Source organism: Xiphophorus hellerii, chromosome 7, assembly GCF_003331165.1.
Source record: "Xiphophorus hellerii strain 12219 chromosome 7, Xiphophorus_hellerii-4.1, whole genome shotgun sequence".
NCBI classification, from domain to species: Eukaryota; Metazoa; Chordata; class Actinopteri; order Cyprinodontiformes; family Poeciliidae; genus Xiphophorus; species Xiphophorus hellerii.
In genome coordinates this window covers 25,094,122-25,159,618 of record NC_045678.1, presented here as the reverse complement: position 1 = coordinate 25,159,618, position 65,497 = coordinate 25,094,122, and the positions used below count along the sequence as shown (strand labels likewise).

The following is a 65,497-nucleotide window of genomic DNA, read 5'->3' as shown; positions in this document are numbered from 1 at the left end:
TGCTGTGACAAGTAAGTCTTTTGCTCCAGAGAGAAGTGATAACTGTTACTTACCATGCACAAACAGGAATAAAACCCCAAATCTGACCTTTTTAGATGTGGACCGTCCCAAGGACCTTACCTTCACAGACGTTGATTCCACTTCCTTGCGGATCACCTGGGATAGTCCAGAGGGATTTGTCACATCTTACCGTGTCTTGTACTCAAGTTCGGAGGAAGGCGAGAGGGAGTTGTATCCATCTCCAAGAGGAGATGCTGAGTCAGCCATTATCAGAGGACTACAGCCGGGAACCGAATATACAGTGAAGGTCATTGCCATGCATGATGGTACAACCAGTACTCCTCTGATCGGTACACAAGCTACAGGTAGGACATTTTTACAACTACTTTATTCGGCATTGCAGTTCTTGTTTTATCTTTTTCTTTTAAAACTTATGGCTAATGAAACAGAGATCATTATTTATTTCCAACTCTTTCTTTTTAATTCCTTCTAGCCATCTCTCCTCCCACCAACCTCCAGTTCTCTGATGTTGGTCCAACGTCTTTTACCATGCGCTGGACTGCGCCCGGTCAGGGAAATCTGATTACTGGTCTTCCGGGCCTCACTGGATACCGTGTTGTAGTAAACCCGAAGAAGAAGAGTGGACCCACCAAAGAGATCAACCTGGCTCCAGATACCACTCAGGCCCATATCCCTGGACTCATGGTGAGTGTGACTGAAATCCACTAGAAGTCACTTGAAATGTAATAAGGGTCTGCCATGGATACAATGCTTAACTATAGTGAGCTAGCTGATAAAAATGTTCAATCACTTTGTTTGTACAGCACCAATGCACAACAAATATCATCTCAAACTACTTTACAAAATAAATGTTTCTAATGTGAAGTGTTTCATCTTTTTCTGCTTGCATACAAAATAATTAACGAGATGGCGATCTGCACAGTTAGTTGTTATTGTGACAAAACAGGTTCATAAACAAAACTGTCTCAGTCTCTACTGTAATTTATTTTGTTCATTTATCTCTTATTAGATTGCAACAACCTATGAAGTCTATGTGTATGCTTTGAAGAACTCTCTCACCAGCAGGCCAGTTCAAGGAGAGGTCACCACTCTGGAAAGTTAGTCTCTAATTTTGACATTTTGAAAGACTGATGGTTTTTGGTGTAACATTATACAAAGTAATGCTTTATTCTTTTACTCGCTCTCGTGAAGATATCAGCCCGCCTCGACGTGTGCGTATATCCGAAGTTAAAGATTCCTCCATCACCCTCACTTGGAGGACAAAGGGCGACACCATCTCTGGATTCTTGATCGAAGCCACGCCCACCACCACTTCTCCAAGCAACATTCCCATTCAGAGGACAATCGGGCCTGAATCACGCACATACGTTCTCACAGGTAGACAAGTTTCTCAAATCACAAGAATGAAAAAAGCTTCTAGTTTTGGTTTTAGACTCACATTGATAACTTGTTTATTTCCACTTATAGGATTGGAGCCTGGCACCACCTACAAGGTCAATCTCTATACACTGAAGGGCAATGGACGAAGCATACCTTTTACACTTACTGCTACCACAGGTAATCAGTCACCTGTGATGTATTACACAAAGGAAATATTCAGAATTACATTTTTTTTATTATGACTCCACAGTGAAATTTTATTGTTGCTGTAAATAAATCTGTCATTATTAAATAAATTAAGGAGGAAATACCTCTCTCCAACTGTCAGTTTTGTTCATTTGTTTTGGTAGAGTTGTTGAGAAACTTGGAAATTTGAAGGGAGGGAGGGAAGCATGGTAGAAATCTCCAGTTTGTTTCTATGTTTACAAAAGAGGTTGTCAGGTTTTTGTCTAGCGTTAGCTGCCCTGAAAACATTATTTATTTATGTACAGCTTTAAAAATAACTCCACGTGACTTTACCTGGTAAATAAAGACAAAAACATACAGCTTAACGTTTGAAAATGGTGGTTTACAGGTCATTGTTTACAGGAACATTTAGGATTACGCCAAAAGCCTTTCAATTATTCTGCTTTTATTCTTACCACTCTGTCAGCAGTCTCTTTTCAACAGTGTACCATGAAAGCTAAGTTAAGATAGGTGTTGATGTTTGAATTATGCAGTTGAGAATGTCTGCAATGCAAACAGTTTGTCCTCCATAATGTTTCCAGGACTGAACTAACCAGCATTTCAGTCCTTTCATCTTCAGTCTTACTGATCTGTCTGTTGTCTATTTTGAATTATGATTCTTAGTGTGTGAATTCTGTATTTGTGAAACTTTGTAAAAATAAAACATCAGCTGTGTTATTACATCTTCAGTTAGCTTTTCTTTTTTTTTTAACTTTCTACTAATCCTGACTTTTCAATCTAAATTATTTTTGTTTGTGACCTTAAAAGATTGTGGGTTTATAGCATAGACAGTGTAGTTTATGTTGTTGCAGTTGCAGGAAGATGACATTGATAAGTAGCAAAACGTGATTAGATGTCAGCTGTTTATCAAGAAATGCTGTTCAAATTAATGAGAAAACAAGTTTTTCTGAGTAATATTTTGTTTGTTTGATTTATAGCTCAACCAACAGTCATTCCTCCCACCAACATTCGCTTTACCTCACTGAATCCTACCAGCATCTCCTTCATGTGGGAGCCATCACACAGTCCGAGGATCACCGGCTATTATGTCACTTATGAGGAGGCTGGGGGTTTGCCTCGCGAGCTGACTCCTAGACCTCACGCAGGCATGAGCTTTGCCACCATCGATGGTGAGTGGGCTAATGAAAAAGGCTAAATACAAATTCTATAAATATTTCACTAAATTTGGCAAATGTTGAAAAAAACTTTTAATTATGTGCTTTGATTTGTTCTTAGGTCTTAAACCAGGAACGGAGTATGTCATTAAGATTGTGGCACTGCAGAACTCTTTGAGAAGCACACCGCTTGTGGGCAAGGCCAGAACCCGTAAGTGCAACATAGCTCAATATTTATATATATATATTTTTGTTTTTATAGTTTTTTTAGATTTTGCAAGATGGTAGCTTTTCAATAGACATAACTTAATGGTGTCTTGTCTTATTTTTATAGTTTAACCTAGTGTGCTTTTTATCTAGTCGGTGTTGCCCTCTAGTGGTGTAGAATAACTGTTGATCTTTTTGGTGATTTCTGCCGTGTAATCACACAAACAAGTGGTGTTTAAACGGTTTAAATGGATTGCTCAGATTTTTTTTATGAAAGATTAACAGATTAACTATATTTTACATGTTTGCATATTTTAAATGCTTAGTTACGCTATTTTAACTGGAGCAGTTTAGGCCAGAATTAGTTTTTAATGTTGTTCAGATAAAGTTGGTTAAAGTATTTCCTTCTTACGTTTCTGTGTCTCTTTGTAAAATCAGAGCCAGCTGCAGACTATTCCACTGTTCATCAGATGTTGGTACCTGAACTGCCGCAACTTCCCCATCGGCCCAGCACCGACATCTTGGATGTTCCAGAGACCTTGAACGAAAAGATGTGAGGCATAAAAAAGAACCTTATGAAAATGATTTGATCATATAGCTGGGATTATTCTAAAACACCTTTCAGTACACTTTTTGTTCTCATTTGCATGTATTTCTCTTTTTTTTCAGTTTTGACTCTAACTATGTCCATCTGGCTGGCACAAGTGGTCAGAACCAACCGGGCCAGCAGGGGCAGCACATTTATACAGAGTATCAGAACTTGGGCCCAAATGTTGGACTTCCTAGCCCCTACGGTGGACCCAAGGAAGGCCAGATACCCACACTCAGAGAGCCCCTGATTTATATTCCTGTAGCCGGTCCTGATGGAAACAGAGTACCCCTGGTCAAGGTGTGTAATATTTGTATTACGCTCCTAATCTGATCCCATAATATATATTTAGTCAACCAAGACTAAGAATTTTAGTTTTAAAACACATTTTTAGATGAAACAATTAGACTTGCTGTTTTAGAAAATTCTAATGTTGTGTTACTATTTTAAATTACCAAGATTACATTTTAAATAACCTTAAGCATTTTCTAACAGCAATTGGTTATCTAATCAGAACTCCCTATACTTCAGTTCTAAGGTGCAAAATATTTAAGGTCAAATATGTTAAGCAAAAGATTTGCTCATAGTAATGACTATTATTGCCATGTACAATCATATGTATTTTCTTTTAATATTTAGAAATGAAATGTGACTGGAACTGTTTGTCTTCTGTTCATTAATGAGTTAACTTTGCCTTTGTGCCCTATTTTGGAACCTGTAGGTGAGCGACACCCCACTGCCTGGTCTCGCTTTCGGCTTCCCTGACAACGAAACAGAGCTACCCCAAGAAGCAAAGACAATCACAGCCATTTCCTGGCAACCTGTCCCTGAAACCACTGAGTATGAGGTGTCCTGCAGCCCAATTACAGACCTGGAGGAAGGAGGCATTCAGGTATCCATGGACATTTTTCTTTATATTAATATACATGAAATCTAAAGTAGTGATCACAGCTAAGCCTCCTTCTTGTTTGACACTCAGATGCGCCTGCCAGGCACCTCCAACAGCGCCACCCTGATCGGACTGACTTCTGGAGCATCCTATAATGTTGTCGTAGAGGCTGTGAAGGATGGAGACAAACAGACGGTTCTGGAGGAAGTTGTTACTGTTGGCAATGCAGGTAGGGATTTTTTTTTTTAAATTCCATGTTAACATTTCATCTAAATTTTTAGCAAGACTGTATGAATTCACTTTTTTTTTGTATTCCTCTTGAAGTTCCAGATGACAATCCTATTACCACCATTGGAGACGTGTGCTACGACACATTCACGCACACGTACCACCAGATGGGCTCTGAATGGGAGCGCATGTCCGAGACGGGCTTCAAGCTGTGGTGCCGGTGCCTGGGGCTCGGCAGTGGTCACTTTAGGTGTGATTCATCCAGTGAGTGGCTTACTAACCCATCTCTGCAGTGCTTTGCAAACACTTAATAACTCGTTGCAGCATTTTTACACAAAAGGAATTTATTAATGTAGTATTGCTCGGCCAACTGAGATTAAATGCTGGCAATAAACATGAAATACTATCCTCAGTATAAATTCCTTAGCTGTGAATTAAATGCCATAGAAGCTGACAGAGGAATGCTCTATGTGCTGCAGATATTCATGCGTGGTTTGTGTTTTGAACAGATTTTAGATGTTTGAGTGCATCTGAAGGCTTCCCATGCCAAACCCTCTGCTCTGTCTAAGCATCAGAACTCCGTTACTTGTATTGTCCATAACAGTTAACAGCTAACATGACAATACCAGGAACTGGGATCATCTGCCGATTTACGGGTCAGAATCATTGGATTATATTCGGTACTTTACTCTGGGGGAAAAAAAGCTTATTCTGCAATTAGACAACTTCACTGAGAGTTTTATATTTGTTTAATATAAATAAATGCAGTCTTTAAAGAGCGTCTTCTCACATGTATTGAACTTTTTTATCTGCCTCTTCACTCCAACTCTATCCTCTCCTTCTCTCTTTTCTAAATCTCTCTGCCTTTGTTTGCCACCACTCCCTTTCACAGAGTGGTGCCATGACAACGGCAATAATTACCGCATTGGAGAAAAGTGGGATCGTCGTGCTGAGAACGGTCATATGATGAGCTGCACCTGTCTGGGCAACGGCAAAGGAGAGTTCAAATGCGAACCACGTAAGTACTCAGAATTTTAACTCTGTAAATCTCGAATTATGATATAATCCCGCTTTATTATTATGTACACTGATTTTTGTTGATCTTTATTACTCTGCTTTATTTTCCAGATGGGTCCACTTGCTATGATGATGGGAAAATGTACCAAGTTGGGAACCAGTGGCAGAAGGAATATATGGGTGCCATCTGTACTTGTACCTGCTATGGAGGACAACAGGTGAGATGAGGCTGTAATGCCTTAGTCCTGGTGGTAATGCAAAGGTTTTGAGCCTTGTTATTATGTAACAGATTTATTCCAGCTCAATATTTATATTCCCCGATCAGTTTGACAAAAACATGCAAGTAATGTATGACTTTTTAGAGTTATACAAAAAAAATTTCAATCAGGTACTGATTGAAATATAATTTTATTTTATTTTTGTCTGAAAAAAAGAGTTTGGGTCAAAGATCTGCTCTCCAGAAAAGGGAGAATCATTAAAGCAACCAATGATTCAGCATTTTTAAGGTGTCTGGCTCTTTCATTTTTTCATCATGGCTGCTTTTTACTGTAACAGTGTCCACACCAAAAAAGAGTATTGTTATTAGCATCCTCTTAGCAATTACAGTGTACATTTTGATTGGAAAATTTAATTTTCAAATCTTTCACAGCACTCTTTAATCTTGCATTTTCATGTGCATAATTTAGCATTGTCTAAAAAACTCTCAAAGGAAACTGTATGAACTTTTCTTTGATTGTTTGTGTCTGCTGGACTTTGTTTGGTCTGGATGCACAAAAAGGCACCAGATGGTCACTAATCAGGCTGGACAACCTGAAATTTGATTTCAGTTTCCATCATAACATTTATACAGTTGATGGCCTGAAAGCTTTTATTTTTGTGTTGACTGTGTTGTTTAACTCCTTGTAAAGGGCTGGCGATGTGAGAACTGCAGAAGGCCTGGAGGACAAACCAATGTGGAGGCTGAGGTCTTGCAGCCTGGTGGCTTAGATGCCTTCCAACGCTACCGGGAAAATGCTCTACGTAAACTGGTCAGTGGAAGTTTTTGCTCTTAGAAGGGATATTGAGTTTATCTATAAAGGAACTCATTTTCTGATGATTGGTGAACTTTTTACATGTATGGTTTGGGCATTTCTTAGATGCTTAGTGCAAAATAAAAATATGTGTGCTAGCTAAAAAAGGTTTGCATTGTGTAGCTTTTAAAAATGTATTTGTGATTCTGTTCATCCCAGATAGCATTAAAACCCATTTTCTTGTTTTCTTTCAGAACATCCAGTGTCCAATTGAATGTTTAAATCCAGAGCTGCTAGCAGATGCACAAAGCCCCTTAGAGTAGAAAAGGAGTGGGAAGAAAGGAGGAATCGTGAAGTGAAACCCTTTGAAATGTCATCACTTCAAGAAGGAAGTTTCCTCCTGGTGCATCAAGAAACAACATTTCCATCACATTTGTGCTTTAAGGATTTTCACCGCACCTACATTTTGTGCCTTAAAGAACTCTGTGCCTTATCAAAGATCTGGAGTGATTTGATTCTCTATAATTTCCAGCAGAAGTGGAGAATGTTTAACACTTTTTTTTTTTACATTTTTTACACAAATCTCTCATAGCACAAATACTCCTGCAACGTCACCTTAAACTTGCATTCACAAAACATACTGCGCTGCACACAGAAACAAGGGGTTTTGGAGTAATTCTAAAAGTTTTGTTTGTCCTGCTAAAACAAAAATATATCTGAAGATAGGCAAAAATATACAAAAACATTTTTAAATTGTTTTAGCAATTTACATCTCGCCTATTTTTGTGCCACTGAAACAAATTAATTCAATATTCAAAAAAAACATTTTACAAAAACTTGCATTTTTCAAATGCCAAAATATTTCCAAATCAGAAATATTTTAATGAAAAGAATTGCAAAGCCATGCAGTATTTTAGTGTTTCTTAAAATTACTTTCAGGTGTTCTGTCTTTCTGTGGTCAGTGTGCTGCTTTCTGTTGGGCAGTTTAGGAATTCATTTGCCTACTCTGCTTTTTAAATGAAAAGAAAAAAAATGAACTAAACAAACTTCCTTTTAAAAAATAAGCACTGTTACTTTTGATGTGGTATTATATTTACCAGCCGTTTTTACTGTGTACTTTTTTTTTTTAATTCATCAGATGTGGACATTATCTGTAGCCGACAATAAGTATTTTCTTAAAATAAGGAAATAGATAACCTTTTTTTTAAAAAAAATTAAACTCAAAGCTCACTGACCAAAAGTGTTGATAAATTTGCAAACGAAATCTGTTTAAATTCCATGTTTGTATTTTTAAAGTCTTTACTTCTATTTATCCCTTTCTACTTAGGCATTTTGCTCAGTGCTATTTTTGGGGTGTAAACTTTATTTTTATTTACTGTTTTTGGTTTTTCTTTTGTTTTGTTAATTATGTTGTTGCCAGACTCTGAACTACTGTGGACCGAACCTTTTTAATAAATCCAAAAGAAAATAATGTGGTTGTCATTTTCTCTTTAGAAAATTAGTACATGCTGCAGACTACAGATAGATACTGTGTATGTGGTGTGATTATGCTATGTTAATGTAGTCTTAATCAGTTTTTTTTAACTATCGCATTTTTTACCAATTCGTTGTCTGAAGGATGCATTATTTACGTGTCTTGGAGTATTAAAGTTTATTATATATAAAGAAGCAAGATTTTGCATATATGTTAACATAAATTGTTCAACTAAAAATAATTAAGTGATTCTATTTAGTACAAGATCTAATTCCTAATTATCTAAAAAGAAATGGAAGCTGATTTCACTAATTCTACTCAGCAATAAGGGAAAAGTAGAAAGTCTACTGAATAACAAATTGAGCAATTAAAGTAGTTATGCTAGTAGCTAGTTTTTCACTCTTATAGGCTCACATGGACTCTGAGAGCTTTAAATCAAGGGGTTTAGTACATAATTAGGAGTTCTAATGTCTTTCGCTCCATTCTTGCCCTGAGCAAGATGGCGTCATATTTTTAGCATAGAGGTTTTCAGAATAAAACAAGCACCTTGAAATATGTTTCAAAAAAGCTTATTTTGGACTTGAGAAAGATGTTCCTTTCTACCATTTTTGATTTTTATAGTGTCATAAATAATCCTGAGTGTTAATACAAACAACCATTCCATTGTTAGTATTTATCGTATAAGACGACACAACCGTAGGTTTTGTAAATATAGGTCGTAAAATACTAAAAAAAAAAACAACACTTTAGTCACGCAGCATAATTTATTTTGTAGTTTATCTACTTACTGCTCACTGTGTCGAATATTCTTGTCACTTTTTCTGAAAGGATGACACGGAAGTTGTTTTTAGCCGTTTCCTAGGGGAGGACCGGAGTTTCAAGTTTTGAGAGAAGCATTTCTTGAACACCCAACAATGGCGGATGTTTCTGTTGACAGTTTAATCCTGAAGCTGCACGATGTGAACGCAGTAAAGTTCGGAGAGTACAAGCTAAAGAGCGGCTTGCTGACACCGATTTATATCGACCTGAGGGTTCTGGTTTCCCACCCTGCTCTGATGAACCAGGTAAGCACGTGTAGAGTCCTTCGCACGTGTAGAGTCTTTCCCCCTACCTAAACAGAGCATACTTGGGTTGAAACTATTAAAATATGGCATAAACTCCACAAAACTTCGCCTGGCTTTTGTTTCCAGGGTAAAAACTTACAGAATAATCAAAATTAATCTTTGTTGGTATTGGTTTGTCTACACGAGTGCGACAAAGTCCTCGTAATAGATTGGTTTTCAGTAAATCACTGGCTTTATCGAAATCTTCCAGACTTTAAGGATTTGTGAAACTGCTCATCAGTGGTGACTTGACCCTGTTTGTATTGATCTGGTTCAGAAACAGAGAGCAATGTAGTCTATGCAAATGCATGAAATATAATCAAGAGTTCAGCTAAAACTGTTACTGAAAATTAAAAAAAATCTATAATTTTTGAAAGCTGTTCTTCTTTGTAAACTACATTGCAGCAACTTTTTAATTGATCTGATAGGCTCAACATGGTACATTTTCTCTGTAAGGGCACTAAACATGGAGAAATGTTAAAAGGTAGGTGGAACTGTTGTTTAAAATATACATTTTGAATTAGTGACGCATTTGAACTGCATGAATAAAATATTGAATTACAGAAGAAACTGTAGTAACTGTATCAAATATCCTCTATGGAATGGTATTTGTTTGAAATAAAGCATATAAATAAAGAAAAAGCTGCAGTAATTGGTAGATGCTATACTTTCCTGCTCTGCATAGTATTTCCCAGTCAGACATAACATTATGACCATAACAGTGTCTTTGTTCCCCATTTGCTACCAGTGTACATGTGACCCATCAGGCACCGACTCTAATAGACTCCTGAAGGTGTGCTGTGGTTTCTGGCACAAAGATGTTGGCAGAACATCTGCTTTTACAGCATTTAAAGGATCTTCTGCTCCAGAAGATGCAATATGATGCAACCACCAGGATATATACAGTCTCAGACCTAAGTCCAGATCTTTTTGTGGAACTGTAGATTCCCAACATGGAGCAGCTAAAAAAATCTGCAGCATACCATATGATGCAAAATTTGCTTCTGATACCTTATTGGATCTATACCTAGAAAACTGAAAGCAAGTGGGGACCTAACCAGTACTGGTATTGTGTACCGATTAAGTTGTCTGAGTTTATGCATTATATTTAATCTAGTTGTGATTCCTTAATTTTGTCATGGCTGGAAGGAAGTGCAGTTAACTAAACACCCAGGTGACCCACAGTACCAAGGCTCATAGGCCATGACCACTACCGTTTAGTCTCAAAAAAGGTTGTAAACTCGCTATCCTTGTAAACAAAGTGCAGATCAAAGAGGGGACAAGGTTATAATTAGAAGAAAAACAGACTCTAAACATTTATATCTGCAGTTAAAACATTCAAGTTTCCCTGGTTTTTGCAGGGACTTGTGTAAACGACTTGAAGGCATGAGAGGGGATCGGTGTTACACCTATGACTGCACCTTTTCCACATAGCTTGTCTTGTGTTTGTGGAGGAAGGAAACTTGTAGCTAGATTTCAGCAATTGTTAAAATGATGTGGGACCTTTATATGCAGATCGTAGAACTGAGGATGCAGCTTTAGGGAAGGCCACCAAACACTTTTTGTTTTGCTTTTCTTCACAGGTTTCGAGCGTCATCTACCAACGAGCGCAGGAAGAGAACCTTCAGTTTAACTCGGTGTGTGGGGTTCCGTACACGGCCCTGCCTCTGGCCACAATTATCTGCTCAAAACACGAACTGCCCATGCTCATCAGGCGGAAAGAGGCCAAGGACTATGGTGAGCCTATCTCAATTTATCAAGCTCTTAAAACACAGAGTCAGGCTAGTTTCTAATCAGAAATACACTATTTTGGTTAGTTTTCTTATATAGCAAGGCCCAGCTGGCGGTCAGTTTGTCCCCTACATCTTTCTTATGTAATCTTCCTGTAGGAACTAAGAAGATGGTGGAGGGGTCATGGTGTGAGGGGGATACGTGTTTAATCATTGAGGACACAGTGACCAGCGGCAGCAGCATCCTGGAGACAGCAGAAGTTCTCCATAAAGAGGGGCTGAAGGTGAACAATCACTGGCGTTTAGAACACTGCAACATGAAGCTTTTTCAAATAAATTCTTCTAAACGGAGTGATGTTTATAGGATGTCTCTGTTCCACATGTTCAAGGTGACAGATGCCATTGTGCTGATGGACAGAGAGCAAGGCGGCATGGAGATGTTAGCATCTCTGGGAATTCGCCTCCTGCCCATCATCTCCATGTTTAAGCTGCTTGATGTGCTGCTTGCAGCTGAACGCATCGACGCCCCAACAGCCCAGAGTGTCCGCAAGTTCATCCTGGACAACAACACCTTCAGGTACTGAAAAAGGTTGTTTTTTTTTGTTTTCTGCTGGGTGGCTGTCAGAACTGAGAAAGTCATACCTTTGGGCCTTAAAAAAAACATAAATATACCTAGTTTTCCGGTTCTCAATTTATGCTTAATTAACTCTTGATTTTTTTCGTTTTGAGATATGTGCTGGCAACATCAAATCTCTTCTGTGATTTGTTGTTCTAACTCTATTGCTCTTATGCACTGTTTTTGGTAGTTCTATGGTTGCATTGTAGCACTGTTTTTGGTGGGAAGATAGTTCAAAGTGGATAAAAAAGCTGACAGAGGTTGGGAAAAAATATGCCTTTAGCTTTTGCCTTGAAGCTACAAAAAGCTGCCGAACTTGACCTATTTCATCTTTCATCAGTTAAACTCAAAATATCCTCTCTACATAATTTACTACCAGTTTTTTCGCTATAGGAAAGCATAGCAAAAAATATATATATATATTTATATATTCTTGTCTCAACAAGAATTTTTAATACATGACTTAAAACAATATATTTCTTTTGCAAAAACTTTTGAAAATATTGTAATTTTCTTTCTTCCACTATGCTCTACTTTGTTTTGGTCTTTCGCATAAAATCCCCGCAACATACAATGAAACTAGTGGTTGCCTTATTGCAAGATTTAAAAATTTAAATACTTCTGCAAGTCACACTGAGTTAGCTTCATGTTTATTGTATGTCTTTCAGGCATAAGAAGACAAATGGCAGTGATGCTCCAGCTCCCAAGAAGCCATGTGTGGAACCAAAGCAAATTTTGAGCTATGCAGACAGAGCAGAGCTGCCAAGTATGTAATATCTATCTATTAAATCAAATGGCTTGCTCATTTGGTATGTTAACATCAGTTGGTTTGCAGAAATTCACCCCCTGGCATCTAAATTGCTCAAGATTATGGAGGAGAAGGAGTCCAACCTTTGTGTTTCCGCTGACGTGACGAGCAACAAGGAGCTGCTCCAGCTGGCCGAGTCTCTCGGTCCAAAGATCTGCATGTTGAAGACTCACTGTGACATCCTGAAGGTAGAAGAGAAGCACTTTGTTGCTTAAAGAATGTGGTTGAATCACTTAAACTCATGTTTTTTGTGTACCATCAGGATTTCACAGAAGAATTCAGCCAGAAACTCCAAGCTGTTGCTGAACAACACAACTTTCTCATCTTTGAAGACCGCAAGTTTGCTGACATTGGAAATACAGTCAAGCATCAGTATGAGGGTGAGATCATGTTAGACAGTTCTTCCTTTTCCGAAAGAGCAACCAGATGTATAAAATATCTTCACAGTTGAGCTGAATTAATGTTTGTTCTCTCCAGGCGGTGTGTTCCGGATCTCTTCTTGGTCCCACATCGTCAACGCCCACGCTGTGCCGGGGCCCGGGGTCGTGAAGGGCTTGAGTGCTGTGGGGAAGCCTCTGGGCCGAGGCTGTTTGCTCATTGCACAGATGAGCTCCCAAGGCTCTCTGGCTACTGGTGAATACACACAAGCTGTGGTAAGCACCTTTCTGCTGAGGTCTTCTTCAGGGTGCTTCAGGGTTTACTGCAGCTTTGTTTCTTCTCTCTCCAGGTTAAGATGGCAGAGGAAAACTCAGATTTTGTAATTGGGTTCATTTGTGGCTCTAAGATGACTGAAAAACCAGAATTTCTCCACATGACTCCTGGTGTGCAGATAAAGGCTGGAGGTAAACTTCACTTCATGTCAGTTTTTGTTTCTTTGTTGTGGGAAACTGCCAGGATCTGAATTTCTTTGTTCAACAGGTACCATGATTTAGGTTTTCTGGTGTGTAGAGATGTTTGACGGATAGCGTTGTTTTTCACACTTCTTTTAATAGTTTATACAATTATATGATCATAAAACCTTAACTGCTGGTAATTTAAAATGTTTTTTTAGTCTTTTATTTGTAAATTGCAAAGATTTAATGATAGATTTAATGACACTTTCCCAACACAAGGTGGTGCTGTTGCTTTAGAAATTATTTGTTGACCCTGTCATTCATCTCTCTTTCTTATTCACAACTTTCCTGATCTCCCTGTGTTTTTTTGTCATCCAGGGGATTTGATGGGCCAACAGTACACAACCCCAGAGGACGTGATCTACAACAAAGGCTCAGACGTCATCATTGTGGGACGAGGCATTTTGGAGGCGTCTGATTGGCTCGAGGCTGCCGAGTCGTATAGAAAGTCGGGCTGGGATGCCTACAAGAGGAGAACGGGTCAGAGTGACCAGTAAGATCTCAGGAGTTTCATCATTGTGATGAACTACAACTGTCTGTGTAGGTGGGCAGCAAACATTCAAGGGACAATCAACCAACAGGTATTGCTAACACATGGGTACATCTCATTTTTTGTATGAAACATGCCTATCTAAAGAAAGCGTGTTTTTTTTAATCAGAGTGATTTTATGCAAGTGGTGTGAAATATGTATCACCCTTCAATTTTCAGTTTTGTGAAAGATCCTGAAGGCTTTGCTGCTAAAGCAGGAATGCAAAATTGTAGAGATCACAGATCAAGCTTTTCCTGGCCAATATCGATTTTCAGTATTAATGTGCTGTAACCTCTACAGCACATTGCTTGATAAATGTAGTCATTTTAAATCCATCTAAATTGAAAAAATGATGAGTTTATTGTGTGCATCAAGCTAAACATCTCTCAATAGAGTGCATTGCTGTGCATTCTGCCAGTTGTGTTTATATTCTGAAAGTGGTGGAAGTTTTTAGCTTTGATGCATTCAATCACTAGGAAAATTTTTTATTTTATTTTATTTTTTCGTATTTGATCAGCTGATCAAAATACCTCTTTTTCTCTCACCTGCCTTTGATATGATTTCTTGTTGCTCCAACAAGATTTACCCTGATTTACTACAAATATTCACTGGTGACTATGATTATACGTTGATTTGGTATCATGGCATCTTAAAACACAGAATCTTTGTCATCTTTGTATTTTTTGTAATTCAAAAACTATAAACTAATACTTTATGTGTTTCAAACTCATAAAGTATTAGATGAAATTGGAACTTGGCCACCTATGTGTTTGATCAAAAATCTTTTGTTTTCATGGTTACTATCAGAAATATCTAAGAACACTCCTAGAAATGTGAACAACTTTTATAGTGTGTGCTCTGCTTAATAATTGTATTTTCAATCTAACAGTGTTTTAGGACAGCTTTACGACATCGAATTGCTATTGATTGAAGAGCCGAAGTGAACAGAACCTGATGTATTGCTGTATTGAGGACCAATGTTTGCCATCCATTCTTCATAATATAACGTAAAATTAGGCAGCCCATGAGTTGCGACCTGATTTGATGGGTATTTGAACTACGACACATTAAATCATTGAAACTGCTTGTAAAATGAGACAGAAATTGAGTTTTGTATTGTAGCTGCTTCTGTACAGGGCCAGTGTTTTCCTACGGGCTTTGCTTGATAAATTGTAATTTTTACAGTACTGGTGTTAGATCTTTGTATTTCAAGATTTTGATACATACAGGAAATGTATGCAATTTGCTTTAAGTGCTTTCCAAAGCTACGAAACTATTAAAAACAAACTGTATTACAAAATAAATAAATGTTGATTTCCACAAATAACCAGAGTGGCTTTTGACATTCTGTTCTTTTTTATTATTATTTTGTAACCTAGAGAGACAAATTTCTTTAGATCGGCAAAATCTAGAGAAAATTGAGTTGGAATACAAATATATGAAAAGTTTAAAAACTTTCTAAACTGTAGATTTTAGTTCTACATACTTTTTAAATGAGTGATTTAATGCAGATTATAAGTAAATTCAGTTTTTCATAGCATCTTAACATCTTTTGCATTTCACATTTGTATATAATAAGCCTTGTGGAAACATTATGCATTTTAGAGTACCGTACTAAATCATGTTCAGATATTGATGTTTAATCTACTTTTTTTACCTCTGCAATCAAAAATGGATTAATTGCAATTAACTACTAACATTTTTTTTACTCTTTAGCTAATCTAATGTGAACATAAATGCATTTTGTAGAATAAGCAATAAGTAACCCACTTTGGCTGAAATTACCTAATTGAGATGCTTCTAGGCATCTAAAAGCTTCTGGCATTTTTATAAGGAAAGTTTGCTCCACTCCTCACTTTAAGGTGTGAGACGTTTGTATTTTTTTTTTTTGAAATGCAGCCTGTTACAAGTTACCACCCAGCATCTCTAAAGGAAATGCTGCTCTAAAGGATTGAGGAAATATATTTTTTTCTTTTAGAAGGGAGACGGGAAATTGGAAGATTATTTATGTTAGGAATTACTGAATTTAAAAGGGGTATGATTATATAAGTTAAATTTCATCATACTCCTTTTCAGACTCACAGTCACCACACAAATGATATATTTACATGTATATTTGGTTACAAGGTATTTTATTTACACTTAGAATTATAAAAGTCTTTGTATGTTTTGTTGGTGAAATGTCTGAAATAAAAAATTATCATAACAAGTATACATGCATATATGTGTTTATTCTCATGTTATCCTCACATAGTTTTCCCCCAATATCTGTTCCTGTAATTCAAACTGCAAATTACTCTTTAGTAGAAAATCTAATTTTAAAAATACCCTGAGGGTATGTTTACTCTCTAATTCAATGCATTTCTCTTACTATGTGCAACCCACTAACCCATACATTAGAGGAGTGACCTGCCAATTTGCAGCAGACATGCAGATCTCTTATTGACTAGCTGTCTGGTGAGTGTGCTGTGTGATCTTCTTTTGTGGAAGAATTATCTGTAGCCAGTTGTGCCTTTTGACAACGGCTCCCTGCTCTGGGTACCCGTCAGTCTTGGGGTGTATAAAAGAGAAGGTTTTGTAAGTTGCATCTTGACTGAGTGGACTGGTAAAAACCATCACCTTGTTCAGTGCTTTCCCTCACAGAGTCTGGACCCTTGTCTATTGAGAACGATTGCTTGCTGGAGACGTAGATTCTATTGAAGTTTTAAGGGCTTGGTTCTGATTTTACCCAAATGCTGTTGTTGGCCATGACGGATGTAACGCGGCAGTTTGATGAAACTGTGTGACTGTAAACATTCCCTTGTGGATAAGGCCCACAAGATCTTTGCATGCAATAAAACTTTAATTGATCAATATTTGGAATCAGGGACAACATGGATTGAATGGTTTAATTTACTTCCTCTGCTGCCATTGCCAAACTATAACCATAGACAAACTACAATTCTAAAACACTGCAAAAACTCATTGTCAATTGTTCAGAACTTATTTTTCTATTCAATGGTTGACACATTTGAAATTCAACTGGAGAAATCAAGCTCAATGGGAGACATCCCAGACACAGCACTGAAGGGAGATGAGAATTGAGAACAGCTGCTTAGGAAGACAATGGCCACGACTGAGTTTTTTTGTTGCTTATTTGCTTGTCCAGTCCACTAAGCCAATGGGGACTGAACACCTTTAGGATCATTAATATGGTTTTATTTTTGGTCTTTCTACTTTCTATGATCAGAAAGTTCAGACCTTGGAACTGTAAATCTTGCCAAGTCTCTTTCTTACTGGAGAATTCTGAACTCTTAACAGCGCAAAGTGTGACCTCAAGTGGTTAAGACATTCTGGCTTTATTTATGATCTCGTGGATAAGTTGTTGAACTCTTGGGGAAATTCTTGTAGGCCAGCCACTTTGGTGAATGTTCATATTTTCTTCATTTGTGGGTAATGGTGTGGGTTGCCAGCCAAAGATCCTAAAGCCTTAGAAATGTCTTTATAAAGGTTTCCAGTCTGATAGTTGATAATTAATTTGTGATGTTTAGCTTTACATCATAATATGTGTTAACTTTTAGCTTTCTTCATGTCAGACAGGTTCTGCTTAATTAATAACCTTCTTTTTCCCTGTCCAACAGTAATGAGGATAGCACAGGAAGTGAAACTGACAAAAGAAATGTTCTTAAACACAGTTTTTGTATGATTTAACAAGGTGAGCAATTTTATTTTTCATGTGATGCCAGGATTTTTCAGACTCCCTACATAAAATAAACAACCTTGTACCTCTGGTTGGATTTCTGACCCATGTGAACTAAAATCCATCCCCCTCTACACAACCATAAATGAACTTTCCTTCACAAGGTTGTGGAACAAAGTGAGCCGTCAGCTCCACGCAGGTATTTGCAAGGCAAAGTGTATGAAAATAATCCCACAACAGAAGCTGTATAGCACAGCTTGAGCTTGTCGTCAGGTAGCTACGTTACAATGAGGCTTTTTACAGTTCAGTGTAGGCGCAGAGGTCACACATGTCGTTGCCTGGCACACCGGAGCAGGAAGAGGAGGAGGGCGCGCACTTTGGAATAATTCATTTTGGTCGCGCGTGTTTTACGCACACACACGCGTGCCCCTCCCTCTTTATGTCAATATTGGATCAGAGCAACGCACCGCGCGACAGGTGTCTGCGCCCAGAGGATCCACTAACAGGGGAGGAGAAAGGAGGACGGAGGGGTGAGGGGGGAGCGTGGGGAAGTATAAAAGGTGCATACCTGTCACAAAACGCACACATTCAATGCGTGGGAAAGGTGGGGACCAAGCGTGCACATTTCCCTTCCTTTATTGCTTTACTTCGTCTAAAGGTAGGCCGTAAGTTCATGGAGAGCATCAATTCTTTCAGTAGTTTCCAGGTGCTATTTTATATTTTTCTAACTTATTTTACTTTTTAAAACCTTTCCCCCTTTCAGACACTGGAGAAGAGAAACGCCAGCTGCTATGTTCCAGAACAGCATCACGCTGCACCATTTGTGACTTTTCCTCACGTTTCTCTGTATTTGCTTCACGTTGAGCCTCACGTACAATACCTGAAGATGAAGTTTTGTTCGTTCGGCTCGCGTTACGCAGGTACGGGTGGGCATCTGGAAAAGGCACGAAGTTTGACGTTTGGACTTGGACTGCGCAAATGAGATGAATGCTGCTCAAAACTCTTCTTCCAGTCATTTTATCTGATATCATTGCACTAAAATTGATAAGAAGCACCAGTATGACTCATAAAGTTATATAAAAACCGAAAGAAAATGCATAAAGAGTAAAGTTAGAGCCAGTATTTCATCTGAGATCTCCATGATGTTAGTTCTTTTAGTAACTGCCACCAGGTGTGTTGCAGGCTTTATTCCACTGAGCAGGTATATTGTCTTATTTGCATACAGCTGGCAGCAGTTACTGCTCTAAAGAAAGCAGCTCAGACTAACTCATTGTTTCCACAGTTTTTAGACAAAAGAAAGCAGCTAAGACTAAAGTCGTTTCCAAATTTTGAAGAGTATAGTTTTTTCCAGTAAAATTTTTGTAGGTACCATCAGAGCAACTTTTAGCCAACATTTTCTTTGTAGTCTCATATGAAGAAGTAAAAGATGCAAATGTATGATTGTAAACCTATGTCTCGTATATGTACATTGAATTCTATTTGAACTGTAAACCAGTACAAAAAAACCCCCAAAACAAACAAACAAAAAAAAACAGACCACCGATCAGTCCCACCTGTGCTGAAGAGGCTGACATTTACCAGGACCTGGGGGTGATAATCTCTTGATCTCCCTCCTTCGGTGTGCTTTTGATAACCATTTTCCCATTGGCAAATTAATGGAGCATGATTTTTTTTTCCACTGTGGGGATCTGCTCATCACTAATCAATTTCTGCGTAACAAAGTGAGACCTCAGGCGGGCCAGAGAGGTGGCCTTAACAGGAGGTTATGTTAATCTTTAACTAAACATTAACTGCACACACACACACACAGATCTGGTACAAGCCATCTGTCATCAGGATGCTATGCTGAAGTATTCAACCATTGCTGCTTCTATGCCATTCATTAATACGTTTTTCTATATTTAGCATAATCCAAACAGTTTTATTTGTTTGATAATAAATTATTTTGTTTTTCTTAACATAATGTTTTGTACACAATAGCTACTTATAACTGGAGATGAGACTAAATATTTACTACACATGTCCATCTAAAAATACTTGAAAAAATGTATTGCTTGAAAGTGACTTTAGGGTTTGTCAAAAAAAAAACCTGACATCAAGCCACATCTACCAGTTTGCCTTCTTCTATGTTATTCATATTATAACCCTAATATTGTTTTCATGTCTCCTTTAAATCCCCATCATCATTTATTGTTCCAGAAAACGCCTATAGCCTCATCTTGTCATTAGAAAGCCTGACTTCACCTGCATGTCAGGGTTTACCTGAGAGCCTCCTTGCCTCTGCTTTATTCTCCAGTCAATATTTGCTTAAAGCCAGTGAAAGGTGGATGGCTTACACTCCTTAGTATCCTGGTTACTTTGCTTCCATTTTAAAACGGCTGTCCCAACTGGTCCTTGCTTTTGCTACACCCATCCTTCCAGCTCCCAGTTGTTGTGTTAACCTGCAGAAGTCATTTGTTTAAGACTAAAGGTGAAGACTGACCGACTGAAAATACAGCTGTTATCCAAAATAGACAATTTTTTTTGTATTAAAGTTGCATGATGTTTATTTAGTGCCATACAAACATAACTAAAGTGCCCTCCTTCAATAGTTTTCATATTTTTCACTTTGTAGCCACAAACTTAAGTGTGTTTTATTTAGATTTATATGACAGAATAGCACAATGTAAAGTATAATTGTGGCATAGAAAAGAAAAAATCCTGGTTTCAGAAGCCTTGAAAAATACAAACCTGAAAAGTGCGGCATGCATTTGTTTTCAGTTTTCATGGTGAGAAAGTACTTTCTCACCATGAAATTAGTTACAGCTGCTGCTCTTTTACACTTTCAGATGCTCACATCCAGCAATTAATATTTTTGTCCAATCTTCTTTGCAAAATAAGCCAAGATTGGAAGGATTTTGTAAAACCCCCTTAAATAATGACCTTCCTGTTGTTATTGTTCCATAAAGGTCAGATTTGTAGCACGCACAACAATTAGCTGTTCAACAATTAGTTGGGAGAACAACTCCCACCTGAGTTGTTCTCTCAGGTGGGAGATCCACAGCTCTCCCCCCTGAGCTGTGGATCTCTCCAGATCCTCCAAAGATACAATACAACTCTTTGCTACTTTTCTAATGAATGGTCCCCTTGTTTGGCATGTTAGCTTAGATGGCTATGTTTTGACCATCTATGCTACACATTTACAGATGTTGGCTTGAATAATGCTCAATGAGACGCTTAAAGCTTTGAATAGTGATTTATAAGCCCCACTGTAACACTTTCTGCAATTTTACATCTGAATTATCAGATGTGTTCCTTATGATGATTTTCATTCATCTTTTCTAACAAACCAGTGAGATCTTCAGAAATAGTGGTAGTTACATTAAAATAAATTACACACAAGTAGACTATTTACTATGTAGGTGACTTTGGAAGGCAATTCGTTGCACTGAATTTTACTTAGGGGTAACAGAATAAAGGAAGTGGAGTGTATATATACATCAGACTTTACAGATTCTTATTTATTTGTAGTCTATCACATAAAATAACGATAAAATACATTACCGTTTTTGGCTGTAACGTGGCAAAAAATGAAAAGTAATAGTTTGAATTTCATTGCAAGGCTTTCTAAGCTCTCTGTTAGAAAAATACAGCATGTATACCTTTACCCATTTTATGTTATTGTTTTATGTTATTGTATCTTTCTGTTTGTTATTTTCTACAACTACCAAAATCTTTATTTTGCATTAAGTTTCTGTTACTCTTCAGAAGGTCTCCCTTTCTTTTAACACTGGAATTACCCAATAAACTGGCAATTTACAAAATTCAACTGACACATGTCTGCCCCTGACTGTTGAATTGTTTCATTTCATTACGTCTACTACTGTCTTCAGTGACCCTTTAAACTCTGCTCTGCTGGGCCACACTGAGACATTAGCAGCACTTGTATCTCTGCAGCATCAACATGATTGCATTTGTGGTGCCTGTCCAACTCTGTTGTGCTATCTGTTTATGGCGGAGTAAGTGCTACCCAGAGGCTGTGCTAGTTCATTTGTGTGTGTGTGTGTGTGTGTGTGTGTGTGTGTGTGCTGCCTGTTGGCTGTTTCCTCTGACAGTTACTGATAATGAAGAGTCATGCAAATGCCAAAGGGCTGTTCTGTCTCCCAGGAGATGCCTCGTTTTGCTCTCCGATCCTGTAACACTGAATGAGCAATGATCAAAGAGAATCTGGCCTTGGAAAAGTTTTCTTTCAGACCTTAAGAGAGTGTGTTTTAGCACTGACATCTGGTCTTACACTATACGGCTAAATGTTCTCCATTACAAAATAAACTGAAAGTGCAGACAGCCTTGTGTGGGTGCCTGTCGTCACCCTTTAATACAGACAGCGTTTCTGTTTTCCCATTTCCAACACCAATGGTGACTCATGGAGGCTATCATAGGAAATGTTCAAACCTATCGAATATTCTCTCAGTGTTTTTCTGTCCAGCTGCTTAGGTGTCCAGCAAGTGGAGGTGGGATGAGCAGATGTCCTGCTCACATCATCCTTACCTGGATTAGTCCCCATGGTAACGTTCCAGCTGGAGGAGGGCATTTGCTCAGGGCAATCTACATGTCGGAGTGCTTGTGTGTGTGGATATACAAAGAGTTTGTATGTGGGGGTGTGCGTGCGTGCGTGTGTGTGGGGGGGTGGGTGTGTGTGTGCGCGTGTGCGTGTGGGTACAAAGAAACAAATGGAAGTAATTAAGTCTAAGATCCCAACATGAATGTTGAAATAACAATTCACATAATCAGGAATATTTTGTCATCTTTGTGTAAAACTTGTGCAGTACCTTCTGAGCGAACAAAAAGAAAATGAAAACCTGTCATACACAGAGGCAGCAATTGGCAACATGTAAAGGGTAAAAAAATTTATTTACCAAAGAAATTGAATTAATTTTAGGTTATTTGTATAGTACCAATTCCCAACAACTGACTTCTTGAGGCACTTAACAAAAAATAATTTCACTTCAATCACAAATACATTCTAGTTTATTAAACCCAGTTAATTATTTAAAGTAAAAAATGTAAAAGTTTCTAAGGAAATCCAGCAGATTGCATCAAGTTAATCAGCTTGCGGCAATCACTCCACTTGGCCACCATGTTGGGACAGTAGACAATTGCTTGCATTGTGTCGTTGACTTAACAGCAATCCCTTATGCTGAATATCCGTAGTGACAGTGACGAGGAAAACCTCACTATTAACAGGCAGAAAACTCCAACAAAACCAGAATCTGGCTCAGTGCAAGAGGCCATCTACCACCATTGACTGAGGGTTTGAGAAGACAGAACAGACACACAAAATAAAGAACTGATGTAGGATTATTTTGAACAATAAAACGGTAGTTTAAGGCAGCATTATCACAAATGTGTATAAAGAAAAGTGACTAGACCTGTCACTCCAAAGTTTAAAACAGGGTGGATGCAACCTACTAAAGGCCTTCTTTAAGCATGTTACATTCTCCCTCAAACAGGCCCAAACCTTTAACCTGGAGACAACCTATTTATGTTTGGAGTCTCTAAATAAAAGGCAGTTCCTCTAAATTTGAGACAAAGGCCATCAGCCAGAAAAAGGCAAATTCTATTGTATTGGCCCACTAGGTTTTACAAGCACACTGGTTTCCTCCTGTGGTTGACTGGTGGCCTGTTTAGGGTAGACTTTGCCTCTTGCCCCATGACCAGTGGAGACAGGCACCTGCCCCATTTATTTATAAATGATCAAAATGAAGATAACAACATTTAAGTTCTGGACAGAGACAAGTAAAAAGCACCACAGTTTTAAGCTGTTGCTTTACATTTTTCCATTGTAATTGAAGTAAAAACATATGAATACCGTATATATATGAATGAAGCACTAACTGGTAGATGAGATGAGTCATTTGACCAGTTTAAACACATGAATGGACTTGTTATGCAGCCAGATAAGGATTCAAAGTAGAACTACACAGTGCTAGTTCTGTACTGGACTCCACTGACCCCCCACACATGCAAATTCCCCCCTCCCAGCTGTATTTCACAGGGAAATGAGTTGTTGAGGTGTGTTACTTCTGGGTTACATTTTTCAGAATAGAACCAGAGGTTCAGACAAAGTATAATTTTCAAAGTCATGGGTAGAGTTAGGGGTACAGATAGGAGTCAGAAGTAAAAAAAAAATATTATCGTTATTTCTTGTGTAGGGCTGTGTGAGTAACGAAGTAGGGATGATTCATTTAATCAAACCTGATAGAGGAAAAAGGAAAGTCCCAACCCCCAAGACAAACACACAGAGTCCCGATTGTTCAGGCAATACACACTCTGTTTTAATTATTTTCAGTGGATGCAACATTAAAATTTAATAACTGTAATGTAACAGAAACTTGCCATCATGTTTCCTTGTTTTTTGTCTGTAAAGCAAGACAGGTTGAGGCAACCTGACAAGGTAAACAGAGTTGTACCTCACACCATGAGTAATGTAAGCACACACACACATGCACACGCAGGCACACAACATCTGTGTCTATATCAGCCTTTCACCTGCTCATCACCTGCTCTGGGTGCAAGCAGGCTGACACACACTAATGGACACACATGTAGAGAGAAGGACAATGAACGGGCTAACATCAGACAAAGAGAAAGCTGTTCATACAAGTAAACAGCCCACATACCCTACAGGTGAAAACCCTTGCTCCACAGATGACCAAAGTTACTAAGAACTCCATCAAATACAATATTCAGGGAGAGAAGAAGGATTTTAAAAACTGAATTTATGAATGCATGAAGTCCAGGAAACCAGCAGATGTCTAAAAGTTTAATCAGCAACAAATCAGCATATTAATTTTGCAGAATGTCACCATCAGCTTGAAAGAGAAGGTAGTCTCTTTGATGAAATTATTTCACTTTAAGGAGAAATCCATACAAATTTAAATAGATAACAAAAGGAAAAGCGAATGTTTCAATCATTTGCAATATAAAGGGATTTGTACTCTTTCCCCACCAGAATGCCATGCAGATAATTGCCACCAGATGTCACTGATGCTAAAGAAAACACATGTCCAGACTCAAAAATGCATCTCAACGCTTGGGATTTAATATCCATTATTTTCACAGTTTAAATAAATAAACTATTGCAGTTAAATCTTGCAATAAACATATGTTGATTTTTATATGGAAAAAACTGAATGAAATAGTAGCACAAAACAATGCTATAATGCTTTTAGAATGATCTAATCCAAAACATAAGCATCCCAGGGTGATTATTAAAGTAAAAAACTTACCATTACAGTCATGCATTTATTTAAAACTACACTAAATTTATATTTCTGTTGCACTTGACTTATCCATCTAATTACCTTTAAAAAAATGCCATTAGTAAGGCTTCAAATTTAACAACATTCAGAATGAAATCATAAGAAAAACAAGGAAAATACTGTGGTTACAGTTTATTTTTTATTAGAATACAAGACACAGTTGTTGCCACCCATTTGAAAGATAAGTAACCCTCTTAAGCTAAGAATATTATATGAGAGCACCATAAGAAATAATTTCCAACAATATCACCATTTATTTACTCTGCTATAATTTGTAGAAGCGTGTCTAGCCAATCTGACATCACAATCTTCTAATTTGCACAATATAATCTAGAATAATCTACATTCCTGTATCTTCTTGTTATATTCACATCTCATCAACTCACCCCACAGATTTCCAGTAGGATTTAGGCCTCAAACAAGACAGGTTTTGCATACTGAACCATTCCTGTGTTGATCAAGATACATGTTTTATTTCCATATTGTTTGTATGTCTGTTAAGTACTTTACTGTCCAATTTTAATGTACCAATAGATCTCTTAATATAATATTTTGGGACACGATCTTACTAAAAGACCATGTGACAACTCACTTTTCAGTTTTCTAGCAGAGGCTACCAAATTTCTTTTGATAAAAGTCAGAGTTGAGGTTAGGCTTAAGACACCACACCTTCATGTCTGTGAAAAATAAACAGACATGAAGGTCATCACATATTGGCCACCCTATTAGGCTGTTGGCACAAAGCTCATTTTTAAAATTGGGCTCCTTTGTTTCACACCAAATCCACCTTGAGAGTTTAATGCCAAAAAGATTAATCTTAATTTTATCCAATAAAGAGCACAGTTGTAAGGGAAACAGGGTTTGAAAAACTCCACGTTTGTATTTGTAATGGTCAGGTAAAAAAAGCATTTTTTTCTAGAGTGACTTCCATGCAACCAGTTAGATAACATATCCTAGTTATTATAGAGCCAAGTTGGTCCATAAGATAAAATGAGACATTAAGACCCTTCCTCCCACCATAAATCCTTCGCCAACCCCTATGCTTTGTAAGGTGGCATAATAATCAATGGTTCTCATCAAGCCCTGTGGCCACTGGCTATGTTGTTTCATATTTATACCTTGGTGATAGAGGAAGACACAAATTAAAAGTTGTTTAAAAAAAAGAGATCAATTTTAAAAATGTATGGTATAAATAAGGAAAATGCTTCATGTCCGTTTATTTTTAAGAGATTATTATGATTGTCAATCATTGTGCAACTGACAACAATGTTAAAAATATTTTTTGTAAAACATGTTTTTACATGATTGAATAAATATACTTGGAGTCATGCTCAATAAATTAGAATATGCATTTGAATTACACTTATTTGTCATATTAAATGTACATTTTGAATGCGCTTAACTTAGTGAAATAAGTTACTGAATTAAATTAACTTTATTAATTGAATATGATTGTAAATTACAGGTTTGTTTTCATCTAAAATGTTCTGTGGGAGATTATACTGCTATGCTACAATAAAAGACGCATCATGTTTGGTTGTTGGAATGAACCCAAATGCATTCAGGAAGAAGGTACAACCATGATTAAAATATTTTAATAAGAAAACCAGTTGAACAAACTTACGAATAACTATGTTCAAATTCCATTTAAATTAAAAAAGGTTTTTTTGATCACAAAGGGAAATTAAATCACACAAATTTTTAAAAATAAAGGACAGATATGTCATACATTGAGGATTCAACAGGGCAACCACAGGAAACATGATGGACAACAACAGGAGAATCCAGCAAGCAGTGTTTAAAAAACACAGAGCGTACAGGAGTACTGAGGAACAGGTGAGTGAAATTAACTGAATGCAATGCAACTGAGAAGTGTGGGGCAATGAGGACAACTGTTACAAATAAACAGCAATGTCAAATGCTGGAACCTAGTAAACCATAATAAAAACAGAACACAAAATAATACTAAATGTAATACTCAAAACAAGGGAAACACAGTGACATAACAGGCCAGCAAACAGAAGAAAATAACATTATAGTACAATAAAATACTAAAGCTAAACATCAAGGTGACTGAAAAAACGTTAAGTCCTAAAATTAAGTTGTAATATTTTTTTCCATGTTTTTACATGTTTACTTGCAGTGCTAGTTACAGTGACTGAACTTGTGCTAATAATACTTGAAGTATCTTCAAATTATACTTGGTTTAGTTCTAAATTTGCATCTCCATTCTCCATGTCTCACCAGGTCATTATGTCTTATTGTCATGGGTGTAGTAATTGTCTCAGCTCTGTGTAAGAAGGGAGGTAAAAGACACAAATAACCCAAATTCTCCTGGGCAGAGCCAGTGAAACCTTCACTGCATTAGTGCATCACTTCCTCCAGCTGACCAGCATACCCTGGTACAGAAGGAAACAGGCTCTGTAAACGAAATCAACACACACCCAAGTACTCACTGTGTGGGACGCCTAAACCCCTTTCCCCACCCAGAGTTTAGGATTCAGTTTACCTACAGCAGAGAGAGTGGGGATCAGCTCCCAGAATGTCTCTATTATCCCGCTACACCAATCAAACTGTCGTGTCAGTGCGTTGCCATTGTATAGTCCCAGGTCAGGTTGCCAACAACCATGGCTGCCGTATTGATGACTAAGTCAGTTTGGGGCTCTGAGGACAATGGTGCTCTGGAGCCTCCACAAAGCACGAGGCTAATGCTGCCCTTTCAGGCGGCCTGCTCAGCTGCTGAGTGTGCAAGGCTGCTGGGCAAATGGAGCGACGCAGGTCCAGGGGGCCCAGCCCTATAAAAACACAGGCGAGGGTCTCCTCCCCGACATTGATTATACTGGATCTGTCCCACCTCAGTACTGTCTGTAAGTATGCCCACATGTTGCCTCAAACTTAGCTACAAGAAAGCAGATACAGTGATGGGGAGACGGGTGTGAATGACTGGGGTGGAGCCCAACAGGAAGCAAGATGCTAACATATACTTTGCATCACATAGGCTGTTGATGGATGTACTTTATGATCTTTTGTTTTCAGAGATAAGCCTTGGTATTTATGGATATACAATTAATATTATTATCTATTTTTTTATGTATCTATCTAATATCTTAGAGAATATGTAATAAGAATGCTTTGAGGGTTTTTAGTGAGCTTATGTTCTGTTTGAAAACAAGTTTTTTTTAAGCTAGCAATATACAATTTTTTTACACCGGTGATTATTTATTGATAAAGCTGTTGTCTGTAGAAAAATAATGGACATGCAAAAAGATTTTTAAAAATATATATTATTATTACTATTTGCTTTTGCTTATCATTTTAGTTTTGGATTGTTATCCTTTTGAAACAAGAAGGGACACTTGAATTTTTTGAAAAATTTGTGTTGTTTTATTTGATTTTTCTATTAATTTAAGCTAGAGTCCCCTCCCCCTGCTTTAAGCTCGTCATGTTTATAATGTGGCTATATAGTATCTGCTTTAACACACAAAGAAAACTTGCTCTTTCTTGGATAAAACTCACAACTGATGGACACTTTTTGTTGTGAATGAAATGATTGTTTTTCACCCCATTCTGCAGAGAAGCACCCCTCAAAGGGAGAAGCAGCAGCCATGAACCCTCAACAGATGGAGCAGATGGGCCAGTTCAGGATCACAGTCTGGGAGGAGGAGAACTTCCAGGGCAAGCGCTGTGAGTTCATGCTGGAGTGCCAGAACATCATGGAGAGGGGCTTCAACAAGATCCGCTCCATTAAGGTTGAGAACGGACCGTAAGTTAGCTCTCCGATGGATTCCTGTTGCTCAGATACGCTTGTCTTTAACTCCTGGTGTTCACAATTCACTATTTTTGCTTTTTGTGTGAATTACCTGCCAGCTCAGCTAACAATAAAGGTTAGCTTTACCAATGCAGATTTGCACCACATTAATGCTAGACATCAGCCATGCCTATATTAACAATGCAGCTGTCAAAAAGTTTCATAATTCTTCTTAAATATTTAAAAAATATATGCATTGGGATTTTCTAAGCTAAAGCAAAATACATTTCTATTGATTTGCTTTAAAAAGTCTGATATGAGGAGATATTGTCCAAACAAAGATCTAATAACAAAAAAATGTACATATACATAGAAAATACAACCTGTGTTTTTATTACACTGATATTTGGTATGCATCACGTGTGTATACGCATCCAAGCGTGACCCTGTTTTTGATAAGAGCTGGCTGTGAGCAGCTGCTGGCTGCTAGCCAGAACGGCTGCCTGGCTGACTGACTGACTGCTGATCAGATAAGGTGCCCTGGGTGCAGCAGCACTGCACAGCTTAATGTTTGCTTTGTGTGAGACGATGACAAAAGAAGCTGCATTCTGTTTTTATGCGAGACCAAATTGTGGGTGTTGGGCTCTACCTATCACAGGCGGACAGTTTTAGAGTCATTTGTTATCTGAACCAAGTTTTCTGGAGTGTTTTTGTAGCATTTTGTTTTTCAGTTCCTCTGATCCTTACTTCTCTCTGCTGTTCAGGTGGGTGGGCTACGAGTACCCAGAGTTTCAGGGACAGCAGTTTATCCTGGAGAAGGGCGATTATCCTCGCTATGAGGCCTGGAGTGGAAACAGCAGCTACAGAACCGAGCACATGCTTTCCTTCAGACCCATTAAGTGTGCCGTGAGTCCTCCCTCACTCACTTCTCCTTTCCATCTGTATTTATAAAAATGCCCCTCCTCATTCCTTTGAATACTCTGCATATGTTGAAATAATTTCATTTTGGTTTTAGTCTTGTGCATCAAATCATAGCAAGGAGCCATGTAATCCAAACATAATGAAATCTGCAGACATGCTTAGTCTAATTTATTTAGTATTGCTTTAAAGAAAAAGGATTCAACGTTGGATGGTGTTTTTTCTTTCAGTATCAACAAAGGAATATTAGTAGCTATTTTGACGTCTCATTGCAAAAGCCTTAAATATGTATAAATGTGTTCTCTGCAGAACCACAGTGACAGCAAGGTGACCCTGTATGAGTGTGAGGACTTCCAGGGCCGTAAGTTTGAGATGTGCGATGACTACCCCTCCCTACAGGCCATGGGTTGGTGCAGCAAGGAGGTGCCCTCCATGAAAGTCAACTCAGGAGCGTAAGTCTCTCTTCATCCCATCTCCTAATTTTTTTTTTGTCTTTGTAATTTGCTTTTGTCCTTGTTGTAGGCCTAATTTTTTCAGTCAGTGTAATTTTTCTCTTATGTTTCTATTATTGTGTCATTTTCTATAGATTTAGATTTTTCCTGGTATAAGTTAGGGGGAATTTAGGATTCTAACTCCTTCCAAAACACCACCATTTATGACTGTATTAACCTGAAAATGTATACAATCAATAAAATCTTCTAAAGTTGCCACTTTGTTCCCTGAATTCTTCTGAATCCTCAAGCTTTCACTTCACTTTGCTTGTTCTGTTCCTTTATGCAGCTGGGTGGCCTATCAGTTCCCTGGTTACCGTGGCTACCAGTACATCCTGGAGAGAGACAGACACCAAGGCGAGTACAGAAACTACAACGAGTTCAGCACCCAGGCTCACACCAACCAGGTGCAGTCCATTCGTAGGATCCAGCACTAGATCTTCACACTGCCTGCCTGAACCAACTTAAAAAAAAAATAAAAAGAAAAAAAAAGAAACTTTCTTTCTAATTGCTTCCTCACCTCGAACCCTGGACAGACCTCTGTCACAGAACAGTAGACTAACTCTTTCTATCACTCTGTGGCTCTGGATGTATGGATATACACTTATACTACCATGCTGAAGCATGTTCTTGAAATAGGAAATAAAGGTTTTTCTTCCAAACTAGAGGCCGTTTGTTGGTATTCTTTATTTTTTTCATCTCCAATAAATTTTTTTTCATCTTAATTTGGTAATTCATTCCATGGCAACGTCAGAGCCCATTTAGCTTTGTGAGCAAGGCTGCTATCAAAGTTAGATATTGATTTGTATTTATCGAGGACATATCTAGCCTTTCATGGAGAGATTTGATTCTGTTAGGCTTTAGGATGTGTAGTGTTGTTCTTGTCATACTGTATTCTTATTTCCAATAAACGAGAACATGAGATTACTTTTGTTTCTATTATTTGTATAACAACTGTTACAATTTGCATACATTTTTTAAAAAATAAAGTTGATATGTAGTAGTTGGCAACTTTATAAACTGAGCCCATTCTTTATAGATGTATGTATCTGGCATAGATATGTGGGAGAAAACTTTTTGCTTTTGCATTAGCAACACAAACTAACTTAAAAGGTCCCAAATAAAGAAATATAACAGCCAATAGGGGAGAATTTAGTTTCTTCCTATGCATTATAGTGTTGCAACATACAGAGAAAGGGAACTTTGATTGTTTTATTCTAGATCATCCAGATTACAATTTAGTTTAACTCACCCCTAATGTTCTGTAGGACTTTGGTCTAGGCAGTGGAGTCTTTGCATTGTTGTTGGTTTGGGAAACCCCCTTTTCAGTGCCCCTGCAGCATCACACACCCATCCATTCACAAACTAAACCTCCTCTGTTAAAAATCTTAGCTGTTTAACATTTTATTATTTAGAAATGTTGAAAAGTAAAAGAGAAAACATTTTTGCTTTATAGAGGAGAGTGGAGGCATAGTGATTTGGGAATGTTTTTGTTTTGAATCACAAACTGCATTAAGAGGAATCAATGATCAATGTTGAACAACCAAGCAGGACATTACATACATGTGTTATGTGTTTTATTGTCTACTTGGTGATGGGAGGGGCTGGTTTGTGGAAATAAATTCCCTCTTTGGGCAATAAAGACAAAAGTCTACTCAAAGTCTGGCCAGCTACATATTGTGTTCTCACAAATTAGGTGCCAACATTGGCCAACTACTGTGCTCAGTAACACATCCACAGACTTCAGAATAAGCAAAAGAAAACCTGTTTGAAAACAAACACCTTGTCTAGTGGACTGAGATTTGCATAAAAGAAGGCCGAGTGTGTCTCCTGAACTATCTTCCATAGATTTGACCATATGCTTTTGATAAGTGTCTTTCTAAAACGACCAACACTGATTGATTTTCAGTTTGTGCCAGGTTTTGTATTTCAACAAGTGAATGCACTCTATGCACTGTAACAAGGTTCCCAGGACCTATTGGAAATGAGACAGGCCCACAGCATCACAGATCACAGTTACTTCTAGAAGTGAAATAATGAAAACATTTATTCAAATTAAAGTTGGAGTCTTCATACATGGGTGCCAAAAATGGGGAAGCTGTTTCATTTTGTACTTGCACATGTTCTCAGTTCTGAGAACATTGTATGCTAGAAGTGTGAAAAAGACAGTCTACATCCTTTAACAGTCGAGCAGCTTAGTTTTTGTTTGCCCCTCCTAATATGACACTGTCGTGTTTATCCTTGACGTCTGCCAGGATCCTGGTGTGTGTTTACTTCCATTTGTTGGTCCAGGACGTTGGATTCCGCATTACACCCCAACTGGCTTCATTGTCCCACGCCCAGAAACAACAGGATCTTTGATAAATGTGTAACTTTGCACACACACCTTTCTCAAATATACATTCCTCTACAACCCGATTAAAGGAGCTGCTGCGTGGCTCACACAGAAGGGACACTTGAGTTGTGCGGGGATCTGCAAGACGTTCTTAGCACAAAAAGGTAAGTCAAGACTCAGGCAAAAGGGGACCTGCTTTTATTCATCGTGATAGGTTTGCTAACTGCAAGTTTGACTGCTGTATTTTCTAGCTGGCTCAGGTAACAAGTAGCTAATGTCGACAATGTATAATGCAAACTTTCTAATCGTTTGAGCTTAAGGAATATGTCAGACATACTGTATGTTCTGCTCTTTCGTCCAGATCCGAGATTGACTTGTTTTCAAAGCAGAAACAAATATCTGTATTTTTTTAATTTTTTGATTCTTCAGTGAGTCTCTGGTGGATTTTTATGAATTTCTGTCTTCCCGGCTGAAAGATTGCCTGCATATTTTCCCACTATTGCAACCACGGATTCAGTCTAGCTTCCGAGGCTTGTTTTAAGTTGCCTGCGACTTGTACTTGGACACAGGCAGCTAAAGCAAGTCTGGGAAGCCTGAGACATGTCAGCGAGAACATCTGACGACAGAAGCCAGAACATAAAAACTACTCTGACAGATTTTGAGTTTTGCAGTAAAATCCATTAAATTATATCCTGCAGTGCAAAATCCCAGAATGCATCGTGACAGTTTATTGAAAAGGTGTTATATTTCACCATAAATCAATGATTTACTGTGTAGTTCTTAAGTAGTTAGCTATAAAAATGATTGCTGTTTTATGTAGCTTCATTGTATTTTCCATTTTTTATATGATTTCCTTTCTGTGTGCATGACAGAACTCATATCAAATGACTCATGGAGACAGTGATTATCGGCTAACTATTCACACAAAAATATAAGCTTATGATATAAGATGCTAATAGTTTTGTAGTTTGAGTTCACCTTAGATTCACTGTATGTCTTCTAATTGAAAAAAAAACATGTTTGTAAGCTTAAAATAGGAATTAATTGCCTAGACATTAAAGATGGTAGAAAGAATAACTATATTATATCACTTAACTTGTCTTCTGGTTTGTGTTTTAGAGACAGAAGAATTGCCAAACTACACATAAACCAGCAGCATATATCACTGTCGGTGTGTGTTTTCTCTTTCAGGATCATCATGAAATATGCATGTTGTGGGGTTTGCATTTATTTTCAGTGAAGCTAGATCAGATAATCAAAGATTGATTGGATGAGAAAACAAAAAGAACAGAACAACATCCAACACATGCCGGAGTCAAAGCTGGAACAGTGTACACAGTCACATCACGCCCACGTTTGAATGGTTTTAATTTGGTGCCCATATTTGCAATTTTTTAGTAGTGTTCTGCATGTTCTTTTTTTTTTTTTGCATAATCTTATATAGTTTATTGGAAAAGCTTTAACCAGTGACTTAATGATATTAATAAAATCTGAATAAAATATTTCAAATGTGTTGCCTATTTCTGTGTATTACAAATGTTTTATATTGTAATATAATATAACATTATATATTATATAAGGTGACAGTTAAACTGATACGGATTCATTTAGTCAATAAATTAGAGTTGAACCACCTGGGTGTGAAATATTTGCAAGAAACATCATCACTATTATTTGCAATAATTGGGCTTTATTAATGGCAAATAAATCATCAGAATTATTGATGAGAAATTTACAACTTACTTAAAATCTGTTGAAACTTAGACACAAAGTATTGACACCCTGTTATTTTTTTTGTCACATTACAAGCATAAAATGTGTGTATTTTTTAAAGATTGTATATAATGAGCAACATAAAATTGTGCAGTGGACAAAAAGAATATGCACGATTCTAAAAGGTATGCCATGAATAACTCACTTCCTTAATTCTTATACCCCTAATTTGCATCAAGTGAAAGTGACTGTATCAGACCTCATTTAAAGTCAGATTTCTGTGAACATTTCAGAGGTTTGATGAAGAATATCAAGGGAACACAGCAGACAGTTCAATGATAAAGCTGTGAAGAAGTTTAACGATACTAAGATGTAGAAAAAATATTGCAAACTTTGAACATCACAAAGAGCTCTGTCTGCAAAGCTGTCAATACAGGTCAGTGCCAGTGAAATACATCAGAGAAGCATCCAAATAGTCTATGGTAACTCTGGACGAGCTGCAGAGATCCACAGCTCAGTTGTGATAATCTATAAAAGTGACAACTTTTAGTCATGGACTCCACAAATCTAGCCTTTATAGAAGAGTGACCGTTTGTCACAAGCTGTGTATGAGGCACAGCAAGCATGTGGATGGAGGTACTTAACTCTAATGAAACCAAGATTCAGCTTTCTAGTCAACAATGGTTCTGCAAAACCAATGGGTGGAAAATAACACTGCACATATCTAAACACACCATTCTTTGAATTCAGTTCAGTTCAGTTCAACTCAATTCAACTCAATTCAATTCAATTTAGATTGAATTTAGATTGAATTTAGATTGGATTAGATTTGAATTTTCAGATTGACAACAAATTGCCGTATCAAAACACAGACTTACAGTACATAGTCAATTCATTCAAATTCAGTACATACTGTATATTGCAATTCCATGCAATGCTGCATTGATGCAATAATTTATCCAAAATAATGCCCAACCAAGTTTTGACTAGATGTGCTGTGTGTGGACATACTTTTCAGTAGATCAACATTAAAACTTATTTTAACTGTGACATTGTTACTCTGAACTGAAATTGACATAGTGGTCAGAATTGACTGGAACAAATACTGAATATATCTATATCAGCCATGTTCAGTTATGCTACATAATGTTTGAATTTAACATTAAATCACTAATTTAACATTTTTTGTTCAGATTTTAATTTAGTAACTTAAATTTTCTAGATCACAGCAGATAGTCAAGCCACAATATCTGGGTTAGATTTAACTCCAGACTTTGATTAGACCAGTCCAAAACCTTCTTTTTTTTTTTTTAGCTATTTAAAGGTGGATTTACTGGTGTGCTTTAAATTATTGTCTTCTGTATAGCCTGCATTCCCTTGAGATTGTGGTCATGATAAAGTTGGTCCACAAAATATTTTCCCCAAAGTCATGAGGGTCATCAACATATATATTTTTATTTTTTGTGTGGAATTGTCAACAATCATCTTAACTGAGAAAAGTGTTGTTGTTCTGGGTTTATTTGTGACCTGTGGATTAATTTGTGGATGAAAATGGAATGATTTTAGTAGACTAATATTGCCACTCCTTCTCAGTTTGCGAATAGTTCTCATTGTGGTTCACTGGAGAGCCAAAACCTGGAAAATGGTGTTGGGACGTTTCCAGACTCATAATCTCAAATTTGCAGTTTGATCGGAAAAGGAATGACATTCAGATCAGAAAAATGTGACTTTAACAAAGTCTGCTGCTCCTAGAACAGTGGTGCCCAAAGTCGGTCCTGCATGGTTTCCTTCTCTCTCTGGTGGTAGTAACAACATTTTCAGCATGTCAACGTTCTTCTTAGGCCTTCTGGTGAACCATCATTTGATCCAGGTGCGTTAAATCAGGGAGAAAACTAAAACATGCAGGATGCCGGCCCTCGAGGACCGACTTTGGACACCACTGTCCTAGAAGAAGCAGAAAGACATGAGCTTGCACCAATGAGCATCAGGGCCCATGGTTTTAACGTTATGACCTCATTAGCCCCAGATTGAGGCCATATAACGTTAAACCCACACAGAGGATGTTAGGAGGGATGAAATGTTCTTGTTTTCCTCTGCTCACTGAAGCGCGTTTTTCAAGGTAAATATTCTTTCTCCAACACGAGGCAGGTCTTTGTTGTTTACCAAGAGGTAAAGAGGCGGAAAAGTGAGGGGGATCTGAACTGGTTTCCATGTCAAACACTTCAATTCACCATAGAAACTCAGATCTTAACGCGGAAACTTTATTAAACTGTGATGGTGGATTGATAAGGGCCGAATTTCTATCGGCCTCTTTTTATTGTGGGCACCGGGCGGGCTGACAGAGGTAAATTGCTCTTTTAATTAAAGCAATGCACCAGGGGAAATTGCTGTCTGAATATTGTCTCAGAGATGGGGGCCAGTGACAGTTGCCTGGAAACTTCAATCTGTCCACCCGCATTTATTCCAGATCCCAGTTATGAGATAAAGTTTAATAAAAATCTTTTGCTGCGCCACCGCCGAAATGAAACCCAAGCCTTTCTGAGCATCTGAACACAATGAGACAGGACCGCGGAGGAAACCTCATGTTCAACATGTATCTCTCAGGTTTGTCCGGTTAGGAATTAGTCAAACAGGCTTTTATGATAGAATTGGTTGGATGTTTGCAGCGCTGTGGAGTCCAGCAGAAGAAGATGTTCGATTTCCAGGCCAGAGCTGTGCTGAGCCGCTTCCCTCTGAAAGCCCGTCTGCTCTTTTGTCGGAAATCGGAAATCCTTTTTCCTGGACGCGTTTCCTGGCTTCTTGCAGGGGGGACCGCAAGGATGACATGCTTCACACACTGGACTCTGACTGCACCAGAAAGCAATAGGATTTCATTCCGTTTGCGCATTTATGAGTCTATTTTTTGTGTCAATTGGTGCAAAAATAGTCCACTTTAAATGTTACTAAAAAATTTAACACCCGTTTAAAAAAATGGGGGGAATTTGTTGTGTTTTGCGGATTTAAATAAATTATTGAGTTTTTATGCTTTTCCAAATATTGTTGTATTTAATGCATTTTTTTGTCAGCTGTATATTCATTTCATTCGCTATTTCATATACAGACCCTTCTTACTCTTCTAAATATCCAAACCAGATTGATATCTGGAAATACATAGCTTAGGGGAATTCCATAAACTATTTTGTAATATTGTGAATAAATATATATTTCATGTTAATATTTCTGTTTTGACTTCAGATCCAACAGAAAATCTGTTGAAAGAAAGCAAAGGAACATCTTGGAGTCCAATAAATACCGGAGTGCAAAAAGGTAAGAATGAACCCAAAATAATCATAAAAAAAATATTCATTTGTCACTTTGTTATTCCATTGCTTGTGTGTTATGCTTAGAATAATGTTTTAGTGAAAATGTATATCAAATATTAGCCGACTAATAAAATATGGATTCTTTAAAAAAGAAAGGGTAGTAGATAGTAATTGATTTTGCTATCATAATGATTAATAAATTATTTATTTTAAATACATATTTGATAAATATCGTTGGAAAATAATTATCTACTTCCAAATAGTGAACTATGAATGTTTATTTGTCAAAAATACTACATACAATTTGATAAAAATTCTTTATTTAATACATTTTTATTCAAGAAAATATTGAAAATTTAAAAAGAGAGAACGTACAAAAGAGAGCGAGGAAAAGAAAGAATCAAAGAAAGAAAAAAGAAAAAACTTATTTACTTTAAGTTCAAATATCCGACATCAATATCACTGACATCAGATTTTCTCTGATTTGATGACACACCGTTCATCTCTAAAACTAAATAAAATATGTTTTTATGTAATAGAAGTGGAATCTGGAGAGAATAAAACCCAGAATGATTGTAAGATCTCAAAGGAGTTTGTTGCTATAAAAGAACTGAAATCTAGTTTCTTTTTCTCTGATCACTTGTGAGATTAAGGTCTTCTGTCATGAATATTTCTTTGAGAACATAACATTGACTGTTGCGTGTGTGTTTTTATTCTTCCTCTGTCCCCAGGCAGCGGACAGATCCAGCTGTGGCAGTTCCTCCTGGAGCTCCTCTCGGACAGCACCAACGTGTCCTGCATCGCCTGGGAGGGCACCAATGGGGAGTTCAAGCTCATCGACCCGGATGAGGTGGCCCGGCGCTGGGGGGAGCGGAAGAGCAAGCCCAACATGAACTACGACAAGCTGAGCCGGGCGCTGCGCTACTACTACGACAAGAACATCATGACTAAAGTCCACGGCAAGAGATACGCCTACAAGTTCGACTTCCACGGCCTGGCGCAGGTGTGCCAGCCGTCCACCACGGAGCAGGCCATCTACAAGTTTCAGGGGAACTTCTCCCCGATCCCCTTCTCCGGCATTTCCAAACTGAATCTCGTCACGCCCGGCGTGGGTCCCTCGGGTTTCTCCTACTGGCCCGGCTCCCCACCGGCGGCCCTTTATCACAGCCACAACCTGCAGCCTGCGGGGCCCTTCGGCACCGTGTCTCCGTCTCACATCAGCTGCGTCAACAACATCAACAGTCTGGCCAACATCAACAATCACTACAACTGACTCCTGTTGCACATTCCATGCCAGACTTGGAATACATGAATAAACACGAACTGTTTTTTGTTTGCGCCCCAAATGTTGAGTAATTCCACCATGATTTGGACAAGATTTCTGAAAAACGACATTTCTCTTACTTCACTCAGCAAACCTGCCTTATTCCACACCTAGCCTTGTAAATTTTGGACTGTATTTTATCCCGGTAATTTATGTCGGTAAATTCTTAATTAGAATAAAAAATGAACATTACGTCCTATTTTATTATATTCCCGAATTTGATTATAGATGGTCTTTGTAGATATGAAGTAAATAATTTCCAATAACTTGAATCAATCTGACCCTTTGTTCAGACTACTGCGTAGAAATAACCAAGATGTGTGTTAAAAAAACAAAAAAAACAAATAGCTTGACTATGCTTCAAATCGTTTTTCACTCAGATGTAATGAATATTTAATAAATGAATAAATAAATACATCCATTAGAAAAAACGCGTAGTTTTACACAAACTACTTTTCTGCGCAAAATGTCATTTTTTTAAAATATGAAATTTCTGATCTTCACTCAACAAATTTAGAATTTCAGAAATCAACAAACTTTTATTTGTGACGAGGTGTTTTTTGATAGAGAATATAGCCATTAGATGTTCCAATAAAATGCTAGAAGAGTTGTTTTCTCCTTTCTTCCTTTAAATTGTCTCTGTCCCCTTTATACACTTTGGTCGATCGGAACGCTAACGACTCTTTCAGATACAAAATGGAGCCACCTGCCAAATGGAGGTTTACCGTCCATGAACCATTTCGGACGCGACAGTGAGACGTAAAGTATTGTTTTCCCTTAGTCATTACTCTACAGTGAGCAAATGTGCTTTTATGATTTCAATACATAAAATTAGGAATGTGATTAACGTTGTTTTACCTTAGTCACATTCATATTTATCCAGAGTTGAAGGGTAACAGAACCACAAACATAAGCAGATATAGAATTGAAATTTACAATAAAACAAAAATAATGCCTAAGCTCTGAATGACCGCTGTAAATACTTATATTTAAGATGCACAGAAATAACTAATCATAAAGGGAAAGTAAAAATATATACATCAGTTTGTGAATCGAGATAGCATTTGAGAATTTAAACTATCTTGGACAGAATAGGTGGAAAATGATCTGATGCCTTAAATGAGCGTTGCCGCTGCTTTCCCTCCCTCTCTGAGAATTAATTTTTTTAAACACTATTATGGTAGATCTCTGGCGCCACCTTGTGGTGAAGAATCGGGATTTTAGGAGTTGAATTTGAGGCTCAGACTGTATAAAGAAAAAAAAAAACCTCAAATGACATTGATAAATGACTACTTGCTTAAAAATCGCACTGCAATAAAAAATATTTATAGAAATGTAAACTTTTCTTTTCACCTGCAAAGACATTTCAAGCAGTACCGTCAAGTATTATGTGTGAAGAAAGGATGACATTATTGAACCAGTCTGACGCTTTTATTGTTTTCACTGAATTCATATTAAATATCCTGTGACAACAGGAACAATTCCATTCAGTGGAATTTGAATTGATAAAAAAAATTATAATAATAATAAAAAAATATTTAAAAATCACGTTTATAAATAAATGTATTTAACATTGACTACTTCCCGATAGTCTTCCGTCTTGTGACTTTGTAAAGTGCCAAAAGAAAAAAAGAGATATTTAGATTAGAGAAGTTAAACTGTCATTCAGCGTTAAGACATAGTAAGAGTGAGCTAGTCTAATGGTCGAGAACATACTTCTGATTGCGCCTAGATTTGTGTTATTGAGAATGTAGAGTCTTTGCTATTACGAAAACCAGTCAATGGTTAAAATAATTATTTAAATGAGAATTACAATTGTACTCAGCCTATGCTCCCCTCCGGAAAGGCGTCTAACAGATAAACCAGATGCAGTTACCTGGAGAGAAAATATTCAGCGAAAACATGAAGTTAACACTTGAAATAACAGCAAATAATGCAAACTGGACCATAGAAGAAGAGGAGAGGAGGTCAATTTGTCTTCCAGTAGCAAATTGACCTAGTTGTCCCATAGCAAGACAACTACAGAGAAGCTCAGAAGCTATGCTCTAATGATTTTTATCAAAAAGGAAAGTTTTAAAGCAGGCAGAGTTTGAGGGAGATTAATTTTTAAGAAAGACATTTAAATTCTGTTCTTTATTTAACAGGAACCCATTGAAGGGAAACTAAAGCAGAACACGATATCAAGTCCAGAAGTAGCAGAAAGGAAATAGCTACTGCATGACTTCTCTACAGTTCAGAGTAAATACAATTCAGCAGGACAAGAATGTAACTTTGTTCTAAATCTGGAACAAAATTACTGAAAACTGGTAAACAACTGCAGCACTGAGTTCCTTTAAATCAAGTCTAAAAACCCACCTGTTGCTTTTGAACCATGACAAATGGAACTCTGACCACAGTATTTGATGTGTGTTGATGACTTTTATAATTACACTTAAAAAAATGTAATGATTGTTCCTGGTTTCACAATGGGTGATTGTAATGTTTTTATATTTTTATGTTTTCATGATTTAAAGCACTTTGATTCATTGATTTATTACAATTTGTCTCTTTTAGAACGAAGTCATAATTATTGTTATTTATTTATTTATTTATTTAGTAGAGAATGCCACTTTTAGTTGTGCCTTTAAGGATTATGTTATGCACTAACATAATAGTGCATTTAAATTCAGGTTTTAAATCAACCGGACATTTTTTTCAGCAGGTTTACTAATGTAAAAAATTGTTGCGCTGCTGCTTCCAAAAGTTACTTTTTCCAGAAGTTTCAAAGTGCAACAATGACTCTAGTCGGCCATGCGGGGGCACCATCGCTCTTCTGCTGCCACAAATACACCTTACATAACTAAGTGATCAAAGGACTGGATTAATGTAGAGTGCAGAAACTGTTGCAAATAGCAGATTAACCCTTCACCTCGTTATATGACAGTTCATCCTGGACATGTGGATGAATCTTAAAAGGACTCTGTTTTATTTGAAGATGAAATTAGACCAACATTAAGCTAAAAGTTGCAATTTGATGAAAAATAAATAATTTAGACAACATGTTCGTGTCTACATAAAACCGTAGCATTGATGCAGCTAGGTTAAAAATCAGAAAGTGTGTTTGCATGTGAGAGGGACAGAGAATCCACCCCTCACTAACAGCACCAGTGTTTGTGTATGTGTTCTGCATATCAATAGGAAAGACATGAGGTCACTCTCAGCAACTAAATCTGTCTCTTGCCAGGGTTGTTTTACGCACTAAACATTGCTGCAGACAGACGCCTTCTGGTTGTGTCTCTGACACAGCAGCTCTGACAACATGAGAGCCCAAACAATGCTATCAGGGAGTCAGGTACTTCCACAATACAGCAATTGCCACCTTTCTCCCCCTAAAGTGTTTGTTTGCCTCTATGTGCATCACCCTTTTCTGTTGCTGATCCTCATCCTCTTGCTTCTTGCATAACAAAGTAGGTGGGTGTTTTCCTGCGAGCCGCAGGATTAACAGTGTGAATGCAGGAGATAGAGCAGCGAGACGAAAACACACAAAGGATGAAGGGGGAAATAAAATTAGCTGCATAGACTCAGGTTTAAATAGCAGCCCTTTGAACTGATGGATGGAAAAATGTTGACACTTTGGCTCATTTTTGACTCACATCTGTTGTCATTTATCCACAGAAACATGTTTTGCACAGCTTAATTGCCCCATTGAAAGAAAAGGACTCATTGAAGAAGTTTGCAGTCTAACACAGTTGAAATCAGATATTTACAATACATGCACTACATAATAATACACAAACATTTTTTGTCACTGTCTGTCATCTAACATCTAAACACTTATTGTTTTAAGTCGTTATCCTGTCATCCATCCATCTGTTTTCTACAACCGCTTCTCCTCACAGAAGCTGGTGTCCATTGGTCATTAAGGAAGAACCAGGGTACAACCTGGACAAATTCCCAGTCCATTATAAAGCAGACCATGCACAATGTATAAGGGCAATTTAAAGAGACCGCATTACCTAACAGTCATGGGTTTTGATTCTATGAGGAAGCCAGCATAAAGCCACGCATGCATGGGGAAAGCATGCAAGTTAAGTTCCCCAGGCACGATTCGAACAAAGGGCCTTCCTGCTGCCAGGCAACCGTGCTATCACAGTAAAAGATTAGACTGTTTTATTGCTTGCTTCAGATTTGTTAGTTTACATTAACAATGTTAGTAAGACTTCAAGCAACTTGAGAAGGGCATCAGGCACATCTGTGGATTCAATTCAAGATAACACCTCGAACACACTGCTTCCACATAGAGACATCTTTAAAAAATCAAAAGAAATCAACAAAGTATCAGGAAAAGAATAGTAGGTCACCTGTAGCCTGATTCCTCTTGAGTGCAGTTTCCAGATGTGGCAACCAGATATGTATGAGTCTGACCTGGTAATGAAAGAGAAAGGTTCTCTATTTTGTAGCAAAAGACCTTGGACTTCTAAACTGGTATGTGTCATCCACAGTGAAATGAGACTGACTGAAAGGCCACTCAGAAAGGATGAAGAAATGGCTTGAAAAGCAACATAACAATCCAGATTATAATTTGCAGAAACACCTTCTTCCCAAGATCTTTTGCCTTCCTAACCTCACTTCATTCCTACCCTCACAGATAAACACACAGTCAGCTGACTTCTCCCCAACTGCTGCAGCTAACAAAACACTCTACATATAGCACTCTATTTATGTTGTGCAATAATCCTTCCTGAAATATATTTTACTCTCAGGAAACTATTTGCACAAATATCTGTGAAATAATTTCAATATTTGTGCAAAATGACAAATGTTAGACTCAGATTACTGAAGGGTCTGTTCTATTCTATTCTATTCTATTCTATTCTATTCTATTCTATTCTATATATGTATCAATTTGATATATTTGATTTTACTGGACCCAGCTAAAGAAATGGAATCAATTTGCACTTAATGACACTCCTTGAAAAAGTTTATTAGCAGAGTTGACCATTATGTGTTGCCAAAACTCCTTATTTGTTTATCCTTTGTGTCTGAATGGTTGATTGGTTAGAGATAAGTAGCTTCAGAAACAAACAAAAATCTTTGTATTGAAAATGACAATCTTATAAACTGAAAATATGTGAAAAACCAGTCAGACCACACAGATAAAACCTTGACAGGTCTTCAGTAAACCTAAAGAACTGTTGATCAAGATCACTTTAGAAAATCACAGGTAAGTGTAGTTTGATAACAGAAAAAAATATGAAAAGATGAGAGATGACTCAAGAAATACGCACATTAATCAAAATGTAGATTTATTCAGACAATAATGTTTATTGCATGTTTATTATATTTAGATAAATGTCTTGAAGCTGCACTAAATACACAATAAGGAGGTTTTCATGTTCTCTGCAATGGGCTGAAATGAAAGCAGCCTGTGGGCAATAAGCTGAATTGTATGAAATATCACAGTCAGTGAGTCATTCTCCCAGCTACAGAAAGAAGTCATGAAGACAGCAAATTTAGAGCAACACACCTACATGGTACAGAAATAGACTTGAGTTAGAAGGTGGGAGAAAGCACGAAATGAAGAGACACAGAGAGAGAGCGGTAAGAAACCGGGGCATGATCTAAAACAAGGTTCCCTTTTCTGATTTTGGGAAGTACAAACCACTCAGTCTGTTAAACAGACTTCTGTTTGCATTAATACAACATGATTAATGCTAATGAACTCATAATGCTAAAATACAAACACAATAAAAACACATTTTTCAAGCATCACTGTAATCATATCTAGTGGCTCTGAGGCACTTATATGATAGTACCATTTCCCAGAAAATAGCAGTGTAGAAAGTATATCTGAAAATAAAATAAAGAACTACTTTTTTCCAGGTTGCAACAATGACATGACATAGAACTTCTTTTTTTTTTCAAAGAAAAAGATTGAGTAAATTTGACACAGTGAAGCAACACTGGGGATGGCATCAAAGCGAGAATCCCAATAAACTCAAATCATACTCCAAAATCAAAACCTCCAAGCTTGACTGAAAATTACAATAGATAAGTCAAAGACCATTTGGAGAAAACATTTAAAGTTGAAGTTTGTGGTTGCTTGAGGTGTTCTTAAACAATCTAATCAATTTCTTTTAATCTCATCGTGACAATTGTTGATGTTATTAGATAGTTCAGCAAAAAAAATTATCTCAAACTCACATCAGATCTCACCTCGGAATGATTAGAGGAGGGTGCTTATAAGCTTTTAGAATGAACCAGATCTGTGAGCTCTGTGCCAGGAAACCAGCCAATTTAAACAGACTCTAGCAATTCCGCCATTGAGCCTTTTTCTACAATGGTACAAAGAACCACTGTACCTAAAAGTCAACCATGGTGGTGGCATTCTGTGAAGCTGATGTGCTGCCAGTGGCACTGAGACACTGAACAAATTTGTCGCCTCCCTCTCAATTCAAGAGCCAGATGGTTAAAGTTGTAGGAATTTAAGCAAATCTCATGCATATCTTTGAACCTGTATGTATATATATTTTTTTACCCTCTTTTAATTTACGAAAATCTATAGTACGTTGAAGCACTAGTTTTCAAAATTGCTAAAGTTGAATGTTGTCTTATTAGACCATCTAACAGAATAGCGGTTAAGTCGTTCCATTAATGATGAGTGAAAACTTCCCAACAGAAGTTGAAGTCCCAAAGAATTTGACTGAAATATCAAAACATAGATTTAGATTCTGGATATTACATAAAAATGATTGATAAATCATCCCACTGACTCATTCTATGTGGATTAACTCACTGATAGTGCAGGCGTGGGCTACATGAGAAAGTAGTATTATATAAGAGCTCAGGCAGTGAAAACTGTTAACAAATTATTTAACCAGTGATTCAAATTATGTGTGAATAAAAGGAACAACAAAGGGACAGAAAAAAATAAATGGCCTCTTTTCTTTCCCCGACCTTCCTGCTACACAACAGAAGCTGAGTGGCTCTCAGTGTAACGCAACACTGAAATAATCTAGTTAAGGAGATTAGCAGAGTGGTTATGTACAAGGAGGACAGCAGAGCAGACATAATCCCTCAGAGTTACAAGAGTTCACGCTGATTTGGTTGCTTTTCTAAGAAATCAAAAGAAGTTGGCTGAAAGGAAAGAAAAGTCTCAGTACAAGGCACAGAAGTACAGACAGTAAACTAATCATACCTACATATGCATAAATATATTTATTAACGTAATTAAGTTGGGTAATATTATAAAGTATTGTTTGTCTCATCTGTCTCCAAAATTAGCCATGGCTGATTTTCTTTTGAAATATGTTTAAATCCTTCACCAGTTTCTGGCTTATTGCTTAACAAGCACATTATGTTTTCTGGTAAAAATGTAATCAAGTGAAAAGTTTTCATATTTGTTCATATTCTTTGTAAAAGCGATATTCATATCCTCAATTTACCTTCAGGTAAAAAAAGCAAACAGTTCCAAATCCCTGCAACAAATGGGAATCTGTTGAGCAGGCAACATTTTGTGTAGTGGGTTGAGTTGGCAAAAAGCATCTATTTGTTTCAATCTGACAGAGTCAATCATCAGACTAATCTGATAATTTTTCAGTTATAAAAAAATAAAAAATAAAAAATTACAAGCAATATTTTCATCTTTTTGAGCTTATTATTAGACTGAGCACCCATTCAAATGGAACGGATGTTTTCCACCTTGATATTCAACATTTGGACTTCCAACTAATTATCTAAAATAGGGCTTCAGGACAACTCTGTTTTTATATTAACATAGTTTACCTTACAGTAATGAAGAGTGAAAGTAGTCAGCAGTCGAGAAGTACTTTTTTTTATCCATTATTTGTTTTGTGTTGAGTGTTTGCAGCAGAACTTCAAGCTTCATTTCATCTCACCAATGATGATTGTATTTTAGAAAATACTGTCAAAAAATATACTTCTTAAACTTTTTTGTGAAAGCTGCCAGTAAGGACATATTTTTGCTTTAACCTTCACAAAATCTGTACATCAGTGACAAAATAATCAATCAACAACAAATAGTGTTGGCGCTGCACACAAGTATCTTCAATCTGAAAAAAGTGCACTATTTAGTGGGTTCATAGTTGACTATCGTTAGACGTAAATGTGAGTCAGCAGAGAAACTGCAGAGAGGCTGGAAATGGATGCGTTAGGGACATACCTGCAGTGACAGAGTGTGCATATTTACTATTGATCACAGGGGTGTTTGTGTGTGTGTGTGTGAGAGCAGTGCAGAGGTTCAGCCCACGCTTGGCCATGCACAGCTCATTTTGCCCAGTTCTTGTTCACTTACCTTACCCGTTACTATAGAGACTCGGTGGACAGAAATGCAGAGAGCAGGCTGGCAGACAGATATGCGGCAGACCTGGGCTGAATCTTAATAGCAAAGGGAAGAGTCACAACACGGCTCTGCTTTTCAACTCCCCATGTCGGTTACATAATGCTGATGCATGAAGTCATCCCAATTCCCTGAACTTTGGATCCCAATAGACCTAAGACCTCCGCATCTTCAATGCAATCTATGTGGATTTCGCTCAACTTTAGTTTTTAAACATGCTACTGATATTAAATGTTATCTTAAGAGACGAGGTCTAGATATGTTAAGCTCTCTGTTGAATATAAATAATTTCACCTACAACATTCATTAAATGCTGCTTTCTTATATGCTCATCTTCTTGTCTTATTTTACCTCTTTTGGATGTTTATTACCACTCTACCTCTAACTACCCTTCTTCTCTTGCTCATTCTGGGTCACACTGTCTTTCTCCCCCACTTTCTGTCTGCATTTCCCAGTTTTTGCTCTGTAAATAGACACTGTGTGTCCCTGCAAGACGAACGAGAGAGAGCGAGAGATAGAGGGGGAGAGAGAAATATGGACAGTTCTGAGACTGCAGCAGAATCTGACCAATCACAGGAAGGGAACCCTCCAGCACGTGGCTTATTCATAAAAAAAAGAAAAACAAAATCTTATCAATGCAGCTCTACAATGTTGACTTGCAAATGTATACCTGAATGAACTAAAGAAGGCTGAATGTCAATTATATAAAGTTGTAGAAAAATTAAAGGATATTATATCTTTTTTTCTCTATTGATGCAACATGTAGATCAAAACAGGTAAAATGTGAGGCCAGATAAAAAGGTCAAAGCATAAAGACTCTTTTTCAAGGGTTCATAATTCACCTACTTGCTGCTGGGTTCTCTCTGTCCCCATTTCATTATGGAACAGTGAGGACAAAGACAAGACACCAAAAATAACCTTTATATGTGTCAGAATACTAAGATGTCCTCAATATGAAAAAAAAAGTATTCAAACTGTAGCATATTTAAGGATGTGAACCTTCATTTAGCCTAGATTTGTGATGTTTCTGTTTGGATGCTTAATCTTGTCTGTGCGTAATGATTAAGCAAAACTTTCCATGCAATAATAACTCTGCTTTTTAAGTTTTAGTTTCATGGCAACCTTGAAGTCTCATGAGTTTCAGTCTCATAGCAACCTATGCCAACACATACGCAGCACATCCTGGGAAGCATATTCGTCATGGATTTATTTCTATTGCATAACTGTGTCTCCTGGGTTCATTGTGAATGAAGGATTAGTGAGTGTGGGTAGTAGATAAGAAGGTGTCCGTGTTAATTACTGCTGACGAATGGCAGGGCACTGTTCCGGTAAGATGTTTGCCCACTCATTTATGGATATGAATGACATATTAATTTTGGAGCTTTTAATTACATGTTTGAACTGCTAATTTTCCAAAGTGGATTCATCACATTTTCACTTCACATGTAAAAGAAGCATAAAGTATGCAAGCTTGAATTTAATGTTGATTTTCTTTAATCCAGATACTACGGTCAAATAGGACACCTTGCCACATAAATAAAAAAAACTACATTCAGAGGAATTGAGGCGAAGCTCTCAAATTTATGAACACTGTACTAAATGTTGTCCAAAGTGGTAGCAACATCATCCTATGGGACTGTTTTGCTGCTGGAGCGCTTGTTCAATCTACAAAGTGGATCAAGGTTCTTCAATTTCACCTCAAAACTAGGCATAGCAAAATGACTTCAGACACATTAAAGCTAGCACTTGTAATGGAAAGACTGTCCAAATATTCAGCCAGAATTATGACAGAAGCTTGTTGACAGTTTAAAAAAATCTGACTGGTCAAGCTATAGTTTGCTCAAGAAAATTCAACCAAATATTAGAAGGGAGCTGTGCATATACTGTATTTGAGTTGATATCCGCTGCATGCTTTTCACCCTGTCCACAATAAATCAAATTTGAACTACCAATTCTCATTTTTTTAAAAAGCATTCTCAATTTTGCAGTATAATATCAAGAACACAACTAAATTAAAGCCTAAAAATAATGACTTTGTTTTGTATTATGAGTGCATGCAAACTACTTTTCAGAAGTGCTAGCATAGGCAGACTAAAAGTATGCACAAATCAGGATTAGATACTGTTTTAATTAATTCAAAAGAATAAAATAACTCAAGAGAGAAAGGAGATCCTACATAAATTTGGATTTATTTCTCTATGGTCACGTCAAACAAGTACTGTCATGACCTTGTATCAACACACACAAAGAGTGAATGCATACGTGGAGTAACACCTTAGACAACACACACCTAAATATCAATTTCCACATGACATTTAGGGAAAAAGATGAACCGTACAAAAGATTTATTTCACAGCAGATCATTCTAAAAGCGAGAGCTGGTGCCACTGAATGCAAACGTAATGGCAAAGCATTCCAGTGCCTTGGAGGAAACACCGATACATCGTCATCGCTGTGCAAAGACATGGCATTTGTCCACAGCTGTGCAAAATAGCAGCATTGTTATTTACTCTTCAAGCAAATGATTCACAAAGTAGAACAATAGTATTTCAGATTAACTGTAAATAGGTTTATGTTTGGTTTCGGACTCCAAGTTGGATAATGTTAGCTTATAAATACTGCAATAACACATGTGCAAATGAGAGTTATTCTTATATTTACTACATTTCTCTCACATTAAAGAATTGTACTTTAAGGAATCCTGAATAAACTAATCTTAAGCCAGCAAACTGAGGCTCAGAGCATATTTTCAGAACAGAGTATAACTAACATTTGTCTATAAGCCCGTGTTTGTTTCTGTGATGCTCAAACTACCCTCAACCTCAACCAAAACTAGCAACAAAAAGATGTTGGAAAGATGGGATATTTACATGTAAACCAGAAAGATTCAGGCCATTTTCCACTTGGCACAAAGAGGATAAAAAAAAAAGATTTTTAGAAAACTACATTCCATTCAGTCTTCAGTTAAAACAATAGCAGTACATCTGCTGTTCAGCTTGAGTCAACACCTTTTTTGTAGTCCAGTTACAATATAAGAGAGTGCAGTTGGAAATGCAAAATGACATCTTGTTGCAACATATCTGGTGATTTCTATCTCACAACAGAATCTGAGAACAACCTTATACCAACAGATATTAAAATAGCATACAAAAAACATATTTTTCCAGCAGAATAGGTTTTTAACATTAGGACAAAATTTGTTCATGGAAAGCATTTGATAACATCAGGCATGGGCTGGTTAGTGGTACATATAGACTTGAAAAGTTGCAGTTTCAAAACCGTACTTTTAATGAGATATCAGAAAAAGCGACAAAGTGACCAGTTTCCTCCAGTTCTATTGAGGACAACACAGTGCAGCACCTCCTGCCTCCTGTTGATGCTCAGTGCTGGTTAACTGGTCTAAAAATGCTACTACGACTAAGAAACATTCTTATTAAGTTAACTGCAATTTAAAAATACAGTTGTGAAGCCACAGCAGCATGTCTATTAAACAAATGATTGTAGTCTGGCTATCTCAGCAGATAGTTATATTCAGTTCCTCTCTAAGGAGAACAGCAAATTGATATATTATTTTGTGTGCTTCAAGACATTAACCCTGCTCTTTTTGTCAAAATCAACATAACAGAAATCAGTTACTATAAAAATCTTATACTCTTATAACTACTTGTAAACTATACTTAGTTTAGAAGTAGTAAACTGTGAGTAGTTATCTCACAGATTAGCAGTAGTGAGAAGAACTGGTGTTTTTTTCTGTTTTAATAAAAAAACTGATTATTATATAGAATTTGTTTGAACTGTTTGTGTAAACGACATTTAACAGTGGTCATTTTTCTTAGGGTTATCATGCCATACAAACCACACACCAGCCCATGCCTAGTTAGAACTGCCAATGCTTAAAGAGTAATATTTACAATCACTGTTCAATGTGATTTGCCCTTTCAGATACATCCTGTATCTGTTCCATGTTCAACAGCTTATCTATCAGATGACTGAGATGCTAAAAAAGCACAATAGTCTACCTGTACTTACTTACTTGCAAGGCTTAGGCTTATGTGCCGAAAGTGTACTGGGCTGATTGTGGCACTCATAAGCCATGCTTGGCTCAGTTGGGAGAAAAGGAGACAAACAGAAATGGCTGAACAGGTCAGCACCTTGGACAGCTCAGCGCCCTGACTTGACTCAGATCTATTCTGGCTCAGGTTTGGACACAGACCGCACGACATCCATTCACTTACTAGGCTAATCCTGTACAAAATGGGGATGTGAGAGTCTTTTAGAATGGAAGGTGTTGTACAACAAAGTCAATTTCTAGGACAAGACAAAGTAAGAGGACAACATACAATCAGCATGCATGTTTAAAACTTCTTACAGTAGAACCTAAAGACCATATTGATGTTATGTAATATCATGAGCCCAGACATGAGGAGCCTTCAGCACTGCACCTAAAATTTTGCAGTCTTTTTATACATTCATCTTTATAGATAAGCCGGTGTGCTGCTCATTCCCCCTTCAAGAGTCAAAAGTGCCAAAATCAGACAAATGAATATTCAGACATGCGATTGGTTAAATAAAACTGCAAAAATACATCAAATAAGCAAAATATTAGAATTTGCTTTAAAAATGCACCAGTAATTAAGTATGTAAGTCATTACATGTGTTAACCATTAATGAAAACTTGAATTAGTATTTCCTGAACTACAGTTCATTGTAAAATAATTTAAACAGGATGTGCTGCAACACACAAAATTAAATGAATAAATAAATAAATACCTAAATAGTCATATGAATATATTTTCTTAATCTTTTAAAAATTTGCAAATATTTTTTCTGGATTTAGTTGTTTGATTATACAGCTTAAAAATGTCTTGAATATTGAAGTGAATATTAATATATTTATTTGATGTCTGTTTTCCCCAATGTTATTTAAGCAATCATACATGTGCAGAAGCACAGAGCTGCCAAAAGGAACAAAGCAGGAAAAGTTTATTTTTCTAACAATATTTCTTTACATTCTTGAAGAGAGTTAAATCATATTATTTCTTTTTAGAATTTCATCCATATTTGTAAAATATAAAACCATAAAAAATGGAATCACTATGATAATTTGTAAAAACGTGATATATTGTAAGAGTTTGGAAAAACCAATAAGTTGGACTTAGGAAAGAGCTTACTTAATCCTGATGTTGGGTAGGTTAAGGATTAGTTAACCTCAAGGTTAGTTTGTTATAAATGATTGTTCTAATAAATGGGTATTTTTGCAAATACTGTTTTATAATTTTCTAAATAACACATTTATAACCCATATGACAGTGAGTTTTTACATTTCTTCAATATTTGTGTCGATAACAAAGACATAACTTTAAAAAGCAGTTCAGAGCATGCTCCACTCTCTTTTTGTGTGCGTGTGTATTTTTGTCACTAAGTTACACACACAATCCTTCCATAGTTACTCCAAAATTTTGGTCATTTTTCTGTATGGGTGAAAACAATTGTAGAATTTATCTCTGAGGAACTTTTCTGAAAATACGGATATAAAGATAATTTTGAGAAGTAAAGTCTTTAAGCCCTAGAAATCTGGCTTAAACAAACTTTGTGCAGTTAGGGGACCAAAATGGCCTGTAGCCCAATGGCCCAAATTTTTAAAAATCCGGCCCTGGTCAGAAATATAAACTTTTCATCTAAAATGGCTCTATTTTCCTTTTGCAGAGGCTGCAGCTTTGTGCTTCGTTTTATCTATGCATTAAATTCTGACACTTTCGGCCTTCCGTTACAACCCAGGTCAGCGGTCCAAGCTGGACTCGCTGGAATCGCGCTGGTTTTTCAGGTCCTGGAAAACCTCGGTGAAAAAGTGCGGGTCCGCGTTCAGCTGGAGCATCTTGTTGCTCAGCCGGTCGATGATCCGGAGCGACGTCTCCCAGAAAACGTCCTTGTTTGAGTCGATGATGAATGGCTTGAGCGGGTAGGAGATCTCGTTGCCCATGTAGGAGTATGCCAGGTAGAGGCAGGTCTGGAAGGTGCCCTGCAGCTCGGCCGCGCTGCTTACGCTCTCCGTGATCGCCTCCTGGCACAGCAGGTACACGAACACCACGTTGGCCGGCGTGATGAAGCCAATGTCCTGCCAGCCCTGGATCAAAAGAGTCCGGTCAATGTTTCGGAACCAGAGGACAATATCCCCGCTGTTTAACTCTTTCAGTTTGTAACACCTGCGGCACAAGAAGTCCCCCAAACAGCGAAGCAGCTCCCCGGTTGACGCCTGGATAACAATCCGCCGGGGTGACAGCAGAGAGAAGTTGCTGGGTTGCTTCTGAGCCGTGGACAGTCTCCCGTTTTGGACCACGCTGTCGCTGTTCTGCGTGGGTACCGTGGGTACCGGGACTGGGATGGGCGCTTTTGGCTTCCTTTCCTCGGTTTGGTGCGTCTTCCTGACGTTCTCGCTGTTGAGGTGGGCCACTTGGCTGGACGGCAGCGGGTTCGGGGTCACTTTCTTCGCGCTCTTCTTGGTCGAATTGGCCACCAGCTTCTTCCAGGAGAGGGACACGAACATTGAGTGGCGTTTGAGGCTCTTATCGTTTTTTAATCCGTCTCCTGCAGCCTCCGTGTCCATTATAGATGCCTTCTTTGAGGAAGGAGATATAGAGAGAACGGTGCCCATGTTTGCGCAGGAGAGAGCTGCCGTGTTTTGGATGCTGCGGCAGAATCTTCCGCAGAGTGAGAGGAGGCGAACAACAGTCACGACAGCGACCAAAACTCCATCTATAGGCGCTTATTTACCTGACGCTGTTGGCAGAGATAGGAGCAAATTTCCCCTGAGAAGTGAAATAATAGTCTAACTGGTACCTTCTCTGCGTCTGGGCTGGGAAACGCTGCGACACAAATCCGGTGCGACTGTAAGCATGAACCAAGATCCGTCACTATGCGTAAATCCTTCACTTCAACGAACCAGCCGAGCGGGCGTTGATTGACAGCCCAGCTGGCCAATAGGAAGACTAACCAGGAGCTCACTGATTAGGACTGTTGTTTTTAGGTCTCAACTGCCATTGATAGATTTAACAAGCTAAAGCGGGTCAAAGTGCTATTCTCCTCACTTAGTCGGGTTTCTTTGGATCAGAGGTTCTGTTTATAATATGGGCTATTTTCCTCTAAGCCTGCATACTGACTACCACTGGCAAATTAAAAAAAAATGAGTAAATATGTGCATCACAATACATAAAATTATGATATAATTATTTATTTACTTATTCTGAATTCATTTACCAGGAATAAGACATTGAGATGACATATGCTGTGTTTCAATTATTTAGAAAGAGAAAACATATAGGATGAAACCTATATGTATTTCTACACATGTTGTACTTTTAAGCATTATATCAACTTGCCCACTAACATACTGTAAGCTGTAGTGCTATTTGTGTGAACTATTTAATAATAAAGGCATATCAGACTTTTAGAAAAGGGTTGATGATAAACACCAACTTTTTCATTTCTATGGACCGGCCTTTCCTTTTACTAACTTTTTCTTTTGAGATAAAATAGTGTCTTAAATCAATAAACTTTCTTAAACTAATCAAGCAGTAATAAACTGAAAGAATGAATAAATGATATGCTGATGTCTCCTGGAGAATTGATGGAATTAATAAAGTGTGGACTTGTCCCCAGTAAATGTACAAACTAAATCCAATTTTTGGCCACAGGGGAAGTGGTGATGATGATGGTAGTAGTTTTCTCCATTGCTTCTCACCATCATCCTCAAGCAAAGTTTTGTTGAAAAGACACAGACATGACCTTAACATCTAATCAACATGCAAATGTGTCTGAAAAGTGGAAAGTAAAACGTCAAACCTAGGGCGATTCCTAATGAAGTCGTTAGGTGTGATCTGATTAACTGGCCAAGCCTGAATTTTAATTTCAGTTCAGCTAAATTTCACCAAGGATTATTGGCTAAAAAAGCCACATTTCCAATGTACTTCTTAAGGCTTAGTAAGGAAAATGACTTGCTAAAACAGACAGAAAATTTAAACATAACTTTTCTTTGATTACATCTTTTATGTAATTCATTTGCAAAGATGAATCTCTGATAATACATGAAGACAAAATTGTCCCCAATCTGTGAACTGCTTCCTATTTCAGGCACATTTGATCATCATGCAGGTGTTTGATCAGGGATCAGATGGTGATCAAAAGCAACTCTTTGATCACAACTCAAATGGACAGCAACAGGATGCGGCAGGAGAATAAATCTCTGAATTAAAAATGATGTGCCAAGATTTTGTGACTCCAATAAACATCTTTGCAAAGGTAGGGATGAGCAGGGAGGAAAAACTAGGATTTAGAGGCCATAGACTCATATGAATTTGAACAGTACCATTATACTGAGAGAAGCACCAGATATCAGATCAAAGAAAGAGGAAGCCAAGATGGAAAGGTTTACGAAAAACTTAAGGCAGTTCAGTACATTAATTTTTATCTCATGTAATGTAGCTGCTATGTTTTACATACATTCTCAAGTTTAATAAAGATAACATGAACTTCAGCTGTAAGACAATTATTAAATGGAAAGCCCAAATTTAGAGAGTAATTTATTTTGTGCAGATGCAACCATTGATGACAAACAGAAACCTTTGTATCATTATTATTAACAATGATAATAAAAAAATATCATCATTAAATGATAATTTAAAAGATAATTTTTCATCTCTTTATTTGAAGCAACGTGATGCAGAGATTTCTCTATGTTCTTTTGTGAGTAAATTGATGCATTACTATGTCTGATTTAAATTAATCTCCTTATGTTGAGATGATAAACTAATAAATCAAATAAATGATCACGAATAGACTAACGTGTTCATTGAAGCAAATGACAATGTAAGAAATATGCTGGAATATTTCCCCACAAGTGATACAAAATCATGTATGACTGATATTATGAACCACAACATTGTATGACTGACAACACTGTAAACCAACCAACCAACATCCAACTCTTGTAAATCAGAAAATATTCTTAGATATTCTTTTCGTCATATGAAGAGGCAGCTATGAATGTCATGTAGCTTCTTTGCTTTTAAACCTGTGGTAAGTCTGCCTCTTGGTGGTGATCTAGAGCAACTACATCGACTGCATAAGAAATATTCTGTTCTACATTTTGTTTTACAAAATGTTGTAGTATTTATTTATTTATTTGTCCAATAAGCTGACTAATCAAGAAGATTATTTTAAAATCGGCTTTGATGACTTTTCAAGAGTCAATAAAAATACTTAACACAAATTAAAATATAAACCTAACAAATTAAGGTATCAAGAATCATGCTTCTGTTCTATCTTACCTCGTTAGTAATAAAAATGTAAACGTTTTGCATCTTAGTCAAAAATAAACGCTCATGTAAATTTAGGGAGAACAGATTAACCCTGACCACTAGAGGGCAGTCACATCTAGTTGTCCATAAATTAACCCAGTGCCTTGAAATGCTCTATTTATTGTGAAAAGCCATTTCGTGATTCCTTACAGCAGGGATCTTCAGCAGTTACCTGCGCAATTTTTTGAACTCACTGTGTAAGAACACAGCTGGCAGAACGACTGAAGGTTTCTTATTATTCTGACTGACACTGTAAAATTACTTTACGATAAAATTGTCCTCTGCAAACCAGCAGGCGATCTGACTGGGGGCTGAGGAGTCAGCAAGTAATGCAAGAGTGCTCATAGTTTTAGTTGTGTTATAAAAGTTTCACCCAAACAATTCAAAGATGTTTGAAGAACAAACCATGTAGAGAAAGGTATAACAAAGAACTTTGAACATTGTCCACTAAAACAAAGCCACAGAAGCAAAATGGACATTGACATATTGTGACGCTTCAGGGGTTTTCTTGTGCCAAAGCAACTTACTGTCCTCTTTAACCTCAGCTACAATTTTAGATGCTTCTCAATGTCTTGATTTAAATTTCACACTATTGCTCTTAAAGCTGCTCATAAATGTAGCACAGAAACTGAAGCATGAATTAAATAAGAGAGAAAGAAGGAATGAAGTATCTTCCCACAGCATTCTGCGCCTGACAACTTTTTTCAGTGTATAACGAGGAATTTCCCCTCAATGCATGGGTCTGGTTGTGTGTGTTGGGATCAGGTTTCGTTTCTTATTGAAGACATGTCTGTCAGACCTGGTGGGAGGGATTAGAGCCACTGACACGGCAGGTGGAGACGAAACACAATCTGGAGATAGCATACAGGTGGGAACTTACAAACGAGTCAGACGGACTCATGTGAAGGCTCACACACAGGCGAACAGGTGGGTCACTGTGAATGTTGCAGACTTGTAAAAAGGGCTTCATCTCCTCCTCCTGTCTGCAGCTGCAAGGCTGCAGAGTTGTTGATAATAGTGCACACACACTCGTACATTTTCACACACTCCTGATATTCGCATATTTTACCATCCATAACAAGGCAGAATTGTTTATACCATGTGAATGGGCAAGCTCATACGGCTGTCATTGAGAAATATGGAGTAATCTGAACTTCCTTCTATAAATTCAGCAATATCTGCATTCAAACACATTTCATCTCATTCAGGAAGACTTATGTTCTATCAGGCATATTTAAACAAGCAGTAACTGTAGTCGTTAGATATGACAACAGGTCAGCTAGAACATTCAGTGAAGCTTTTTTTTCTTTCATAAGAATGTTTCCTTTTGAAGCATTACTAGTTTGTGTCTATGTCAAAACTGGGATGCTTGGATAAATTATTTAATATTTCATTACCCATGTTAAATAGACAAGCCAACTCCGAGAAAGAGAATGTGGTCCCTGCTTCTTCCTTCTGTTATCTACAAATCTTTCTTTATGTGTTAGCATATTGCTGGGAAACATTTATTGTACTGGATGTTCTGTTTGCATATTGTTGTCAACTGTAAAGAGGTTTTCAACGTGTATTTTCTGTCTTTGTAAAACAGAACAAAAAGTGAAACAGAGTTCAAAGAGAGGAGCTAGTAACGACAAGGAATCTTGATTAATCCACCAGAGTTTAATGAAAATGTGGATTTCAATTTTATTGTTTTTTGAATAAACAAAAATGCCCTTTAGATTGGGGCTTAGACTTTTGCTGGGTCATTGCAACGCTGTGACTTTGTTTCCTTTTTCAGCAGAGCTGTTGTAAATTCTTCTGTTTTGGATTCATTGTCCATTTTTATGACTCAACAGTGGCCTAGTTTTAGCTCTCAGACAGATGGCCTCACATTCGGTTCAGGAGAAGTTTGGCACATAAAGTTCATGGTTGACACATTGAAACATAAAGCTCAAGGTCCTGTGGTTGCAAACCAGACTCAATCATCACATTTTCATCACCATTCTGGACAGCCGGTATCAGTTTGTGCAGATATGCAGGAGTTGAATCAAACATGTTGCTATACTATATGGACAAACAGCTTCACTTTGGACTGGAGTTTTGTAGCTAATTAAGATGCAACTTTGTATACCTACTTTTTTTTTTGTCAAACTATTTTGGGGAGAAACAGGCTTCTCCTGTAACACTATCAAAAAAGGCATTCTCTTTGTTTTTTTCTAAATTTGCTGTCATTTACTTTAACATTAAAAATGTGAGCTGAGGCTAATAGAGTCTCAGATGAAGTTCTTGAATTCGTTCAGATGAGGGATAGATCCAATACTTGTGACTGTAATATTTGAATGATTGCTATTGTGAGTCCCAGACAAACTTTAGCTCCCAATAGGCTTGTAATCTACTGTAGATCTTCATGTAAATAAGAATTCAGTTCTTGTGTTCCATCCTAACAAAAATTGCTCACGTTTTCACTAGATTTATTTTATTATTCGGATTTCAATGTAATCCTCCAAATATAAATACTTAAGGTGGTTCATAGGTTCTACTATGTATGCCGCAAACAAGTAATCTAGTAGCAATACCGTATATTTCCACTAGGCTGTACCCTTGTCCGTCTGTTATCAAAAGTGTCATTTTATCAGAATTTGAAACTGTGCGTAAAGGCGTGACAGGGTATGTGTTTGAGTGTGTGTCCTCGCAATTTGGTGTTCCTGTAAATACACACTAACAGTAAATCCACAATGTCCCATCCTCACCCGACGAAAACCTCAATTCATAAAAGTCCCTATTTAGATAAAACCACAACAGGCAACAACCACACCCCCTGACAGCACACACAAACACACACTCTCTGTACTTGTCATCAACTCCAGCCTTTGATGACATACCGTCTAGTCCTACCAACCCCTCTTTGTTCTTTTGCAATGAGCCCCTTCTTTTCTCCTGCTCTTTGTTGTTTCATGCAAGAATTTTCTTGTAGCGCTTCCCTCCTTCCTGTAGGAGCAGACTGAACACCCAGAAAGTGTAGTTTAAAATTGAAATCATTAACAGATGGAAGTACATTTGATCTAATGTGATCCAGGCAAATATTCACTGCAACAACCTGAAATTCCACGGTAATTTTATCTTTCAAAACTTTGGACGTGTCTCCTTTTCACCCATTAAGAAAAACACTAAACAAGATACATTTTTTCCCACGCAGGCATCTGGGCCAAATGATACACTATGAAAGTAAAGTTCACACGCAGGTTCAAATTCAATCAGGTTCTCAGCTGGAAGGGACTCGAGCAATGTTTACACAGTAGGGAGATTCCTGCTCCATAGGAGCATTGTGTCGAGGCTTTGATGCTCAATGGGAGCTACTGAAGGAGATCAAGAGAAGAACAAAAAGACACAACACTTGGACAGAGACTGAGAGGGAAATGATGATGGCGCTCTTGGAGAAAGCTTGGATTGTGCCTCTTGGAGAATCACAAAATATGGGTAACAGATGTTTTATGTTTTTGTCTGTGGGCTTTTCATGCCCAAAGGGAAGAGGCCTGACAGTTTGTAAGGGTTTTCTGTGAATGCCTGTGTAGAGTTAAGGCAAATCACAGAGTATGTAAATGCAGCAGTAATAACCGTGTCATTGTATGCTTTTTAAATTGAAGAGATTTTGATGAAGCAGGATATAAGATAATATCTACTTCACTTAAAGTTTATCAGCTCCATATAGCAAGAAAATGCAAAATACAGTCAAAATCTGTTTGGACTGCAACATCCAAATCATGACAACGTCCCCTAAAGTTCAATCATACACTTTTTATTCCCTCTCTGGTTGCCTCTGGCTGTTGTACTTTCACAGAGCCAGAGATCAGGGCGAGCTCCGCAGTGCTGTGGTTCCTGGCCAGCTGGCTGAAACTTCTAAATAGTGGCTATCTGACTTCCCATCCCTCCCACCACCTCCTTTTTCTCATTCCCACTGTCACATTAGCACAAAAATCCTAAATGCATATGGTAGACAGGCCGTAAACATGTGTGCTTATGAATATGGGAGAAATCCTTTAACTCAGAAAATAAAACAAGAATATTTTTAATCAATTATATTTCTCTGGGGCCGATATTTTTAAAGTAGGAAATTAAAGTAGCTGGTTTTCAGTGGAACGTAGATATGGGTAATTAGTTCTTTTGATTTGTAAACAAACTTCTTCAGAATCAAAAAGTAAAATGAAGTATCTTAAGGGACTAACTCACAAAATAATACATCCTAAGGCATAAAAGACTGTTTGAATAAACAAATGAACGGGATACAAATGTAGTTAAGCAGTTTATGATGATCAAATTCAATTCTTGTTATCAAAGATTCAGTCATGGAGGTCATAGTTGCAGTAGAGCTCCACTTTCCTGGATGACATAATCCTCCAGCTTTTATTTAAGGTTGACCCCAGATGTCCTTTGTAGGAAGTTTATTTTAGGAACTTGAATCAAAGATCTAATCCTAATTTTTAATCTCATGATTAAAAGTTAGCATCAGAACACAACCTGACCAGAAAACAAAGACACCTAAATACATGAACTCATGTATCACATAAAGGACAGTAAAAGGTCTATGCTTTTCACATGAACAAGGAAAGACAACAGGCCAGCAAGAAATCAACTGCAAATGGAAATTAGTAAAACAGATTAGAGGCAGCAGGACAAGAGCAGCCCCTATTTTCCAAAACATGCCAGGTTAATTGATCTTGGTTCAAACTCTTGAGTATCTGCTGAGTATCTGCTATTCTTTCCTAACAATCTGATTGCTTAACAGAGAGTATCATGTTTCTAATACTTTTATTTCTCTGTGTCTCCACATTTTTTCCCTTTTGCTCATGAAACTCAAAAATGTGATATTAACTCTTGCATTCTCCCATGTGAATTACCGGTCTTTAGCCAGGGGTAAGGAGTCATCCAAGGAAAACAAACCAGAGCAACCAAATGTGTCCATCGCTGGAATGCTGGTTTGTTACACCCACAGTGGTCGGCCATCTTCTCAACAGGTGCTGGAAATATGTGGAGAACAGATTTTGGTTGTTTGATTTAGACTGAAGTTTTAAGTCAAGAATTGAGATCAAGCTTAGTTTTAGATGTACAGCTCAATGCAAAAAGTATTCATTTAGTCTGAAACTACACTATATTTTTGTTGCATTAAAACCACAAACTTAAATGTATCTTGTTGAAATAGAGGATAGCATAACACAAAGTAACGTATGATTTTGAAGTGGAATGAAATAAATGAGTAGTTTTCATAAATTTGTAAGACAAATATGAATATTGTTGCTGGCATTTTATCTTCAGCCCCTCAGAGACAATACTTTGTAAGGCTACTTTTCACTTCAATTACAGTGGCAAGCCTTTTATGGCATTTCCCTACTAGCTTTCCACATCTAGCCAGAGATCAGGGAGGGCTATGTTGTGCAGTGGTTTCTGGCCAGCTGGCAAAACCTTCAAGCCAGTGGCTATCTGACTTCCCATCCCTCCCAACTAATTTTTTTTATTCCCACTGTCACATTAGCATAGAAATCATACATGCACATTGTAGACTAGCTGTAAGCTTATGAATGTGGGGGAAAAAACCCCATTTAAGTCAGGGAACAACATAGTTCATACTTGTGCCCTCTGCCACCCATATTAATGATATGTTTACACAACTTATGAATATTCCATTCTGGCTGCATCTTTCTGTTATTACTGTAATTCCCTGGTGTCCTCTGCTTGCATTTTTTGTTTTTGTCAATACATGTCAGTTACTACTAAAAGTTACTACTATGCATATGTTTGCGCTACTTCACAATGTTGTTAAATTGTCCCACAAGGACAAGTTATGAAGGTCACAGGTCCAAGGTGGAAACCAAGACATCTTTCTCCCCAGAATCCCTCAACAGCTCACTCTGTAGAACCCAAGGTGTTCCCTGACCAGAAGGAATATATTCTGCTTCTGTCCCAATGAGTTCTCCCAGAAAACCTTTAAAAGAAGATACTGAGAGGATATTCCAGTGTCTCCAGATCCATCTTAAGTCACTTCTTTTGGTACAGAGAAACAGCTATACTTCCCAAGTTGACATAGTTCCTAAACATTTCCCTACGGTCATTTTTATCCATTTGTTTTTGCATCATAGCTCAGGCTCAGTCATACTGGATGAAGAACATTTATGATGATCCATTTTTAAGTGTGTTTTTGGTTTTGTAGATTTTGGATTTTCTAGCACATCATGGTCCCCAACCCCCGGGGACCAATTGGTACCGGACCGCGCAAGAAATGATTAAATACTTCCATTTTATGTATTGAGTCTGGAGGATCTTTTATTTTGAAAATCCTTTAACCGGATTCTGTCGGTTATGTCTTGGGCGCCAACATTGAGCCCACAAGCAGCAGAATGACTAAAAAGGTTGGGGACCATTCTGTATGTTTAAGAATTTTTTCTTGCTGTAAGTCCTTTGCATCCTCTAAAAAAATATCCCAGAATTTCCCTTTATTCAGATTTTTTCTGCACCAGGTTTTACTGTGGGGAATGGTGTTTGGGGAACTGTAACAGTCAGCAGCCAAACATAAAATTTTACCACATGAACATGTATAAATAAAGTTTGATTTGAGTCTTATGTGACCAGATCACCTCCTTCCACATGTTTGGGGCGTACACTGTTTGCGTGTGACTGACTGCAAACATCACTTCTGATGGGATTTTTAAAACAGTGCCTAACTTCTTGCACCTCTTCTATAAAGGGCAGCTTTTGTAAAGTGCACAACTACTAGGTATCCTGACCCAACCCTGACCTCTCCACCCTGATTTGTTGTTTTTCCCCTGTTCTCCATGATGCTGTTTATCCGTAAAATTCTATAATAACCCTATGAGATCTTCACAGAACAATGAGGTGTAGATTAAACAGATGTAGCCAACTTAAACATTTTGCAATTTCTGGGGACAATTTATTGAAAGATTTTTTTAAAGGTAGAGTAAAACGGTGTGTACACAAATGCATGGTATGATTTTCAGATTTTTATTTATTAAATGCTTTAAAATCAATTTATGCTTTCCTTTGCACTGCAAGATGTGCTACTTTGTATTAGTTTGCAACCTAAAATCCTAATTAAAAAACAATGAGGTGTATGATCATAACACACAATAATTACAAAAAGGTTTAATGAATAGAATCAGAAATTCATACCTGTGGAAAAAAATACATGAAAGCCCCTCATATTAAGCTTTGTATTACCAAGATCAAAATATATAGAGAGGAACACGCACTGAATATTTTCCACTCCAGTTGTGTTTATCCCATGCTCTTGTGCGGCACCATCACATTTCTCACTGTGGGCAAAAACACATCCTAACATGGACACATCACACGGCTGCTGCTAATGTGGATTTTGTTTTTGCAAGGGCACCCAGAGGAGCATTTTTTAAGCCCCAAAATGGGCCTTCCTCACTGGTCTGCTATCATCCCACATCGACCCTGCTCCTCCTTGATGTGGTTTGGGAGGACATGACGGGGCAGAGCGGTACCCAAAGTGATTAGACGTGCAGTAACATCTGAAACCCATTTCCCCACAATTAAAGAGGGAGACTAACTATCAGGACCAAACTTCGCCCGGTTTCCATGGCACCAAGTCAAACATTTGTGCATGCGTGTATATGAGCTGTTCCTCCTCGCCACAATCGCTCCCAGACACATACATACACTCCTCTACCACTCTAAACAGTGACAGAGCACACTCCCAAATGTGTTTATTTGCAAAGATAACCACTTGCCACCAAAAGTGAGATGAATCTCACTTTTCTGTCAGACAAATGCAAAAAGTCAAACAACTGACATATAAACCAATAAAAACAATTATATATGAATGAATCAAGGAAATGGATTCCAGCATGCTAATTCTCAAATATAGGATGCCGTGTAGATACTTGGCCTTATCTTTTGACTGGTGACCTGTTTAAAACTTTGTTGATAAATCAGTGAGAATCTGTGCCAGAGTGTCTCCATCTGGATGCTCACTGAATGTCAAACACAATAAAACAATGAGTGGAATGGAGCTGATTGCTATCTCCCAGTGTAATCAAACCAATTCAACTCACTAAAAGGCAACCATATACTCTGTAGCTGAATCCCTTCCATCCGTTTTCCCCCCTTTTTGTCAAATATACACAAACACACCCATCTGCACACCCTGTCTGAGTCCAAACCCAGAGCATTTCTCACTCTTTCGTTTGGATCTTTGGTCAAGATGTGCACTATGTCCTTGGCTTGTAATGTACATTGCAGTCACATCTTTACTGTGGTGTTGATGGTTGGCCTTTTTTTTTTTTTTTAACAAACAACCTCCAAGAGAACCTGAGAGTGGAGTTATTTTTCAGGCAAGCCATGAGCTACAGCTTCCCATGACCCTCTCTGGTTAAATGATCTCCAGTGAATGCAAAGGTCACCCAATTGAGTGGTGCAAGTGTTTGACTGGTTTGTTGTGTAAGATTAAGAATATCAGGTCAATCTATGGTAAGACTGTCTAAAAAGTTAAATAATTAATCTTTAATATAGTCTCAAAAAGAATGTTTTTGAAACATAAACCCTTTTAATAGGAGCAAATAATTACATTAGAAAAGATAAGATAGCTGAATTAATTTTATCCCTAAAACTATTTTTTAAATAAATGTAAGTGATGCCTATTCTTGATGTAAATTTTCAAGTTTCTAGGAATGTTTAATAAAAAAATAATTGTCTGGTATAGAAATATGATGTGACATAAAAGCCCATTCTGTTTAGCCACTGGCCACTAGGGAGAGGCAATCTGACTAACAACTTTTGTCACAATATTTTGTGGTATTTATTTCAATGATAATAAAAGTGACAATAAAAATGGTTCAAAATGTCTTTGTAGTGCTTTTTTGGCAATAGGTTTTACGGCTGTAACTGTATTTTACTGCAGGCACAAAAACAAAAAAAAACGCACCCATTGTGAAATAGGTTACTTCAGGACATCAGTTACATAAATAAAAGTGATCTCATCATCACCAAACAGCTCAAGGTAACTGCATTTAAATCATTACTTCAAATAAAGTGATAATTATTGATGTTCAAAATTGGAACCAGTGGTGTAAAAAAAAATCATAAAACTGAATAAACAACCCCAACAACGCTGTCGGTTTTTTGGAATAACAAACATCATCCATTGCAA

The 65,497-nt window shown here is 37.5% G+C and overlaps 5 protein-coding genes across 5 annotated transcripts in view; 4 read left to right on the top strand and 1 right to left on the bottom strand.

Annotated features, from left to right (window-relative positions):
* Positions 1 to 8,152, top strand: part of fn1a (fibronectin 1a) — a 51,294-nt gene extending 43,142 nt beyond the window's left edge. Inside the window, exons 34-50 of the mRNA XM_032567338.1 lie at positions 1 to 11; positions 96 to 365; positions 494 to 705; positions 1,031 to 1,118; positions 1,213 to 1,398; positions 1,489 to 1,578; positions 2,565 to 2,756; positions 2,863 to 2,952; positions 3,387 to 3,501; positions 3,618 to 3,837; positions 4,259 to 4,429; positions 4,517 to 4,655; positions 4,751 to 4,918; positions 5,547 to 5,672; positions 5,783 to 5,889; positions 6,580 to 6,699; positions 6,936 to 8,152. Of these exons, the coding sequence (XP_032423229.1) occupies positions 1 to 11; positions 96 to 365; positions 494 to 705; positions 1,031 to 1,118; positions 1,213 to 1,398; positions 1,489 to 1,578; positions 2,565 to 2,756; positions 2,863 to 2,952; positions 3,387 to 3,501; positions 3,618 to 3,837; positions 4,259 to 4,429; positions 4,517 to 4,655; positions 4,751 to 4,918; positions 5,547 to 5,672; positions 5,783 to 5,889; positions 6,580 to 6,699; positions 6,936 to 7,004 (2,374 nt within the window). The 3' untranslated portion in view covers positions 7,005 to 8,152. The remainder of the gene's footprint in view (positions 12 to 95; positions 366 to 493; positions 706 to 1,030; positions 1,119 to 1,212; positions 1,399 to 1,488; positions 1,579 to 2,564; positions 2,757 to 2,862; positions 2,953 to 3,386; positions 3,502 to 3,617; positions 3,838 to 4,258; positions 4,430 to 4,516; positions 4,656 to 4,750; positions 4,919 to 5,546; positions 5,673 to 5,782; positions 5,890 to 6,579; positions 6,700 to 6,935) is intronic.
* A 917-nt stretch (positions 8,153 to 9,069) lies between these two features.
* umps (uridine monophosphate synthetase) lies at positions 9,070 to 16,047 on the top strand. The gene is made up of 10 exons (XM_032568623.1): positions 9,070 to 9,219; positions 10,842 to 10,995; positions 11,148 to 11,272; positions 11,378 to 11,565; positions 12,273 to 12,370; positions 12,440 to 12,600; positions 12,675 to 12,792; positions 12,890 to 13,065; positions 13,140 to 13,254; positions 13,624 to 16,047. Exons 1-10 carry the CDS (start codon positions 9,070 to 9,072, stop codon positions 13,800 to 13,802), a joined length of 1,464 nt encoding a protein of 487 aa, XP_032424514.1. The 3' UTR covers positions 13,803 to 16,047.
* An 11,521-nt stretch (positions 16,048 to 27,568) lies between these two features.
* cryba2b (crystallin, beta A2b) lies at positions 27,569 to 30,899 on the top strand. The gene is made up of 5 exons (XM_032566811.1): positions 27,569 to 27,682; positions 28,389 to 28,578; positions 29,328 to 29,469; positions 29,791 to 29,933; positions 30,262 to 30,899. The coding sequence occupies exons 2-5, from the start codon at positions 28,421 to 28,423 to the stop codon at positions 30,407 to 30,409; spliced, it is 591 nt and encodes a 196-aa protein (XP_032422702.1). The 5' UTR covers positions 27,569 to 27,682; positions 28,389 to 28,420; the 3' UTR covers positions 30,410 to 30,899.
* A 5,034-nt stretch (positions 30,900 to 35,933) lies between these two features.
* On the top strand, positions 35,934 to 39,912 carry fev (FEV transcription factor, ETS family member). Its single transcript, XM_032566676.1, has 3 exons — positions 35,934 to 36,624; positions 37,255 to 37,326; positions 38,054 to 39,912. Exons 1-3 carry the CDS (start codon positions 36,576 to 36,578, stop codon positions 38,593 to 38,595), a joined length of 663 nt encoding a protein of 220 aa, XP_032422567.1. The 5' UTR covers positions 35,934 to 36,575; the 3' UTR covers positions 38,596 to 39,912.
* A 9,242-nt stretch (positions 39,913 to 49,154) lies between these two features.
* On the bottom strand, positions 49,155 to 54,181 carry cdk5r2b (cyclin dependent kinase 5, regulatory subunit 2b (p39)). Its single transcript, XM_032568090.1, has one exon. It carries the CDS (start codon positions 53,634 to 53,636, stop codon positions 52,764 to 52,766), a length of 873 nt encoding a protein of 290 aa, XP_032423981.1. The 5' UTR covers positions 53,637 to 54,181; the 3' UTR covers positions 49,155 to 52,763.
* Between the last annotated feature and the right edge of the window lie 11,316 nt (positions 54,182 to 65,497).

Bases quoted from the DNA above. Each gene is read 5' to 3' on its own strand.
- cdk5r2b (XM_032568090.1), bottom strand. From the start codon at position 53,636: ATGGGCACCGTTCTCTCTATATCTCCTTCCTCAAAGAAGGCATCTATA.
- cryba2b (XM_032566811.1), top strand. From the start codon at position 28,421: ATGAACCCTCAACAGATGGAGCAGATGGGCCAGTTCAGGATCACAGTC. The intron at 28,579-29,327 runs GTAAGTTAGCTC...TCTGCTGTTCAG, and splicing joins ATTAAGGTTGAGAACGGACC to GTGGGTGGGCTACGAGTACC. The intron at 29,934-30,261 runs GTAAGTCTCTCT...TCCTTTATGCAG, and splicing joins ATGAAAGTCAACTCAGGAGC to CTGGGTGGCCTATCAGTTCC.
- fev (XM_032566676.1), top strand. From the start codon at position 36,576: ATGAGACAGGACCGCGGAGGAAACCTCATGTTCAACATGTATCTCTCA. The intron at 36,625-37,254 runs GTTTGTCCGGTT...TTTTGACTTCAG, and splicing joins GTTCAACATGTATCTCTCAG to ATCCAACAGAAAATCTGTTG. The intron at 37,327-38,053 runs GTAAGAATGAAC...CTCTGTCCCCAG, and splicing joins AAATACCGGAGTGCAAAAAG to GCAGCGGACAGATCCAGCTG.
- umps (XM_032568623.1), top strand. From the start codon at position 9,070: ATGGCGGATGTTTCTGTTGACAGTTTAATCCTGAAGCTGCACGATGTG. The intron at 11,566-12,272 runs GTACTGAAAAAG...TATGTCTTTCAG, and splicing joins CTGGACAACAACACCTTCAG to GCATAAGAAGACAAATGGCA. The intron at 12,601-12,674 runs GTAGAAGAGAAG...GTGTACCATCAG, and splicing joins CTCACTGTGACATCCTGAAG to GATTTCACAGAAGAATTCAG.